Source organism: Oncorhynchus nerka, linkage group LG8 (genome assembly GCF_034236695.1).
Source record: "Oncorhynchus nerka isolate Pitt River linkage group LG8, Oner_Uvic_2.0, whole genome shotgun sequence".
NCBI classification, from domain to species: Eukaryota; Metazoa; Chordata; class Actinopteri; order Salmoniformes; family Salmonidae; genus Oncorhynchus; species Oncorhynchus nerka.
In genome coordinates this window covers 48,525,747-48,583,331 of record NC_088403.1, presented here as the reverse complement: position 1 = coordinate 48,583,331, position 57,585 = coordinate 48,525,747, and the positions used below count along the sequence as shown (strand labels likewise).

Below are 57,585 nucleotides of genomic sequence, written 5' to 3'. Positions count from 1 at the left end.
TGTGGATATATTTCAAGGCCTACCTTCAAACTCAGTGCCTCTGCTTGACATCATGGGAAAATCAAAAGAATCAGCCAAGACCTCAGAAAAACTATTGTAGACCTCCACAAGTCTGGTTCATCCTTGGGAGCAATTTCGAAACGCCTGAAGGTACCACGTTCATCTGTATATACAATAGTACGCAAGTATAAACACCATGGGACCATGCAGCCGTCATACCGCTCAGGAAGGAGACGCGTTCTGTCTCCTAGAGATGAACATACTTTGGTGCGAAAAGTGCAAAGCAATCCCAGAACAACAGCAAAGGACCTTGTGAAGATGCTGGAGGAAACAGGTACAAAAGTATCTATATCCACAGTAAAACGAGTCCTATATCGACATAACCTGAAAGGCCGCTCAGAAAGGAAGAAGCCACTGCTTCAAAACCAGCTTAAAAAAGACAGACTACGGTTTGAAAATGCACATGGGGACTAAGATTGTACTATTTGGAGAAATATCCTCTGGTCTGATAAAACAAAATTATAACTTTTTGACCATAATGACCATCGTTATGCTTGGAGGAAAAGGAGGAGGCTTGCAAGCCGAAGAACACCATCCCAACCGTGAAGCACGGGGTGGCAGCATCATGTTGTGGGGGTGTTTTGCTGCAGGAGGGACTGGTGCACTTCACAAAATAGATTGCATCATGAGGGAAGAAAAGTATGTGGATATATTGAAGCAACATCTCAAGACGTCAGTCAGGAAGTTAAAGCTTGGTCGCAAATGGGTCTTCCAAATGGACAATGACCCCAAGCATACTTCCAAAGTTGTGGCAAAATGGCTTAAGGACAACAAAGTCAAGGTATTGGAGTGGCCATCACAAAGCCCTGACCTCAATCCTATAGAAAATGTGTGGGCAGAACTGAAAAAGTGTGTGTGAGCAAGGAGTCCTACAAACCTGACTCAGTTACATAAGCTCTCAAATTCACCCAAATGATTGTGGGAAGCTTGTGGAAGGCTACCTGAAACATTTGACCCAAGTTAAACAATTTAAAGGCAATGCTACAAAAACTAATTGAGTGTATGTACACTTCTGACCCGCTGGGAATGTGACGGAAGAAATAAAAGCTGAAATAAATCATTCTCTCTGCTATTATTCTGACATTTCACATTCTTAAAATAAAGTGGTGATCCTAACTGACCTAAGACATGGAATTTTTACTATGATTAAATGTCAGGAATTGTGAAACCTGAGTTTAAATGTATTTGGCTAATGTGTATGTAAACTTCCGACTTCAACTGTAAGTGGAGAGCCTGTTTAGAACTCTAAGCATTTTCCTGCTGCCGCCCCCAAGGTTACAAAGCACATAGTGTAGTCCTGTGTTTGCTAGGTAGCTGTGCACTTCAAAGTAATCAAGGGGCAGGGCTAGACATGAGGAGAGGGAGGAAAGAAGAGGGAGTGTTCCATTAGAAGACAATGCTATGTAATAGTTTGAGAGTGTTGAGGACAGTTATCTTTCAACATGGGCAACTTTTTTGGAATTCTAAACAATAGGTGGAAGATTATATGTGAAAATGAAAAATAAATCCTACATAAATAGTTTAAGTGTGAACCATAGAAGTTCATAAATAATCTATTAATTTACAGTATCTCTAGAGCAGGCATATTTAACCATTATCATTGTGAAAAGAAAACATACAATACCAGTCAAAAGTTTGGACACACCTACTCATTCAATAGTTTTTTTCCCATTATTTTTACTATTTTCTACATTGTAGAATAATAGCGAAGACATCAAAACTATCACATAACACATATGGAATCATGTAGTAATCAAGAAAGTGTTTAAGTAGCCACCCTTTGCCTTGATGACAGCTTTGCACACTCTTGGCATTCTATCAACCAGCTTCACCTGGAATGCTTTTCCAACAGTCTTGAAGGAGTTCCCACATATGTTGAGCACTTGTTGGCTGCTTTTCCTTCACTCTGCGGTCCAACTCATCTCAAACCATCTCAATTGGGTTGAGGTCGGGTGATTGTGGAGGCCAGGTCATCTGATGCAGCACTCCATCACTCTTCTTCTTGGTCAAATAGCCCTTACACAGCCTGGAGGTGTGTTGGGTTGTTAAAAAACAAACAACAGTCCCACTAAGTGCAAACCAGATGGGATGGCGTATCGCTGCAGAATGCTGTGGTAGCCATGCTGGTTAAGTATGCCTTGAATTCTAAATAAATCACTGACGGTGTCAACAGCAAAGCGCCCCCACACCATCACACCTCCTCCTCCATGCTTCAAGTTGGGAACCACACATGCAGAGATCATCCGTTCACCTACTCTGTGTCTCACAAAGACAGCGGTTGGAACCCAAAATCTCAAATTTGGACTCAGGGTTAGGGTTAGACCTGGACTGATTGGCTCAAACGCATTAAGAAGGAAAGAAATTCCACAAATTAACTTTTAACGAGGCACACCTGTAAATTGAAATGCATTCCAGGTGACTACCTCATGAAGCTATTTGAGAGAATGCCAAGAGTGTGCAAAGCTGTCATCAAGGCAAAGGGTGCCTACTTTGAAGAATGCCAATTATAAAGTATATTTTGATTTGTTTAACACTTTTTTGGTTACTACATGATTCCATATGTGTTATTTCATAGTTGTGATGTCTTCACTATTATTCTACAATGTTGAAAATAGTAAAAATAAAGAAAAAACCCTTGAATGAGTTGGTGTGTCCAAAATGTTGACTGGTACTGTACATATTACATGATGTAAGTAATAAAGAAAAATGTGTTCTACAAAAACTCCTGTTCTGAGGTGTTGTGTGTCTACTCAAGACTTTGGAAAAAGCTCAAACTCAAAGTGAAAGCAACAGTCATGCAGTCACATGCTCACAGACCCAGCAGAGTGGCGCTAATACCAGTAGCAGGTGAACATACAGTGCAGTCTGCTGCCCCCCTCTGTCTAAATGACCAACTGCAGGCGATGAGAGGTTAATCACCATTATTTCGCCCTCCTAAAACATCTGTTACTTTTTAATTTCAACCTCTATAAATCATTCTAGGGCTCTACCCTAAACATAACCTTATTCCCTATATAGTGCACCACTTTTGACCACAAGTCTATCACTATTTACTGAATAAGGTGCTTTTTTAGATGCAGACTGTTTGAATGGGTCATTGGTATAGCTTGGTATAAGAGGATGTTGAGTTTAATAACGCGGCCAACAATTGAGTCAATCTGCCAATACAAGCATGGGAACTTTACACTCAGACTAGAGAAACTACTATACCCTTCTACTACAGCCTGGTCCCAGATCTGTTTGTGATCTTGCCAACTTACTTTCTGTCATTGCCGAGCCAAACATGGCACAACAATTCCATAAGGAGTTAGCAAGAGAGCAGATACAGACTGTCATCCAGCAGACTGGCACCAAGCAGACTGGCACCAAGCAGACTGGCACCCAGGCTAACCTCTCTACGGAGAATAATTATTCGACAATGGTTGGTACATGGATTCAGTCTTGAAATATCACACGAGGTCAAACCATATATTAAATATATAACATTCATAACTTATATAAATAATACATTTGCACTATATAAATAGATGCTAATCTATAAACCGTATATATTAGATTAGAATTGGAGAAGGGGACTATTCATATAAAAGTACATGGAACCATGTCATCCCAAACAATGCAACAGTGACAATTATACATAGGGCCCTGAGTTTTACCAGGGAATACCTCTGGCCCTATTCATACAAAACAAGTTGACACTCATTGTAATCCCGTGTGGGCAACCGAGTGGCTGTACTGGGGTGTGTGAATGGACTACTGCCCCAGGGGGAAGGGTTCATCTGGGGTGTAGTTGAGTCTGGCGTACATAAACATGAGTCCCCAGAGTAGAGATGATGACAAACATTCACAGGAACAGCCTGTCCACCACGATGACTATGTACTGCCAGTCCTGTCTGCTGTAGGGCAAACACACACAGGCACACACACAAAGAGACGGAGACATACAGTGCCTTCGGAGAGTATTCAGATCCCTAGACTTTTTCCACATTTTTGTAGGGTACAACCTTATTCTAAAATGGATAAATTGTTTTTTCCCCCTCATCAATCTACACACAGTACCCCATAATGACAAAGCAAAAACGGATCTTTAGAAATGCAAAAAAAAAAGCTGAAACTGAAATAGCACATTTACATTAGTATTCAGACCCTTTACTCAGTACTTTATTGAAGCACCTTCGGCAGTGATTACAGCCTCTATTCTTCTTGGGTATGATGCTACAAGCTTGGCACACATGTATTTGGGAAGTTTCTCCGATTTTTCTCAGCAGATCCTTTCATGCTCTGTCAGGTTGGATGTGTAGCGTTGCTGCACAGCTATTTTCAGGTCTCTCTAGAGATGTTCAGTGGGGTTCAAGTCCGGGCTCTGGCTGGGCCAATCAAGGACATTTAGAGACTTGTCCCGAAGCCACTCCTGCGTTGACTTGGCTGTGTGCTAAGGGTCGTTGTCCTGTTTTTCTCTTGTTCTCCCATCTCCTCAGGTGAACTCTGGAGCTCTGTCAGAGTGACCATCGGGTCATTGGTTACCTCCCTGACCAAGGCCCTTCTCACCCGATTGCTCAGTTTGGCTGGGCGGACAGCTCTAGGAAGAGTCTTGGTGGTTCCAAACTTCATCCATTTAAGAATGGTGGAGGCCACTGTGTTCTTGGGGACCTTCAATGCTGCAGAAATGTTTAAGTACCCTTCCCCAGATCTGTGCCTCAACAAAATCCTGTCTGGGAGCTCTATGGACAATTCCTTTGACCACATTGCTTGGTTTCTGTTCTGACATGCACTGTCAACTGTGGGACCTTATGTAGACAGGTGTGAGCCTTTCCAAATCATGTCCAATCAATTGAATTAAAGATGCAGAAACATCTCAAGGATGATCAATGGAAACAGGATTCACCTGAGCTCAATTTTTGAGTCTCGCAGCAAAGGGTCTGAATACTTATGTCAATAAGGTATTTCTGTTTTTATTTTTAATACATTCGCTAAAATTTCTTAAAACCTGTTTTCGGCATCGTCATTATGGGGCATTGTGTGTAGATTGCTGAGGAAATTGTTTTATTTAATACATTTTAGAATAAGGCTGTAAAGTAACAAAATGTATACTTTCCGAAGGCACTGTACGCAAGCATGTAAGTATTGAAGAATGAAGTACAGTATGTCTGCAGTGACACATGGACATCACTAGAGCATGCTAGGAACACTGACTGTGCTATGGGACAAGAGAATGGAGATGAATGTGATGAGAAGCGAGGGGGAGGTTGTGTGTATGTGTGTGTGTGTGTGTGTGTGGTGTGCCAATCGAGGCGGTGCCATCCTGCTTCTTCAGTTGCTCAGCCATGTATGTGACGGCAGCTATGGCTGACTTGAGGTCCGGGGGGAGGATCAGACAGTAGTTGTCACTGTCAAAGAACCCCTGGAGCTGCACTGTAGTCTCACTCCTGAGAGGGTGGGTGGGGGGGGGGGAGAGGGAGGGGTGTATGGAAAGGAGGAGAGAGAGAGCAACAGCATATGAACACACACACAAACAAACAAATGCACACACACACAAACAAACAAATGCACACACACAAGTATTATGTATTTAGGCCCCCCTCGACCCATCCCCAGGCTGGAGTGACACACTCCTGACACAGAGGAAACATTGGGACAACCATAGAGCCACATATTGTGGTGCTGGTATGACTTCTGACCCCTATAGGTATTCCTGCCTCACACAGCTGTTCCATAGCAGTAGTGTTGTCAGAGAATCCATCCCGAACTACTTTACCCTACGATATATCTTTATGTGAGAACTCAACAAAGGCACTGACCATCACTGTGTGTAACGTGGCATCTACTATGCATCTAAGTTGACTATTATGTACTCATATAGCATTTAAGTGATCAGTATTTTATATAAACTCTACATTGCATTGTCCAATAGCGCAAAGTGTAAAAACCACACCAGAATATCCACCCATTCACATAGAGAACAGCCAATGAATGTGACATTCATTTTATAGATCATATGAAACTACTCAGCCTGGTCTCATAAACTAGACGTAAGATAGTAAATGTAAATCCGGGACACTCAAATTAGTTTGATATGTAACATTTGGTATGGTTACATAAGACAGAAGGTTACTTAAGGCAAAAACGAAAGTAGGGTAGTTGGTCGGGGTAGATGGGTGGGCGTATAATGCAAGCTCTAGCAACCCAAAGGCTGCGCATTTGAATCGCATCACAGAAAACTATACTATTTGAGCAAATTAGCAACTTTACAACTACTTAACATGTTAGCTAAACTTTTGTCTAACCCTAAACTTAACCCTTTAACCTAACTCCTAACCCTAAGCAAGGAGGCCTACAAACCTGACTCAGTTACACCAGCTCTGTCAGGAGGAATGGGCCTACTTGAAACATTTGACCCAAGTTAAACCATTTAAAGGCAATGCTACCAAATATTAATTGAGTGTATGTAAACTTCTGACCCACTGGGAATGTGATGAAAGAAATAAAAGCTGAAATAAATCATTCTCTCTGCTATTATTCTGACATTTCACATTCTTAAAATAAAGTAGTGATCCTAACTGACCTAAGACATGGCATTTTTACTAGGAGTAAATGTCAGGAATTGTGAAAAACTGAGTTTAAATGTATTTGTCTAAGGTGTATGTAAACCTCCGACTTCAACTGTACAAATACTGGATATTTATATCCCGAACTCTGATATGGATCATTCTGATATTTCAAAAGGTCTTTGTTTTAACTTTTTGGATTATGTGCATATTTGTTTTGTATTGCTAGGTATTATTACTGAACTGTTGGAGACAGAAACACAAGCATCTTGCTGCACCTGCGATAACATCTGCAAATCTGTGTATGCAACCAATAAACTTTCATTTTATTTTGATTTGATGTGAGAAATTGTGTGATTGAACTGGAAACATAGACCATCTCTCTGTCAAGAACGTTTGTTTCTGGACCCTTCACACATCCGGGCCCAACTCTCTGGCCCAGGCATCAACACAGCAGAAGTAATATAATATATACCCAATATACTGTAGCTCACCTCACACACACACAGCCATACATACTGTAGCACTCTACAGACTACACTGTGGTAGTAGCACAACTATGTTGGTTCAACCTGCTCCACAAACGTGGTGTTGACAGGTGCCTGCCACGCACCCCTGTTCTCTGTCCCCTCAATATGCCTGTAGCACCCAGGTACAGTAACAGGGTCGTCTATCAATATATAACTATATCAATCTATCACTATATCAATAGCAACCGCTATATCAATCTGTCACTTTATCAATATATCACTACATCAATCTATCCCTATACCAATATATCACTATATAAATTTCAATATATCACTATATCATTAGCAATATATCACCATATAAATCTATCACTATATCATCAGCATTATAACACTATATCAATATATCACTATAGCAATAGTCGTGTCTTTGGCTATGCCAGATTAAGTGATATGACATGCTATTCTATAAAAGAATTTCTCCATAATTAATATTACCTGATTGAGCTAATCATTTAAATGTAATTAACTAGAGAGTCGGGGCACCACAAAATAATATTTGTAGAGCTGTTATCTTCCAAATAAACTCGTAAAGACCTAGTAATATTTGACATCAATCGCAGTCAATATTAATCTTCACCTTAATTCAGTCTCATCTGAAAGTTGTCAATTCTTGGTTATCTGCACGAACCCTGGCTAACAATCTGAATCAGCAATACAAACTTGGGTTGAATTATTTATTTACGAAATACCTAACTAATCACACAGAATTAAACATACACATAATTAAATCATAACTTGATTACAAATGACGTCATAAAGGAAAACGTCCCTAGCAGGCGGAACAGATATGACAGCTTGTTACACAAAAGAAAAGGGGCTGGGTTTGAGTGAAAGGCCCAGGTGGGTCCAATGTCGCTGACGACCCTCCCGGCTCCGCCCACCGACATCCTATTAAGGAAAACAAGAGCAAAGAGAAAGAATTTGGCAGACCGAGTGGGAGGGTCGTCACACAATACATCTATATATCACTATATCATTAGCAATATATCACCCTACTACTATATCAAAAGCAATATATCACTAAATCATTAGCAATATTTCACTATATCAATAGCAATATATCAATAGCAATATATCACTATATCAATAGCATATCACTATATCATTAGTAATATATCACTATATCAAAAGCAATGCATCACTATCAATATATCACTATATCATTAGCAATATATCACTATATCAATAGCAATATTGATATATTCAATCCAAGCAGTAAGATATGTAAGATATGTTTGTTTTTGTCCCATTTTTGTCTGTGTAAATATGTGTTTTTTTTTGTATACATTTCAATCTCTTTTTTCCATTCTCGAATTAAATATACCTTCCTGCAACCCGCCTCATCCAATGTGTTATGGATCTGCTATTTTTTAGACCTTATAACTGGAACCTCCATCAGGAGCCAGCCAACTAATTAGCTACTAGCTATTTATTGCAAAAATCACTGAAGTTGGAGACTTATATCTCCCTCACTAACTTTAAGCATCAGCTATCAGAGCAGTTTACCGATCGCTGCAGCTGTACACAGCACATCTGTAAATAGCCCATCCAACCAACTACCTACCTCATCCCCATATGTTTTTAGTTTTTTCTGCTCTTTTGCACACCAGTATTTCTACTTGCACATCCTCATCTGCACATATATTACTCCAGTGTAAATTGCTATATTGTAGGTACTTTGCCACTACGGCCTATTTATTGCCTTAACTCCTTACTACATTTGCACACACTGTATATAGATTGTACTATTGTGTTATTGACTGTACATTTGTTTATTCCATGTGTAACTCTGTTGTTGTTTTTGTCGCACTGCTTTGCTTTATTTTGGCCACGTCGAGGTTGTAAATGAGTACTTGTTATCAACTGGCCTACCTTGTTAAATGAAGGTGAAAAAATATATACAGTGGGACAAAAAAGTATTTAGTCAGCCACCACTAGAGGAGATCTGCATGGAGGAATGGGCCAAAATACCAGCAAGTGTGTGAAAACCTTGTGAAGACTTAAAGAAAACGTTTGACCTCTGTTATATACCCTTTGTTGGCAATGACAAAGTATTGAGAAACTTTTGTTATTGACCAAATACTTATTTTCCACCATAATTTGCAAATAAATTCATTAAAAATCCTACAATGTGATTTTCAGGATTTTTTTCTCATTTTGTCTGTCATAGTTGAAGTGTACATATGATGAAAATTACAGGCCTCATCTTTTTAAGTGGGACGAAGTTGCAATTGGTGGCTGACTAAATACTTTTTTGCCCCACTGTATATATCAAAATATCATAAGCAATATATCACTATATCAAAATATCATTAGCAATATATCACTATGTCATTAGCAATATATCACTATATTATTAGCAATATATCCCTATATCACTATCAATATATCAGGATTGATGCTCATTGAATATTTGGAATATTTATTTCACCATACATGTACAGTTGGTTTTATGGAGATACATGTACAAATATTTCAAATTATGTTCTTTCTTTGGCACCATTTTATAGTCACACAGCCGACGAGAGATGTGTGTGTTCTTTAGCCAGGCCCAGGTCCTTTCAGTATCTACCAGCTATCACCTCTTTAGGGAGGCCAGACTGGCACCAGAGCCCACCGATTAGTCACCACCTCCACCATCATGTGGACATCATAACCTCCTGGCAACACAAAGGCTAAGGGAGTGTGTGTGTGAGCTAGGGTGTCACTGAGGGGAGCATGATGTCACCAGGGACACAGGGCGACACCGGATATCTCCCCTTAGACCGGGGAAGTAGGAAATCAGACCAGTACCGGTAAAGAAAGGGGGATTAAGTGTGTGTGTGTGTACGTATGTGTGTGTGGTATAAAGGGTATCGGGATAGGAGGAATAGAACTACAATGCCAGACTCGTATTTTCTGGGGGCTGTATATCCCTGAGATGAGCAATCAATTGGTCTAGTGAAGATTATACTACTGCCAAGAACGGGCACACAGTGGACCTAACTGTAATAGCAAGGCTGGCACTGGAGAAAAAGGGCAAAATAAAGTAGCTGTGATCTACTGGTGTGTCTCTGTTCTGTCTGTGTGTCTGTGTGAGAGGGTGTGATATGTATGAGTTCATGAGTATGTGTGCCTCTATTTGTTTACTCTCTAAGTGTGGGTGTCTGTGTGAGTTTGTAAACTATATCTGTGACTGTTTATGTGACTGTGTGAGTGTGTGTGTGAGAAAGAGTGAGTGACGGAGCGAGGCAGGCTCCATCTGTCTGTGGTAATGAATAGAAGCCCTGGAATGCTGCTGTCACGCAGTAGGCAGAACAGAGCATAGCTGGGCCCTGAGGTGGAAAGATCTCTCCCTCTCTCTCTCCCCCTCACTCTCACACACAAACACACACACACAGGCGCTTGTTTAATGTGAGCGAGACGCAATCTGAGGGCCACCGATCCCATCTTTGAGCAGTCCCAGACATCCTGAAATGTTTGATTTCATGCTTCCCGAGTGGAGTAGCGATCTAAGGCACTGATCTAAGGCATCTTTTACTCTAAGGAGTAAAAGATTTTAAAATTTAAAAAAATAAATAAAACGTTTGATTTTAACAGGACAAAGTCTGCTATGCTCTTGTAGTGTGAGTTTTGAGAACAGTTATCGGCAATAGCCAATGAGATCTCGCCAGAGAAGAAGCCAGTGAGATGATGACGTTGTTTCGCGTCACCCAGCATGTGTAGACTCTCGAGCAGGAGCGATGATTACAACTAAATTAGTATGCATTTGTTCTTGGCTTTGACCAGAGCCAAAGTTCACCACCAATGTTATTCAATTCAAAATGATGGCTAGACATTTCAACTCTGTATGGCAAGAGTGAATTTCTGACTGAAAACGATTATGAGCCCGCTTTGAGGCACAGCTCATTCTAGCTACGTTAACATTCTAATCACATCATTACATAATTGTTTTCGCGAGACAGCATGGTATCGGGAATTCTCACAACCTAGTGAAGAATCTTGTAGTGTGACCATCGTGTGGGTACCACTACGTTGGCTAGACAAACCACTACAGGCAAGATGGTCATTTAATGTGAGAGGCTAAGCAATTAGGATTTTGAACATTGTGCAACGTACACCCGGCATTAGACTGCTGTCCTAGGCACACACTCATTGAACACTGGTCACTTGTTCCAGTACCCTGCCCTGAATCTAAGCAGAAGAAGCAGAAGAAAGAAAAAGCAGAATCCTAGAGTCTAAATCTCATGTAGACTCTATAGCGCCGACATGTAGGCTACAGCTCACCTTGTGTGTGGAGGGGGACCAGGGGTGCAGGTTGAGGACCACCACACTGAGGATGACTGAGAAGGTGACCACGATCATGGTGAACATGACATAGTTAACTACAAGAGTGATAGCCAGGGTGTCACGTCCTGACCTTAGTTCCTTTTGTATGTTTCTATTTTAGGTTGGTCAGGGCGTGAGCATTCCATGTTTTGTTCTTGTGTTTCTATTTCTATGTGTTTGGCCTGGTATGGTTCCCAATCAGAGGCAGCTGTCAATCGTTGTTTCTGATTGAGAACCATACTTAGGTAGCCTGTTTTCCCACTCTTGTTTGTGGGTGGTTGTTTTCTGTTTAGTGTATGTCACCTTGCAGAACTGTTTCGTTTCTTCCATTCACTTCGTTATTTTGTTTTTGTGTGTTCAGTTAATAAATTAACATGGAAACTTACCACTCTGCGCATTGCTCCGATCCTTCCTACTCCTCCTCAGACGAAGAGGAGAAGCGTGACACAGATGAGGAGAGTGATGGTCAGAGTCATCTCCACAGCTAAGAGAAAAAGGGAAACACAGGGTTAAAAAATGGTGACTATTGATCTACTGTTGTTTGGCAAGTGATAAAGACTGGGCTTAAACATTATGAACCAGCTAAAGACAAATAGTTTATTTTACAACTACGGGCCACATTAAATCAGTTCAGGCCCACAGGCCGCCAGTTTGAGACCCATGCTCTAAAAAATAAATAAAGAATAAACAGACTAGATAAACATCTTCCCCGGAGCACAGCATATATTCTTAATGATACTTCCTTGCTTTGTAATAAACAATGGCAAACTACCCATCTCAAGTTATCATAGAGATGGAAAGAGGGTACATGTCATGTCTTTGTGCTGCCCATGCTTTGTGGCAAGTGTGCCCTGTATCCATCTCTATGCAAGTTATGCATGCCAATGAGACAATGTGCATGTTTGGCATGGTGCGCCTGCATGGGACGGACATGCGTCAGGTGGTAGATAGAAGACAAAGATGCCCAGGACCATGTTGAGGATGTAGGGCACGATGATGAGGGGAGAGTGTGGAGTTAGAGAGGAAGGAGGAGGTGACAGGGAACAGGGGCGTAAAAAAGGGCATTGTGGTGCTAGAAGAGGAGAGCAGAGCAGAGAAGAGCGAGAAAAGAAAAGTAGGAGATACGAAAAGAGAAGCCTGGCGAGATTAGAGAAGACACTAACCAATTAAGGCGATCTCCTCTTCATTCTCATCCAGGGCATATTGGAGACCCATCTCTGATGAGTTATAGGTATAGGAGCAAAACACCACAATGCAGCTCTGCCAGTCAAATGGGAAGTACGCCACCTACAGGCAAGGAGGAGTTATTACAGAACCCCCACATCCATCTGGCACTCCAGGCAGGCTAATGCAAACGCACAAAGTATTTGGGCCTCCCGAGTGGTGCAGTGGGCTAAGGTTGTGCCAGTAGAGATTCTGGGTTCGAGTCCAGGCTGTGTTGCAGCCGGCCGTGACCGGGAGACCCATGGGGCGGCGCTCAATTGGCCCAGCGTCGTCCGGGTCAGGGGAGGGTTTGGCCAGCAGTCCCATTGCGCACGAGCGATTCCTTGTGGCGGGCCGGGCGCAGTGCACGCTGACACGGTCACCAGGTGTACGGTGTTTCCTCTGACACATTGGTGCAGCTGGCTTCCGGGTTAAGTGGATATTGTGTCAAGAAGCAGTGCGGCTTGCTTGGGTTGTACTTCGGAGGACACACGGCTCTCGACCTTCGCCTCTTCGCCTCTCCCGAGTTCGTACAGGAGTTGCAGCGACGAGACAAGACTAACTACCAATTTGGATACCACGAAATTGGAGAGAAAAATGGGTAAAAAAATATATATAAAAAGGAGGATATGAAAGATCTTAAATAGTATTTGAACCCAGGTCTGGCTATGATGTCCTGTTTTATTAGGCAGCTGCTGCGGTAGATAGCAGGAGGCAGCCAGTTCACGGTCTCGTCGCTGTAGACCAGCATGTTGACACACACCACGACAAGAGAGACAACACAACATAAAGAGAGACCTAAGACAACAACATAGCATGGCAGCAGCACTTGAAAACACAGCATGGCAGCAGCACAACATGGTAGCAGAACAAACATGGTACAAACATTATTGGGGACAGACAACAGCACAAAGGGCAAGAAGGTAGAGACAACAATACATCACGCAAAGCAGCCACAACCTATTGCAGATTCAGTCTTCCCAGCCTGGTGCAGGTCTACAATTTTGTTTCTGGTGTCCTTTGATAGCTCTTTGGTATTGGCCATAGTGGAGTTTGGAGTGTGACTGTTTGAGGTTGTGGACTGGTGTCTTTCATACTGATAACAAGTTCAAACAGGTGCCATTAATACAGGTAACGAGTGGAGGACAGAGGAGCTTCTTAAAGAAGAAGTTACAGGTCTGTGAGAACCAGAAATCTTGCTTGTTTGTAGGTGACCAAATACTTATTTTCCACCATAATTTGCAAATAAATTCATAAAAAAATCCTAATGTGATTTTCTGGATTTTTTCCCCTCATTTTGTCTGTCATAGTTGAAGTGTACCTATGATGAAAATTACAGGCCTCTCTCATATTTTTAAGTGGGAGAACTTGCACAATTGGTGGTTGACTAAATGCTTTTTTGCCCCATATTGTGCACATTAACACCAATAAGCTCTAAATTCTGCTCTAAGTAAATGAAGAAAACGTTCCATAAAAAACTCAAGAAAACTTTAAGAATGTTCAGAGAACGTTCAAAGAATGTTACTTAAAAATATATACATTCTGTTCTCAGCATCAACAAAACTCTCTCTATCCTCTACCAAGTTAAGTGTGTTAAGGTGTGTTGGTCGTGCCCACTAATTAGTGACACCTGATGTTAATGAGTGCTTGTTTCCTTTGAAATGGGGTCTGTTTGAGTAGACTAAAATAGAACAGCTTTGTTTAAGTCAAAATAATCATGGCATGCTAGCTCCATCCTGGTGGCGCAGTGGAATTGGATTGTTCCTATGTCGTTTGATACCAGAACTACTGAAGGTACAAGGACACACTGGTTACTTAGCATTGTATTGATGACATTATGAACACTGTGATTTGTATCCTTAAATTAAGCATCTAGGGCTGATGTTTCAAAAACATTTGTCTGATTAGAATATAAAGGGCCCGTTAGACTTTTTCTTTGCCTCTGCTCTGAAGGTGTTCTCCCTGACTTCTTGTACTTTACCAGATGTGTTTTTTTTATTGATGAACAACTGCTCTTCTTTTGGTTCACCTGAAAATACTGCCTACACCAGGATTACCCACAACAATTGAGAGGTAGAGCCCAAATGTGAAGTGTTCAGATGATCCCAGTCTTACAGGGATCAATAGCTTTTTCATGTTGCTGTGAAACAACTCTTAAATTTGAAATAAAGTCAAAAGGCAGCCCAGTCACTTGGTTTGCAATTAAGCTGAGGGATGGGGCTGAAGGAATCCAATCATAATCAAATTCATAGCTGGAGGTCTGGATGCAAGAACTAGCAGTCCGTGAGATCAGCATGGTAGTTTTTGACGCTTTTCATCATTGACGATTCCAGTTACTGTATGTGGAAAATATCTGTGTTAGGCAATTGCATCGTCTCAGAAGGCATGCATTTCCTCCTACACTAGAACTAACTTTTTTCTTTATAGCTGAAAATATAGTAATTGGATTGCTATACCCGGAAATGTTAGCCTTTGACCAGCTTCAGCCTGTCACTAGTGAAATGTATGAGGCTACTGTATTTAACACTTGAGGTTTGTGGAATCCAAACTAAGGGATACTACACCCATTGAGAGGGAGAGTTGAAGTGTCTTATTTTTGACTTCCCTAAGGTCATGTTTCTGTATAGGTGTCACAAGAGCCCAGGCAATACTGACAACACTAGAATAAACATTGCCTGCTTGTTAGAAGCTCTTTGTAGAGTACTGCTTACTTTTCCCACTCTCTCTTCAACAGATTCTTCTGGTGACATCGATCTGAACGTACAGACCCATTATATCCCTTCTGGGGCTGGGCTCAGTCTTAAAGACAAAAGCTTCAGCATGCTGGCCATCATTGAGTCCTGGGAAGAGGACGGGAGATGCCGCGAGGACAACACCAGCCAATATCTGTTAATATTTCTGTTAAATGTTGGCCTGGACTGCCTGGTCCTGTCCATGTGTCTACAGATGGACAGAACCATGCGTCTGCACACCTTCATGGGTGCCTGTGGCCTCTCAGTATTCCTGGTCGATGTGGTGTTGGCGTGTGGTGCTCTGGCTCGAGCGATTTGGCTGGGGCCGTACAGCGATCTCCCTGATGACATCTGCCAGTAGCAGGTTTACTGGCATTTAAGTAGAGATGTTACAGACTCTGAGAAACATCCCAAGGCTGTGTTCAGCCTGTCAGGCAGGGACAGAAACCCACTCCTACATGTCTGAATCAGGACAAATGACAAGCGGACGTGACTCATGGGAGATAAGAAAGCAATTATGCTGTTAGACAACCTAGTTACCAGGCCTAGCCTCTGATTGCCAATAGTTCTTGCCCTTGACATAGCCCTTAGTTTGGGCTACCTCATTATTACCACACACGCTATGACATGGGCATAAAAAGGACGTGCAACAGTTTATGTAGTCTACTTTTTACGCTTCCATGTTTGATCAATAAACTCCAACACTCATTACATGTTTCATGTTCCTGTGCAACAGTAGGTAGGTCCAGGGTTAGGTTCCTGTGCAACAGTAGGTAGGTCCAGGGTTAGGTTCCTGTGCAACAGTAGGTAGGTCCAGGGTTAGGTTCCTGTGCAACAGTAGGTAGGTCCAGGGTTAGGTTCCTGTGCAACAGTAGGTAGGTCCAGGGTTAGGTTCCTGTGCAACAGTAGGTAGGTCCAGGGTTAGGTTCCTGTGCAACAGTAGGTAGGTCCAGGGTTAGGTTCCTGTGCAACAGTAGGTAGGTCCAGGGTTAGGTTCCTGTGCAACAGTAGGTAGGTCCAGGGTTAGGTTCCTGTGCAACAGTAGGTAGGTCCAGGGTTAGGTTCCTGTGCAACAGTAGGTAGGTTCCTGTGCAACAGTAGGTAGGTCCAGGGTTAGGTTCCTGTGCAACAGTAGGTAGGTCCAGGGTTAGGTTCCTGTGCAACAGTAGGTAGGTCCAGGGTTAGGTTCCTGTGCAACAGTAGGTAGGTCCAGGGTTAGGTTCCTGTGCAACAGTAGGTAGGTCCAGGGTTAGGTTCCTGTGCAACAGTAGGTAGGTTCCTGTGCAACAGTAGGTAGGTCCAGGGTTAGGTTCCTGTGCAACAGTAGGTAGGTCCAGGGTTAGGTTCCTGTGCAACAGTAGGTAGGTCCAGGGTTAGGTTCCTGTGCAACAGTAGGTAGGTCCAGGGTTAGGTTCCTGTGCAACAGTAGGTAGGTCCAGGGTTAGGTTCCTGTGCAACAGTAGGTAGGTCCAGGGTTAGGTTCCTGTGCAACAGTAGGTAGGTCCAGGGTTAGGTTCCTGTGCAACAGTAGGTAGGTCCAGGGTTAGGTTCCTGTGCAACAGTAGGTAGGTCCAGGGTTAGGTTCCTGTGCAACAGTAGGTAGGTTCCTGTGCAACAGTAGGTAGGTTCCTGTGCAACAGTAGGTAGGTTCCTGTGCAACAGTAGGTAGGTTCCTGTGCAACAGTAGGTAGGTTCCTGTGCAACAGTAGGTAGGTTCCTGTGCAACAGTAGGTAGGTTCCTGTGCAACAGTAGGTAGGTTCCTGTGCAACAGTAGGTAGGTCCAGGGTTAGGTTCCTGTGCAACAGTAGGTAGGTCCAGGGTTAGGTTCCTGTGCAACAGTAGGTAGGTTCCTGTGCAACAGTAGGTAGGTACACACAACACATGGTTTTTCAATATGCTTCAGAAAAACTAGAGTACTGATGTCTATATATATATATATATTTTTTTTAGAACAATGGTATGCTTTTTTTTCTTGTTTTACCTTTTGTGATGTACACTGACTCGCACTGACTACACCTGAAATGTTATGCAAATGAAATGGTACATGACAGCTAACGCTATGCTACATCAACTTGAATCTTTCAATAGAGATTAAGCCTAATGCGTGGGAATAAGATGGACTATCCTATAGCCACAATCATGGCCGCGGGAAGATGTGGTGGGGGTTCTCTCTACGGGGGTATTCACTGCTAACTCAGGAGTAATTTGGTTGGGATTTCTTACGTCAAATTACTCAAGTTGACTTTGTTCACAAATACAGCTTAATGTATGTGGAATTAATTTTTATGGCCTTGTCATCTAGACTGTGCCTGTTGCCAAGTGTCTAACCGTCACCTGAACTGGCCAATCCTGGTGGCGTAGGCTACATTCTAAATCAACCAATGAGGGGAGACTAGACTGGTACATTATTCTGGCTTGTAAAATCATTGTGATTTTAACTGACCATGAGAAAAGACAGCTACTGTACGACAGAGTGAATTGAGCCCCTAGTATAGGCATACACTGCCCTACACAATTATAAATCAACTTTGTTATCAAATGTGGTGGCAGCCCTTTTGCTGCCAACTATACTGCCTGTGTGTGTCATACGGCCCAAACCAAATTGACAAAAGTTTAGACTCCACATGCTAGTAATGGAAAACGGGGAATATCCTAATGAGTCATAGATGGGTTAGCTGAGAACGTCACGAAAATGATGTGCGCGCTTCAGTGGGGCAGAAGTCCGTGTGGTGATTCTGGATGGAAAGATAGCAACAATTACAAACTACCATGTGGGAATCATAAGTGTCTCATTTCAGAAAGTTTTATATTTTTCTTGATAGTGTCCTGTTTTGAGGTGTTTTGACGTGACGTACATGCTAATATACAGTTGAAGTCCACATACACTTAGCTTGGAGTCATTAAAACTTGTTTTTCAACCACTCCACAAATTTCGTGTTATCAAACTAGAGTTTTGGCAAGTCGGTTAGGACATCAACTTTGTGCATGACGTTTAATTCACTGTCACAATTCCAGTGGGTCAGAAGTTTACATACACTCTATTGACTGTGCATTTAAACAGCTTGGAAAATTCCAGAAAATGATGTCATGGCTTTAGAAGCTTCTGATAGGCTAATTGACATAATTTGAGTCAATTGGAGGTGTACCTGTGGATGTATTTCAAGGCCTACCTTCAAACTCAGTGCCTCTTTGCTTGACATCATGGGAATCATGGGAAAATCAAAAGAAATCAGCCAAGAACTCAGAAAACAAAATTGTAGACCTCCACAAGTCTGGTTCATCATTGGGAGCAATTTCCAAATGCCTGAAGGTTCCACGGTCATCTGTACAAACAATAGTACGCAAGTATAAACACCGTGGGACCATGCAGCCGTCATACCGCTCAGGAAGGAGGCGCGTTCTGTCTCCTAGAGATGAACGTACTTTGGTGCAAAAAGTGCAAATCAATCCCAGAACAGCAACAAAGGACCTTGTGAAGATGCTGGAGGAAACAGGTACCTAAAAAAGGTATCTATATCCACAGTAAAACAAGTCCTATATCGACATAACCTGAAAGGTCGCTCAGCAAGGAAGAAGCCACTGCTCCAAAACCGCCATAAACCAGACTACAGATTGAAACAAAACAAGATTGTACTTTTGGGAGAAATGTCCTCTGGTCTGATAAAACAAAAATATAAATGTTTGGCTATAATGACCATCGTTATGTTTGGAGGATAAAGGGGGAGGCTTGCAAGCTGAAGAGCACCATCCCAACCATGAAGCATGGGGGTGGCAGCATCATGTTGTGGGGGTGCTTTGCTGCAGGAGGGACTGGTGCACTTCACAAAATAGATGGCATCATGAGGAGGAAAAGTACGTGGATATATTGAAGCAACATCTCAAGACATCAGTCAGGAAGTTAAAGCTTGTTCACAAATGGACAACGACCCCAAGCATGCTTCCAAAGTTGTGGCAAAATGGCTTAAGGACAACAAAGTCAAGGTATTGGAGTGGCATCACAAAGCCCTGACATCCTATAGAAAAGTTGTGGGCAGAGCTGAAAAAGCGTGTTCAAGCAACGAGACCTACAAACCTGACTCAGTTACACCAGCTCTGTCAGGAGGAATGGGCCAAAATTCACCCAACTTATTGTGGGAAGCTTGTGGAAGGCTACCCGAAACGTTTGACCCAAGTTAAACAATTTTAAAGGCAATGCTACCAAATACTAATTGAGTGTATGTAATCTTCTGACCCACTGGGAATGTGATGAAAGAAATAAAAGCTGAAATCATTCTCTACTATTATTCTGACATTTCACATTCTTCAAATAAAGTGGTGATCCTAACTGACCTAAGACAGGGTATTTTTACTAGGATTAAATGTCAGGAATTGTGAAAAACTGAGTTAAATATATTTGGCTAAGGTGTATGTAAACTTCCGACTTCAACTGTATAATATCAATTAAAATCTGGACATCGAAGCCAGTGTAGTTCCACTGCTGATTTTCATTCTTCCTCTCTATACAAGGACTGATTTATACCTGGGACACCAGCGGGGTGTAATTATCAGGTATAACAGAAAATCAGGGTTGTATTCATTAGTTGGATTCTGTTGCAAAATGTTTTGCAATGGAAACAGTTCACTCAAAAAGCTTTTCAACGTGAATTAAAATTGGTTGGGTTCTTAAACGGAAGTTGTAGGTCATTTAAATTGTACTGAGTGGCTGCGGATCCATCTTCTCTGGAACCCTCTTCCCAACAGCTAAAGGTCCAAAGCTTCTGCACATGTGCATGATTCTCTACTTTACACACAGTCTTTGTTCTACTTCAGATGCTCAGAGAACAAGCAACTCTGACGAATGGTGCTTGTTGGAACTAACAGAACCGGATATAGTAGCATAGTATAATGCTACTGTAAGACAAAAACTTTTTAGAATTATTGTGCGAATGGTCGGCATTTCTCTCTCATGCGGGCCAAAACCATATGGCCCGCACCACTAGGCAAAATATGTGTTTTTATTCAATCAAAACACTGTAGGTTGCTTCGAAACAACACTATAGCCTACATAACTCAAGAACATCTAAACACATGCCCCCATGAAACTGATTGAAATCAAATGGTTGGCATGCAGATGCTGCATGGACGTTTCCCCCGGTAAAACTTGAAGAATTGTTGTAGGCTGACATTTATGGGAATGAGTCTTGTCCTTGAGGCAGAACTGAGAGACTTCCTCTAGATGGGCTAATAGGCTATATTGTAAAAATGCATATATATATTTTTTTAAATCAGCTTTTTTGTCTTAATTTAAGGTTAGTGTTAGGCATTAGGGTTAGCAGTGTGATTAAGGTTAGGGTTCAAATCAGATTTTATGACTGTGCCAGCTAGTGACCACTGCAGAGCTGCTTCCAGAACAAGAGTCATGACAAAAAATGCTAACCTGCGAAATGATCATTCACGATTGACATTTCGAGAAATGAGAAGGGAGGGTTGAGGTAGCTGTACAGAAACACATGCGCAGAACGTGATTTGAATCCTCAACTCTGGGGAAAGGGATAGGGAGGAACGGGACAGGGGCGGTTACCTCCGGTTCCGCAAGGCCCCAGTTTTAGGGACATCTAAGGAGTGCAGAGTTTTTCCAGTTCAGTGTCACATAGTCAGAAAAAACTGATGGTCATGGAACAGGGATGGCGTTCTATGCTATTCTAAACTATTGGTCATGTTCTATGCTATTCTGAACTCTTGGTCGTGTTCTATGCTATTCTATTTCGGAGCGGGACAGGAGTCTGCCACACCTTGTCGGGAGGAATCGTGAGGACTTCTATAGTATTCTAATCTTCTGGATTCCATGATAGCCTGTAGTCTGTCCACACCTAGAGAAAGAGGGAGGGGGGAGAGAGAGATTAAGTCACGAAACAAGGAGATAGAGAAACGACAGAATGGGAACAGAGATGAAATCATTATTACAGTTCTCTGATGTTGCTGTCATTTCTAACGCTGCTGTGGCGGTCTCATTTACAAAGACACTGCACTCTCTCACACACACACACACCTTCTCCAATAACAATTTGCGCTGCAGACCAAGGGAAGAAACGCCAGGCGAAAAGTGAGAAGAGCGAGGCTACACACGAGAGAGATCCAGAAATAAATAATTTCATTTTGAAAAGAGATGAGAAGAGAGGGAAGCTTAGGGGAGAGATGAGGATAAATGTTTGACGCTCACCATATTCATGAGCATCGTTGGTTGTCATCGCCTCATTCTTGTCATTCTGCCCAGAGAGATAGACATTAGACTGGGGTTGGGGATGAATCTTCTTGTACATGGCAGCCTGCTATACTCAATCCTGTCCTAGGAAAGCTTAATTAGCCATGCATGATTGGAGGCTCGATGTCGCTGAGACAAGGCTGGCTGGCAGTGCGAAGGGAAGGAGGCCGTGGCTGTGTTTATATATGCATGCGCGAGTGTGTGTGTTTACGAGTGCTTTGACATGTGTATGCTTATACAATGAGTATACCAAACATTAGGAACACCTTCCTAATATTGAGTTGACCCCCCCACTCTGAATGGCACACATACACAATCCATGTCTCAAGGCTTTAAAATCCTTCTTTATCCTGTCTCCTCCCCTTAATCTACACTGATTGAAGTGGATTCAACAATTGACATCAATAAGGGATCATAGCTTTCACCTGGATTAATCTGGTCAGAGCAGGTGTTCTTAATGTTTTGTGTACTCAGCGTATGTGTGTGTTGTACCAGGCTGACAAGCTGGGAGAGGGCTAACCTCACTCTGACCTAGACTTTCTCCTCCCAGTGTTTGGCTGGCTGGAGCTTCAGGTTGTAGTTATGGAAGATCTTCTGGTGAAGCTGCACCTGGGAGGAGGGAGATTTGGATAAGGACTTCTGATTTACAGTTTTGATTCGATCAACGTTATTTAATTTACCAGCAAACCATCACTCTCCCTCCATCTCTACCCCCCCCAACAGGTCGTTAGCTTCCTGGTTTCCTGTCCTCTAATCAGTCACGTCTGGCCGCCTCTCTCCTTCACTCCATTTACCTCTGTCTCCCCCTTTCCCTCTCTCCCTTCTCTCCTCCCCCCTCTCTCTTTAGAGGAAATCATAAAATCCCTGATCCATCCATACCTGTCCTGCCTGGTTTTCCTCCCCAAAGAAAGAAAGAGGATAGACAATGACACTACACCAGCACTATAGGCACCTAATGGCCCAGAGGTCACGACACCAGCACTGTAGGCACCTAATGGCCCAGAGCACCTATTGGCCCAGAGGTCACTACACCAGCACTGTAGGCACCTAATGGCCCAGAGATCACTACACCACCACCGTAGGTACCTAATGGCCCAGAGGACACTACACCACCACTGTAGGCACCTAATGGCCCAGAGGTCACCAGCTAGCATGGGGGGGGTTTGTTTTCAACACCCCCACTGATTCACAAGGTCAAATTCAAAGGCATTGTCGTTCAGGAACCTGGGTAGTAGGAACCCAACACGTCTCCGAAACCATTAACCCTCCCACACACTCCAACTAACACATGCCTCCACACACACACCCAGGTCCAGAGTGTGAAACAAGCCAGCACAGCCACTACACCGCCGTATAGCTACACCAACCTGCTTGTGCGTGCAAAACGTTTCTCCCTCGCTCTGTCTCTCCTCTCTTTATAGTTGGGCGTCGTCCGCTTGGGGAAGCTTTCTCCTGATTGGCCCGGCGGTGCTGGGATTGACAGGATGGAGGAATGGGTTTTGGCCTATGGAAGCCACCGTAGTCAGATACCTGTTTGAGGTTTGGTCGGGGTGGGGAGAGGGGGGCATGACAATGGGGATATTTTTGGGGAGAACAAAGTGGGAGAGGTTCAGATGATCACTCCCCCCATAGGAAGGGGGGGGGGGGTATACCGGAGACGCCACACATCAGGTCGTACCATGCTTTTGGTGGAACCCTCATTGCATGCTACCCCCTAATGTCTCTCTCTTTCAATTTTCTGTCTGTCCATCTGTGTCTGTCTCTCTGTCTAGTTAGACTATCTGCTGCTCTCACTCTACTACCCCCCCCATTCTCTCTCTTTCTTTCTCTTCTTCTGTCCTTTGATGGAATGGCAGGTGTTCTCAACTCTGCCCAGTGTGTGATATGCAGATCATTAGAAACCTTGGGGGAACTCCAGCACACACACAAACAAACCATAAAACACCACAGCAGTATTCAACACCTGGTCAACACACTCAGACATCACCATCAACAGAGGTAATCAGGCTAGAAGGCAGCCTCAAGGGCTAAATGCATGTGTAAATCGGAAAAACATAGGGACAGGAGTTTACATTCATGACAATCCTACAGGAAAACTCTGTGTCTTGTTGTAGCCTATGGGTGTTTTCATAGAGGAAAACTAGGGCCCAGAGTTTTTTCAGGTCAAGTCAAACAGTCTGTTGACGAGGCCTCCCACTCTGTGTGTGTGTGTGTGCGTGTGCATTCTCCATTATTATGCGCAGGGATCGCATTTTGACAACAGATGGAGCCTTTGATTTGACTCATCTCAGATCTTTATTTTTAAAAACTAAACAAAAGCACGACAAGCTTAACAGACAGGTGTGTATGGGAGAGAAGAGAGAAACAATGATTGAGATAGGTGGTACAGATTTCTACAGTAATGTGAATTCCACAGGCGGTTGGTGCTATACCAACCGCCTGTGGAATTCACATTACTGTATAGTATACATACAGTGGGGCAAAAAAGTATTTAGTCAGCCACCAATTGTGCAAGTTCTCCCACTTAAAAAGATCAGGCCTGTAATTTTCATCATAGGTACACTTCAACTATGACAGACAAAATGAGAAGAAAAAAAATCCAGAAAATCACATTGTAGAATTTTTTTATGAATTTATTTGCAAATTATGGTGGAAAATAAGTATTTGGTCACATACAAACAAATAAGATTTCTGGCTCTCACAGACCAGTGACATCTTCTTTAAGAGGCTCCTCTGTCCTCCACTCGTTACCTGTATTAATGGCACCTGTTTGAACTTGTTATCAGTATAAAAGACACCTGTCCACAACCTCAAACAGTCACACTCCAAACTCCACTATGGCCAAGACCAAAGAGCTGTCAAAGGACACCAGAAACAAAATTGTAGACCTGCACCAGGCTGGGAAGACTGAAACTGCAATAGGTAAGCAGCTTGGTTTGAATAAATCAACTGTGGGAGCAATTATTAGGAAATGGAAGACATACAAGACCACTGATAATCTCCCTCGATCTGGGGCTCCACGCAAGATCTCACCCAGTGGGGTCAAAATGATCACAAGAACGGTGAGCAAAAATCCCAGAACCACACGGGGGGACCTAGTGAATGACCTGCAGAGAGCTGGGACCAAAGTAACAAAGCATACCATCAGTAATACACTACGCCGCCAGGGACTCAAATCCTGCAGTGCCAGACATGTCCCCCTGCTTAAGCCAGTACATGTCCAAGCCCATCTGAAGTTTGCTAGAGAGCATTTGGATGATCCAGAAGAAGATTGGGAGAATGTCATATGGTCAGATGAAACCAAAATAAAACTTTTTGGTAAAAACTCAACTCGTCGTGTTTGGAGGACAAAGAATGCTGAGTTGTATCCAAAGAACACCATACCTACTGTGAAGCATGGGGGTGGAAACATCATGCTTTGGGGCTGTTTTTCTGCAAAGGGACCAGGACTACTGATCCGTGTAAAGGAAAGAATGGGGCCATGTATCATGAGATTTTCAGTGAAAACCTCCTTCCATCAGCAAGGGCATTGAAGATGAAACGTGGCTGGGTCTTTCAGCATGACAATGATCCCAAACACACCGCCTAGGCAACGAAGGAGTGGCTTCGTAAGAAGCATTTCAAGGTCCTGGAGTGGCCTAGCCAGTCTCCAGATCTCAACCCCATATAAAATCTTTGGAAGGAGTTGAAAGTCCGTGTTGCCCAGCAACAGCCCCAAAACATCACCGCTCTAGAGGAGATCTGCATGGAGGAATGGGCCAAAATACCAGCAACAGTGTGTGAAAACCTTGTTACAGAAAACCTTTGACCTCTGTCATTGCCAACAAAGGGTATATAACAAAGTATTGAGATAAACGTTTGTTATTGACCAAATACTTATTTTCCACTATAATTTGCAAATAAATTCATTAAAAATCCTACAATGTGATTTTCTGGATTTTTTTCTCATTTTGTCTGTCATAGTTGAAGTGTACCTATGATGAAAATTACAGGCCTCTCTCATCTTTTTAAGTTGGAGAACTTGCACAATTGGTGGCTGACTAAATATATTTTTTTATATATGCCAAACACACATTCTCACTCTGGTAAATTAAATGTATACACTTGATATTTTATAGTATCTGGTTTTCACTGTCTTTATCCTCCCAACAAACATATAGCAATCAATAAATATATTTTAGTAAAACCAGGGTCCGTATTCAGAAAGCATCTCACAATAGAAGTGCTGATCTAGGATCAGTTTAGCCTTTTAGAACATAATAAGATTCCATCGACTATGGGCTGATCCTAGATCAGCACTCCTACTCTGAGATGCTTGATTCCTACTGCCCCAGAACTACAGCAATGTCACACTTCAGCACAGCAGATATAGAAAAAGAAACCCTTCCATGTACAGTATAGAGTAGCTATGTCCAAGGCATGTAGAGGATCTCGCTATGCATGTCTGTTTTGGAGGCTGGGGCAACTGTCATGGCTTCTGGGGTTTCAGTGAGGTAAAGTTTGGGATCTTGTGTGTGTTCATGCATACGTGGAGTGTGTGTCCCACGTTAGGGGTACTTAAAGGGGTCGCTAGGGGTGTGGTTGAAGCTGGCGTCGGCGAAGATGCCCAGGGTTCCCACAGTAGTGAAGACCACAAAGATCCACAGGAACATGCGATCCACTACCATGGCTACATACTGCCAGTCCTCCTTCAGCTGGAAGGGGAGGGAGAGAAACAAAGAAGAGACAAAAGTCAGGAAAGTAAAGGGATAGAGAGAGAAAAGGAATCCATAACAGGAATAAATAGGTACGAGTGAAGGAAGAGAAATAGACGGAGCTATGGGGAAATGTACAGGCTAGAAGCTATAGACATCTAGACTTTCCCTTTCCTCTTGGACCCCTCTCCATCCACTCAGCCCATGCCCAGACCCTATATAGATCTTCAATATTTTTCCAGAAGCTGGAGAGGGAAACGAAAGACTTCAAATGAGAACGCTCAACCCAGGCAGGTCCCCCACACAGCACTCACAGCAGCAAAGTCCTTCTCAGCCTGTAGCTGCTCAGCGATGTAGATGATGGCCTCGATGGCAGTCTTGAGCTCCGGAGGCAGAGTGAGGTAGTGGCTGGGTCCGTCGATGAACTTCCTCAGGTCAGTACACATGCCCTCAGACTGGTACCTAGACATAAACAAGATACAAATGTCCAATCCCGAATAAACTACTACTACCACCTCCTATTCCCTATACGCCTAGGCCGTTTCGTGTATTCATAGCGTCTCAGAGTGCTGGTATAGGACCAGTTTGCCTTTCTGATCCTAGATCAGCACCCATTAAAGCTGATACGCTTTATGAATAAGGGCCCTGAAGGCAATGATAGGTGTAGGCAAAACAGGGTACATTTCTGCCTCGCTACTGTATCAGGGATTGCAAAGTGGACCTAAAACTTCAATCTTCTTATCTTTTCATATCTACAGAACTGCATAGTGGGTACAGGGGTTGATTTGAGAGAAAGGACGGTGAAGGGAGATAGAAGGGGTTAAAACTAGTCCAGATGTCACCACAGAACAAGCAGGCAGAGATGTGCAGACAGGCCCAAACCCCACAAGGCTCATCACTAATTAACCAGCCAGCTAACAGTCTGCACTTCCTTTCCCTGTATGTTGAGAGAGAGAAGGTCAGATACACTTCCTTTCAGCTTCTCCCTCAGCTCTTTAGCTAGACTGGGCCTTTTCCTGCTGAGCGAAGGTCAGAAAAACTCCCACTCTTCTCTTCCCTCAGCTCTTTAGCTAGACTGGGCCTTTTTCTGCTGAGATAAGGTCAGAGATGCTCCCTCTCCACTCCTCCTCACATTTTCTCCCTCAGGTCTTTTAGCTAGACCGGAGCAGTTTTTGCTGACAAAGCTGTCCTGAAGAAGTGGGGTTGCCATGTGTTATGATGGGTTGCCGTGGGTTACAGAAGGTTACTATCTATAATGATGGGTCGACACAGCTTTACTGCGAGTTGCCTTGAGCAAAGTGGGCCCTATGGGCCCTGGTCAAAAGTAGCGCAATATCTAGTAAATAGGGGCCATTTTAAACCTCTAATCCTGGACATATTGAGATTATTCTACTAGTGAACCAGATGTAGTCTCTTCTCTCAGGTGGCGGCATCCTAGCATCTGTTTTGTCTGAAACAGCCCTCTCTGTTGCTGTAGCCCTGTGGAGACTGGAAACTGTTAGTGTTGCAGTCCTCTGTAGCTACCACCAGGAGTCAGCATGGTGCTGTGTCTTTTAGCCTGGCTATGGTGTGGTCCTAAAGCATCTCCCGGGCAAACAGGCAGGTCTTCTATCGCTCTCTGTAGTCTATCTACTTGGTATTCCGGGCAAATCCTGGCTTTACAATGCAGTGGTATGTGTGTGTCTCCCGGGCCGGCGAGGCGAGCAAATCACCACTGACCTCAGCAGCTCGTCTCCCTCTGTTTTTCTGGGATGAGCTACCTGACTGAGGGGGATAGACTCCTCTCTTCTCCTCCCTCCTCTTGGTCCCCCTCTCACAGCGTCACTTCATCAGGGAGATGTAGATGAGTAATCAGCGAGACTAATTAAACTAAGACCGGCCACCAACGGTGCCAAGACACACACTAAAACCAATTAAGAAGGCCAGGGGGGGGCACAGGCTGTGTAGGGGGGGGCGGAGGGGCGTGGGCAGAGAGATATTGCTGCCTCATCGAATCGCTCTAGTAGTCACCCCCCTCTCCTCCATCTCCGAATCGCAGAGTCCCGCCCCCCCCTCCCCCCTCCCACACACACACCAGGTCTAATGTGTTAGAGGCGATTTGCGCTGATCATCATTATTTTAGCAATGATTTTCGCACTCTCTCACGGCCTCAAACTTCAATTCCCCTGTGAGTTGATTTAGAGCGGCGGGAGAACGTGCCTGTGGTTAATAAAGTTGTAGGTGCCTGCCTGCTTTTCAATGTGTGAGTGTGTGTGTGCGCTTGCGTGCGTGCGTGACTATGCGTGTGTGCGCTTGCGTGCATGGCTCTGCGTGTGTGTCTGTGTAAATGACCTCCAGGGAGGGTTAAAACATGTTCTCAGACACTAAGTTATCCAGGTCCTCATGGCAGGAATCCCTGGGGGGCTGCTCTTCCTCACAACTAAATGAGTTAACAGAAAATGATGGTAGTTCACCTTAGGGGACACTAGGGAAAGTCGATGCCCCCAGAGGTGAGTCGTCCCCAACAGACCCATGAGTAGAGGCTGTGGCTAAGTCTCAATTGGCACCCTATTCCCTACATAGTGCACTACTCACGCTGGTCAAACGTAGTGCACTATGCAGGGAATAGGGCGCCCTTTGGGAGTCAACCCAGGGCAGTACTTTCACAGTAATCTGTGATAGAAGTTGCACCCCTATCTCACAGCCATCTTTACCATCAGAATGACAATTATAAAAAAAATTTTTAAATCATTGCATTGGTGCAAGCATTGGCTGGAGGGAGTTTCCACCATTGTTAAATCCACGATGGGGAGAATAGGTACACTTAATATGGCCGCTGGTCCCATCTATCACATCACAGACACAGAAATCGAATGGGAATGTATATTCTAGAATGACCTTCAAATTGCCATAGAGATAGTTAGAGGATTCAACTTGGATATAACCCACTTTAGCATGGACATTGCCATTGAGGGCTTTCATCATTTTAAAGTAGTCAACTGGGTGGAGATTCCTATGGGTTGGGCGCGATCACCCAATGAGCAGAGCATTGTCTTCTTTAAATAGGGTGCTATCACAAAGTTTCTAAACCCAGAGTCGCAACATCGTGAGACTTCCAGAAAGGCTTGCGAAACAGACCAGGCCGTGAATTGGGGTTTGAGAAGTCAATGAAAGTGAAAAATTCTTCCTTAGTTGTTCATTTTCTCTAAATCTAAAAGCCACGACCTAGATTCGAGCCGTTGTCTTAAAGATGCACTATGCAGAAATTGCTCAACCATTTCCTGGTTGCTAAAATTCTCATAGCCTCATTTCAGTTCATGTGACAAAACAAGCAAGTATAATGTAGAGCAGAGGTCATCAAACGGTCGATTGCGGGTCGATCTCCATGGCATTCCTAGTCGATCACCAAATATTTATGTAAAAAAACAAACAATGATAAAGCCTTGCGTTCCTATTTAAATGTATTGCCCTGTTGACAGTAGGTGCACTTGATTCAGCAGCCCTAGCACCGGGGAAGTCAGTGTTCCCATTTTATGAAGGTAGAACTCCAGCTACCCGGCAGGCCCAGAGAGCAAATCAAGTGAACCTATAGGCCTTACCGCTGGCCAACCAGTTAGCTTAGATCACCGTGTCTGTAGTTTCCTAGAGCCACAGACTTTAAAAAGAAACCTCAAATGCACAGCAAAGTTGATACTGTGAGATTTCAATGAATATTTTATTTTTTTATTTTATTTCACCTTTATTTAACCAGGTAGGCTAGTTGAGAACAAGTTCTCATTTGCAACTGCGACCTGGCCAAGATAAAGCATAGCAGTGTGAACAGACAACACAGAGTTACACATGGAGTAAACAATTAACAAGTCAATAACACAGTAGAAAAAAATGGGCAGTCTATATACAATGTGTGCAAAAGGCATGAGGAGGTAGGCGAATAATACAATTTTGCAGATTAACACTGGAGTGATAAATGATCAGATGGTCATGTACAGGTAGAGATATTGGTGTGCAAAAGAGCAGAAAAGTAAATAAATAAAAAACAGTATAAAAACAGTATGGGAATGAGGTAGGTGAAAATGGGTGGGCTATTTACCAATAGACTATGTACAGCTGCAGCGATCGGTTAGCTGCTCGGATAGCTGATGTTTGAAGTTGGTGAGGGAGATAAAAGTCTCCAACTTCAGCGATTTTTGCAGTTCGTTCCAGTCACAGGCAGCAGAGTACTGGAACAAAAGGCGGCCAAATGAGGTGTTGGCTTTAGGGATGATCAGTGAGATACACCTGCTGGAGCGCGTGCTACGGATGGGTGTTGCCATCGTGACCAGTGAACTGAGATAAGGCGGAGCTTTACCTAGCATGGACTTGTAGATGACCTGGAGCCAGTGGGTCTGGCGACGAATATGTAGCGAGGGCCAGCCGACTAGAGCATACAAGTCGCAGTGGTGGGTGGTATAAGGTGCTTTGGTGACAAAACGGATGGCACTGTGATAGACTGCATCCAGTTTGCTGAGTAGAGTGTTGGAAGCCATTTTGTAGATGACATCGCCAAAGTCGAGGATCGGTAGGATAGTCAGTTTTACTAGGGTAAGCTTGGCGGCGTGAGTGAAGGAGGCTTTGTTGCGGAATAGAAAGCCGACTCTTGATTTGATTTTCGATTGGAGATGTTTGATGTGAGTCTGGAAGGAGAGTTTGCAGTCTAGCCAGACACCTAGGTACTTATAGATGTCCACATATTCAAGGTCGGAACCATCCAGGGTGGTGATGCTAGTCGGGCATGCGGGTGCAGGCAGCGATCGGTTGAAAAGCATGCATTTGGTTTTACTCACGTTTAAGAGCAGTTGGAGGCCACGGAAGGAGTGCTGTATGGCATTGAAGCTCGTTTGGAGGTTAGATAGCACAGTGTCCAATGACGGGCCGAAAGTATATAGAATGGTGTCGTCTGCGTAGAGGTGGATCAGGGAATCGCCCGCAGCAAGAGCAACATCATTGATATATACAGAGAAAAGAGTCGGCCCGAGAATTGAACCCTGTGGCACCCCCATAGAGACTGCCAGAGGACCGGACAGCATGCCCTCCGATTTGACACACTGAACTCTGTCTGCAAAGTAATTGGTGAACCAGGCAAGGCAGTCATCCGAAAAACCGAGGCTATTGAGTCTGCCGATAAGAATATGGTGATTGACAGAGTCGAAAGCCTTGGCGAGGTCGATGAAGACGGCTGCACAGTACTGTCTTTTATCGATGGCGGTTATGATATCGTTTAGTACCTTGAGTGTGGCTGAGGTGCACCCGTGACCGGCTCGGAAACCAGATTGCACAGCGGAGAAGGTACGGTGGGATTCGAGATGGTCAGTGACCTGTTTGTTGACTTGGCTTTCGAAGACCTTAGATAGGCAGGGCAGGATGGATATAGGTCTATAGCAGTTTGGGTCCAGGGTGTCTCCCCCTTTGAAGAGGGGGATGACTGCGGCAGCTTTCCAATCCTTGGGGATCTCAGACGATATGAGCTAGATGAGCTAGATGGGGGGCGATCAATTCACAAATGGTGTCCAGGGCACAGCTGGGAGCTGAGGGTGGTCGGTAGCAGGCGGCAACAGTGAGAGACTTATTTCTGGAGAGAGTAATTTTCAAAATTAGTAGTTCGAACTGTTTGGGTATGGACCTGGAAAGTATGACATTACTTTGCAGGCTATCTCTGCAGTAGACTGCAACTCCGCCCCCTTTGGCAGTTCTATCTTGACGGAAGATGTTATAGTTGGGTATGGAAATCTCTGAATTTTTGGTGGCCTTCCTGAGCCAGGATTCAGACACGGCAAGGACATCAGGGTTAGCAGAGTGTGCTAAAGCAGTGAGTAAAACAAACTTAGGGAGGAGGCTTCTGATGTTGACATGCATAAAACCAAGGCTTTTTCGATCACAGAAGTCAACAAATGAGGGTACCTGGGGACATGCAGGGCCTGGGTTTACCTCCACATCACCCGCGGAACAGAGAAGGAGTAGTATGAGGGTGCGGCTAAAGGCTATCAAAACTGGTCGCCTAGAGCGTTGGGGGCAGAGGATAAGAGGAGCAGGTTTCTGGGCATGGTAGAATATATTCAGGGCATAATGCGCAGACAGGGGTATGGTGGGGTGCGGGTACAGCGGAGGTAAGCCCAGGCACTGGGTGATGATGAGAGAGGTTGTATCTCTGGACATGCTGGTTGTAATGGGTGAGGTCACCGCATGTGTGGGAGGTGGGACAAAGGAGGTAACAGGGGTATGCAGAGTGGATCTAGGGGCTCCATTGTGAACTAAAACAATGATAACTAACCTGAACAACAGTATACAAGGCATATTGACATTTGAGAGAGACATACAGCGAGGCATACAGTAATCACAGGTGTTGAATTTGGAAAGCTAGCTAAAAACAGTAGGCGAGGCTAATTAGCTAGCACAACAAACAGCAGGTAAAATGGCGTTGACTAGGCAACGGGGCCGACAGGTTAAACAAACAAGCAGAATGGAGTACCGTGATTAATGGACAGTCCAGCGTGCGTCAGCTATGTAGCCAAGAGATCAGTGTCCAGGGGGCAGCGGTGGATGGGCAGGGAAGCTGGGCTGGCGAGTGTTATCCAGGTTTTAAAAAACTAACAATGACTAAATAGCTTGTAGCTAGTTAGCTGGTTAGCGTCTGGAGGTTCTTGAGTGTGTCATAAAAATAAAAATAAAATTAAAAGTAATAGCGATTCCGTATCACATTGGGTGAGGCAGGTTTCCGGAAGGTATAAACAAATTAAAAATCAAAAAGAGATAAATGGGTAAGAGTAAATGGGTTCAGAGAGTGATTGGGACGCGGTGGTTCAGACGGTTAGCAGGCCTGTGCTAACAAGCTAACAGTTCGTAGGCCCGGGCTAGACAAGGTAGCAGTTAGCGGACCGGAGCTTGACAAGCTAGCCGTTAGCAGGCCGAATTAGCAAGCAGGGAGATAGCGAGGGCTAGAGAGTTAACCTTTGGGGGACGTCGCGATGGGGTGAGTCTGTTTATTCCTCTTCATGCGGTGACATCGACAGACCGGTCGTGGGCCCGGGTAATTGTAGCCCAGGAGTATGCTACAGGTGCTCTAGTACGCTAGGTGAGCTGGAGACACAGCGATTCAGAAAGCTCGCGGGCCTTGGCCAGCAGATGGATCTTTGGCGATGTCGCAACGGAAAAGCCTGTTGAAACCACCTCGGACGATTACGTCGGCGGACCAGTCGTGATGGATCGGCGGGGCTCCGTGTCGGCAGTAGAGGGTATTGTTGGACCTCTTCGGCTAGTCGGGAGATGGGCTTAGCTCGAGGCTAGCTCAAGGCTAACTGGTGCCACTCGGAATGCAGCTAGCTAGTTGCGATGATCCGGTGTAAAGGTTCAGCGCTTGCGGTAGGAATCCGGAGATGTGGTAGAGAAAAAGCAGTCTGATATGCTCTGGGTTGATGTCGCGCTGGTGTCCTAGTTAGCTTTGAAGACCGCTAGCAGTGGCTAGCTACTAGCTAGTAGCTAGTTAGCTGGCTAGCTTCTGATGAGGGTTCCGGTTACTATATTTACACCAGACAGGACGGGACAAGACAAACACACGTCCGACTGCTACGCCATCGTGGAATGAATAGAGCAGCTGTTTTTTAAGAGTAAGTTCAATGTTGAAGTTGTTTCCAGCACTGTCAACACTCTGTTAAAGCCATAAAATGCGTGTTCTCCCCACTTCCACTCACACTACAACCAGCACTGTAATAGGAGTAACCACCATGAATTGGTGCATGAGGCAGAAATAATGCAGTGAAACTTGAGATTTGCTACCAGCTGGAAGACTGCGTACCCTTTTCTCAGCGGAGGGAGGGAGAGCGGAGGGACGGTGTCAGTGAGGTGAGAGGTAGCCTCACCACTGCTCCCTCCCTTAGTGATGGGCCATTCGCAATTTGCATATTGCTACGACTGTTTTTTTTTATAGCTCAATGTTATTCTGCAAATAAGTTACAAAATAATTATCTGAAGAGGGTGAATGTTCACTGCAGAAACAATACATAGCGGGGAAAGCACATCTGGTCCACAGTGATTATTTTCCAGTGCGTAAAAACAAAGTAAACGTACAGAACTAATATTTTGGTCAGGTAAAAATGTATTTCAATACACATTTCACGATCTGACATAATGGTAGCCTGCCTTTTGGGATTTACATTGGAGATGTGACATTTTTTTCATGGTTCTAGATTGATTTTAAAACCTCTTGGTGTTAGGGGGCAGTATTTTCATTTTTGGAAAAAAAACGTTCCCGTTTTAAACGGGATATTTTGTCAGGAAAAGATGCTAGAATATGCATATAATTGACAGCTTTGGATAGAAAACACTCTATCCAAAACTGTAAAGATATTGTCTGTGAGTATAACAGAACTGATGTTGCAGGCGAAATCCTGAGAAAAATCCAATCCGGAAGTGCCCCAGGTTTTGAAAGCGCTGCGCTCCAATGACTCCCTATTCAGCTGTGAATGTACCATCAACGAGCTTACGCTTTCTACGTATTCCCCAAGGCGTCTACAGCATTGTGACGTAGTTTTACGCATTTCTGATGAAGAATAGCAATAGGCGGACACATTGCGTAAGTGGTCACATGGTGGCTCCGAGAGAGATTCTCGCGTAAAATACAGAGGTAGCCATTATTCCAATCGGTCCTAGTGAAAAACGAATTGTCCCGACGAATATTATCGAATAGATATTAGAAAAACACCTTGAGGATGGATTCTAAACAACGTTTGCCATGTTTCTGTCATTATTATGGAGCTAATTTGGAATATTTTTCGGCGTTGTGGTGACCGCAATTTCCAGGCGATTTCTCAGCCAAACGTGAAGAACAAACGGAGCTATTTCGCCTACAAAAATAATATTTTGGGAAAAAATGAACTTTGGCTGTCTACCTGGGAGTCTCCTGAGTGAAAACATCCAACGTTTATCAAAGGTAAACGATTTAATTTAATTGCTTTTCTGATTTCCGTGACAAGGTTGCCTGCTGCTAGCAAGGCATAATGCTATGCTAGGCTATGATAAACTTACACAAATGCTTGTCTATGGTTGGCTGTAAAGCATATTTTGAAAATCTGAGATGACAGGGTGATTAACAAAAGGCTAAGCTGTGTTCCAATATATTTCACTTGTGATTTTCATGAATATGAATATTTTCTAGGAAGATTTATGTCCGTTGCGTTATGCTAATTAGTGTCAGATGATGACAACGGTCCCGTTCACGGGATGGAGTGTCACTACAGGTTAAGCATTTTGAACGAAGAGCCGTTTGGGAGCCTGCTCAATGAAAATACTCTGAAAGCCCATCAATAACCTCCCTCCCCTCACACTGACCATCATATGCAATCAGTCCAGTAAAAAAAAGAAGTTACATTTTATGCTCTCTCAGCTGTGCCTCACAAGTAATACAACAAATGATCTACTACCAGTGTGATCATATACATACATTTTAAAAATATCATATCAAAATGGTCTGAGAAGAACATTGGCAGGGCAATTCAAGCGTAGCCAATATGCAGTTATAATGTATTGGGCCTATAGTCTACTGCACAAACCTCATTGCTACAGCACAGTTTTTAATTGGTTAATGTTGCATAGGCTCATTTTAAGTAATGTTTTAAAACAAATCTGAGCGGTAGATCTCGGCTTGCATTTGGACTCAAAGTGATCTGGACTCAGAAAAGGTTGGTGACCACTGGTGTAGAGAATAATTCATTGTACCCTCTAAACCGCTGAGAAATATATTTTCAGCTGTTTGATGTTGCTGTACAAAACCTAAAGTAAACGATGCAAAAAAGAAACTTAAGAACAGGAAGCATAGAAATAGTACACATAGATCTCTTTACTTTAGGTTTTGTACAGCAACTTCAAACAGCTTTTATATATATATATATATATATATATATATATATAAAATACACACATTTCTATGTGAATTTGGTCAGGCCACTATCGAGGGAGTGCCTTGATTTGACGGCCTGCACATGCACAGTTCGTCGAGAGACGACTGTTAGAGCCAATGACGTGTTTCTACGCATGAGCTTAGCTAGCCAACGTTGCCATGACATAGCCTACAAGTGGGATTGGGGACTGCTATTGGATTTACTGCTACTACAGGTGGCGGTAAATCACCAATATTAGCATTACATTGTTTTAAAAAACCAAATAAGAAAATTGACTCCTTTAAAATGAAGATTGCCTCAATGGCACCACCCATGCTGTTACAGATGCCATAATGGCACAGATACAAAATGAGACCTCTTCATCTCTTTGGTGTTGGGTTAACATTTGACCCCCTCCCCAGTGACCTGTAACCCCTGACCTCTCACCTGTTGGGTTTGGGGAAGAGGAAGCAGGTGTTGGGCTTGCGTATGAAATACTCGTCAGCAGCGCGGCTGATAGCCATATTGTTCTTCTCCCTCCTGGGGGGCTGGTCCAGGGAGAGGGGCATCTCCACCTTGGGCCGCAGCATGCCCAGGTAGGGGGGCAGCATGTGGATGAAGATCTGGGAGGAGAGGAAAGGAAAGGGAGAAAGGAGGGAGGGCTTAGCACGGCAGGCAGCGTAACATTGATTGAACTATAGAAAAATGCCTTGTTTTTTTACTGCATGGGGGTAATCATTCAAAGTAATATTCAGTGATATTCATGGATTTTAACAACCTTCATGGCTTTCCAGAGACCTACTGTCAGTAATGAATGTTTCAGTGGATATGTCTGTAGAAATACCTTCAGAAATACCATGAATCAGCATGTTATTATCAGCAAGGCTGTTGACCAGCTGTTGCTTCCGCTAACTATACTTGTATCTCGTGTGTGTGTGTCCGTGTGTGTGTGTGTGTTCGCCTGTCTTTCTGAATGGTGGCAGGTAGCTGGTTCAAATACCTGAGCTGACAAGGTGAAAAATCTGCCGATGTGCCCTTGAACAAGGTACTTCACCCCAATTTGCTCCAGTGGCACCGTACTTCTATGGCTGACCCTGTAAAACGTTCGGCAAACTCATTCCACAGAGGGCCAAGTGTGGGTTCTCTCCTCCCTTGTACTCGATTGATAAATTAAGGTCACTGATTAGTAAGGAACTGCCCTCACCTGGTTCTCTGGGTCTTAATTGAAAGGAAAAACCTAAAACCAGCAGACACTAGGCCTTCCACGGAATGAGTGACACCCCTGGTCTAAAACAACACATTTCACTGCACCTATCCGGTGTATGTGACAAGAAAACATCTACATACACTGTGTACAAAACATTAGGAACACCTGGTGACTGTCGAGGTGAAAGCTATGATCCCTTATTGAGGTCACCCGTTAAATCCACTTCAATTAGTGTAGATGAAGGGGAGGAGACGGGTTAAAGGATGATTTTTAAGCCTTGAGACAATTGAGACATGGATTGTGTATGTGTGCCATTCAGAGGCTGAATGGGCAAGACAAAATAGTTACGTGCCTTTGAACGGGGTATGGTAGTAGGTGCCAGGCGCACCGGTTTCAGTGTGTCAAGAACTGCAACACTGCTGAGTTTCACGCTAAACAGTTTTCTGTGGGTATCAAGAACGGTCCCACCACCCAGGACATCCAGTCAACTGTAGGAAGCATTGGAGTCTACATTGGCCAGCATCCCTGTGGAACGCTTTCGACACCTTGCAAAGTCCATGCCCCGACCAATTGAAGCTGTTCCGAGAGCAAAAGGGGGTACAACTCAATATTAGGAATGCCAAGAGAGTGCAAAGCTGTCAAGGCAAAAGGTGGCTACAAAAATATATTTGTTGGACACTTTTTTTGGTTACTACATTATTCCATGTGTCATTTCATAGTTGTGATGTCTTCACTATTCTTCTACAATGTAACACTGTATAGTTGGAAGGCTACTGTCCACCAGTCCAGTGTCAGATATACACTCATTGAGTTTGCACTAAAGCCAACCTTCTCGTTCTGTGTGTGTGTGTGAACGTGTGCTTGCATTTGTGTGCGCGCTTGTGTGTCCACTCAATCACTCCGACACACAAGCCAGCGCTGCATGTGTGTGTGTGTGTCTGAGTGAACACACCGTAGAAAACTATTTTTTGCATGACTGAGTCTCAATGCCTCAACCCTCTCATTCTCAAAAGTAGTCGTATCAGGGAGGAAAATTCAATCAGGTGCCAGTAGAAAAGCTATTGGGGCAACGGACTGGGAGCGTCCACATGCGTCTGTTTGCAGATAATGGGGCTTAGATATGAGAGAGAGAGAGAGAGACCGTGTCCGAATACCCGTACTTGCATAGGCATTTTTGGTATGCGACAATGGAACGTTTTATAGTATATGACATTTCTAAAACATAGTATACTTTAAATGCCAGGATGTCACTCATTTTCGTCAAAGCTGCCAAGCGCCGACATCAGAGCGAGAACTATCAGACAAGCAGCGCCTGCCAGCACACACACACGGACAAACACACACACACACACACACACAGACACACGAGTACGCACAAATGTACACAGGCACACGCGCCAGAGGAACACACCCAATAAAACTCTCCCAGCTCGAGATAACACACTTCAACTAGACGAGCAGTAGGTTAAGAAGAAGGAGGATGTAGTATGTACTGTTTGGCGTCTCTCTTGTTTTTCCTCAATCCATGGCCTTAAACAACCCCAGATTTCACTCATCTTTACCGGTGTTCTGTTACATCATGCACAGTCCGAGGCTATGTTCCCCAAATGTTCCCATATATTAGTCCACCGTGGTCAGTGTGTATCAGAGGTGGCTGGCGGGAGGAGAAATCAGAGGACAGGCTCACTGCTATGCCTGAGATTGATGAATGGAAAGGGTTTGATACCATTCTATTTATTCCATTCCAGCCATTACAATGAGCCTGTCCTCCGATATGTCCTCCCAACAGCCACCTCTGATGTGTATCTAAAGAAGGGGACTGAGCCTCATAGACGACATACTTTCTGGAAACAGCTACCGTTTCAGAATGAGGGGGTACTGTAGCTCTGCTGTCTGTCTGTCTGTCTGTCTGTCTGTCTGTCTGTCTGTCTGTCTGTCTGTCTGTCTGTCTGTCTGTCTGTCTGTCTGTCTGTCTGTCTGTCTGTCTGTCTGTCTGTCTGTCTGTCTGTCTGTCTGTCTGTCTGTCTGTCTGTCTGTCTGTCTGTCTGTCTGTCTGTCTGTCTGTCTGTCTGTCTGTCTGTCTGTCTGTCTCATGGGCTCAGGGACATAGAAGTGTCCAAGAGAATGACATCACTCAACAAGGTCACAGGACCGAAGCTAGAGACAACCCCAACCTGACGGCTGAGCTGAGAGACTTGGGTTTGGAACAGAGAGTGGAGCTGAGGCACATGGAGGCCAAACTGACAGCCGGTGAGATGGAGGAACTGAAGAGAGAATGCCGTGTTAGTGAACAAGGTGGTCGAGCAAGGAGTGGTCTGAGCGTCACCAAAACTGAACTGCAGAGCCACAAGAACCCAGTGGATCAACTGAGAGGAGAGGTGGAGGAGCTGAAGAGAGAGAGAGAGAGAACGCAGGCCTTCTCTGCTGCTTTAGGCCACCCAGTGGGACCCTTCAATGCTGACACCTCTCTGGTCTACACCAATGTCCTCACTAACATTAGTAACGCCTACAGCCCTGATACAGGGCCTTCACAGCACCAGTGAGAGGGATCTACTAGATCAGATTCATTGGTATGGACAACCGTATAATGGCGGCAAACAACTACAATGATGGACACAACCAGTACTGTATGTATCCAATGCAGTGATTCTGTTGCTGGAGAAAGGAGACGTGGTCTCCATACGCCGGGACTCGGTATGTTTATTGAAATCAGCCTGTCTTCAGTGGCTTCCTGCTGTTTCCTATGTGATGGGAACACCATATCTGAGGTTTAACTGATTTCGGTGGATGTCAAATTGAAACTCCTGAATTTGACAATAAAGGCTTTTTAAAATCACTCTCTCTTCTTCACATAAACAGACAACGAAGTGTGGACTAACCCACAATGGTCATAACCAATTAAGGCTAACTGTCATCTTTGATCCAATGTGTGATGTCACAGTGAGTAACAAGCATATCTGGTAGTGATCTCTGATCTCTGCTATATCCAATTTCATTTAAATACAGTCAGCTCAGGAAGTAAACTGACATTCCAATTACATTATTTCTCAGTGCTTGCTACTCACTGTGACATCAATACTTTTCAAATTGTATAATATATATATATATTTTGGGGGGGATTTTGAATATTTGTATTGGCTGAATTTAAATGGAATTTACCACAACCCTGGATATCGCATTTCACTCTGTCCCATGTGGCATTCCCCATTCACTGCGAGTACACTGATATGCTAACCAGCTAATGAATAGATCCTGTCAACGGGTCTCTCTGCTCAGGAAGGAGAACTCCTCAGTTGAATATCTTCTAGTTGTTGATGTACACGCACTTTTAGGGGAGGGAAAAAAGGAGGAGGAACAGAGGGAAAGGCACGTATGGACACACACACACACACCTTCCCGCCTGCCTCAGACTCCCTTTAGAAATCTTTTTCTTCTATCATTTTCTTCTGCATTCCTCCTCCGATCATCATAAATATTTTTTGCGTTTTCATCGTATCAGTTTCTATGAGGAAAGGAAGGGAGAGAGGAAGGCATTTTTTTGGGGGGGGCGGGGGTCCTACAACAGGGATGCCCAATCTCACCTTGCGGACCCACATGGGCATGTGGTGTGTGGAGGGGGACCGGTGGTGCAGGTTGAGGACCACCACACTGAGGATGACTGACACGGTGACCAGGATCATGGTGAACATGAGGTAGTTGACAATGATGGGGACACCCAGGGAGGTCTCGGGGACCTTGTCAGCCAGCAGCAGCAGGAACACAGTCAGGGTGAGCAGAACGTTGATGGACAGACCCATCTTCTCACCTGGAGAGAGAAAGGAGGACACACAGAGAGATAAATAGATGAACAACATACAGAACAAATATTTTACACATAGGTTAGAGATGACACACACACACACACATGAGCGAGAGATCTATATATACACACACTGACATTATACAGAATTGATATTATACAATTTAGATATGGATACACACACACACACACTTTCTTTCCCCCACACACACCCCATCTCCTCCACCCTCCTCCCGTCCCCAGTTGCTACCAACACAGAGGACACACAGCGTGAGTCCTCCCGTGGTCAGGTTAATGCGGTGCACAGCAGATATATAAAGCCTAATAGGTTATTAACAGAGGAATTATCCCCCTTTAAATAATTTGTAAGATGTCCTTAGTCTGGCCTACTGAGCTTGTGTGTGCAAACGAACGTGCGTGTGTGTAGTTAGTGAGAGGAAGGGAGAAGACAAAGGGGATTGATTCTGTGTGTTAACAGTAGCTGGCCCATTATGTAATCCATCAGCTAATGACTTGTAATGGGGGGGGGGGGGGATTCATCTCACGTTCCCTTTCTGGGGAGGCAGGGAGCCCTAAAATAGCATATCATCAAAATCAATCAATTGCAGCACATTTTTGGATTCATTCAGCGGTTTTAACCTGATTAAGCACAATACCATTTTGAAATTCTATGTTGAAAGTTCCATTTATATTCCTAAAATGTATGTGGAAAAATGTTGCTGTCACCGCTTCCTGTTGACAAGACATATTGATAAAAAGCCCAATGTCAAAACACAGTTTTAAAGTGTCAAAAATCAATAGCCAATATTCAGAAACAGTTTGTGATATATTGAAAATCTCAACATAAAATGTACAATCTACACACACATGTGCAACAATAGTAATCAAATTACTTATCAAATTACCGAGCACCTTGTAAAGTGCACACGCACCAAAAACCCTGTTGCTTTGACAAGTGGCAATAAATCACTCATCGATTGAAACCAACTCAAAACTCACATGGAAACTGGATATATTTTTACATCAGTGGTTAGAGGACTACCTGCAGAACACAGTCCACTCAGCTACATTATGGAACGTAGCATACTGATACTGGGGTCACCAAAACAGAAAGAGAAGTGCAACACTGTTTTGTCAATCACTCATTGATTATCACGTTGAAATCAATAACGCAAAGAGGGGAGAGGAAGTTCCACATCCTGATAAAACTAACACAGCTCAAAAACCCACACGGAATCCGGGAATAATGGGTACATCACTGGTTAGAGGACACTTTGTGGAAGACGGCTAGCTCCATTTTGAAGTGTTGCATTTTGATTCAGGTGGGTCGCCAACACCGTAAGTGTACCGCAATCCTTTTTTTTTTAGGAATCCCTTCCATGGATATCACGCTGAAATCGATAGAACAGGGGGCAAACGTTTAAACTAACACCATTCAAAAGCCACACGGAAACTTAATAACCTACACATGATTGGATAGATGAGAACTTGTAGAAGGCTTATATCTACAGTTGAAGTCGGAGGTTTACATACACTTAGGTTGGAGACATTAAAACTAATTTAGACAAGCACATTTCTTGTTAACAAACTATAGTTTTGGGAAGTCAGTTAGGAAATCTACCTTGTGCGTGACACAAGTCATTTTTCCAACAATTGTTTACAGACAGATTATTTCACTGTATCACAATTCCAGTGGGTCAGAAGTTTACATACACTAAGTTGACTGTGCCTTTAACTTCACTAGGGTAGGGGGCAGCATTCGGAATTTTGGATGAAAAGCGTGCTCAAATTAAACTGACTGCAACTCGTCCCAGAAGATTTGGATAGAAACACAAAAATAATGTCTGTGAGTATAACAGAACTGATATGGCAGTTCACGAGCTCCATGGCTTCCTCAACATGTGACCAGTCTTTAGGCATTGTTTCAGGCTTTTACTCTGAAAAATTAGGGAGATACAGCACTTTCAATCAGTGACCAGTGGAAATCTCCATTCATCAGCCATGCGCCCTGATCGTGGACGCACCTTTCTTGTTTCTCCTTTCCTATTGATGAAGCTTTTGTCCGGTTGAAATATTTATTATTTATGACAAAAACAACCGGAGGATTGATTTTAAACATAGTTTGGCATGTTTCTACTAACTTTTATTGTACTTTTTAAAAACCTTTCATCTGGAATTAGTGCACGCGCCGGATTACTGGACAAAAAGCGAACAAGGAGGTTTTTGCTCATAAAGAGGGACATTATCGAACAAAACAAACATTTATTGTCTAACATGGAGACCTGGGAGTGCCACCAGATGAAGATCAAAGTTAAGTGATTAATTTGAATGCTATCTGTGACTTTTGTGACACCTCTCCTTGTTTGGAAAATGGCTGTATGGGTTTCTGTAGCTAGGAGCTATCCTAACATAATCACAAAGTGTGCTTTTGCCGTAAAGCATTTTAAAAAATCTGACTCAGCGGTTGCATTAAGGCGAAGTTTATCTATAATTACATGCTTAACACTTGTATCGTTTATCAATGTTTATGATGAGTATTTCTGTTATTTGATGTGGCTCTCTGCACGTTCACCGGATGTTTGTTTGAGAATACATTTCGGACCATAACGCGCCAATGTAAACTGAGATTTTTGGATATAAATATGAACTTTATCGAACAAAACATACATGCATTTTGTAACATGAAGTCCTATGAGTGCCATCTGATGAAGATCAAAGATTAGTGATGAATTTAATCTCTAGTTCTGCTTTTTGTGACTCCTCTCTTTGGCTGGATGGCTGTGTTTTTTCTGTGATTAGGTAGGGATCCAACATAATCGTTTGGGTGTGCTTTCGCAGTAAATCCGTTTTGAAATCGGACACTGGTTGGATTTACAAGAAGTTTATCTTTAAAATGGTGGATAATACTTGTATGTTTGAGGAATTTTAATTATGGGATTTCTGTTGTTTTGAATTTGGTGCCCTGCAATTTCACTGGCTGTTGTCGAGGTGGGACGCTAGCGTTAAACAGCTTGGAGGTTAAACAGCTTGGAAAATTCCAGAAAATGTCATTGCTCAAGAAGTTTCTGGTAGGCTAATTGACATCATTTGAGTCAATTGGAGGTGTACCCATGGATGTATTTCAAGGCCTACCTTCAAACTCAGTGACTCTTTGCTTGACATCATGGGAAAATCAATAGAAATCAGCCAAGACCTCAGAAAAAAATTGTAGACCTCCACAAGTCTGGTTGATCCTTGGGAGCAATTTCCAAACGCCTGAAGGTACCACGTTCATCTGTACAAACAGCAGTACGCAAGTATAAACACCATGGGACCATGCAGCCGTCATAGCACTCAGGAAAGAGACGCGTTCTGTCTCCTAGAGATGAACGTACTTTGGTGCAAAAAGTGCAAATCAATCCCAGAACAGCAAAGGACCTTACTTCCAGAGTTGTGGCAAAATGGCTTAAGGACAACAAAGTCAAGGTATTGGAGTGGCCATCACAAAGCCCTGACCTCAATCCTATAGAAAATGTGTGGGCAGAACTGAAAAAGTGTGTGTGAGCAAGGAGGCCTACAAATCTGACTCAGTTACACCAGCTCTGTCAGGAGGAATTGGCCAAAATTCACCCAACTTATTGTGGAAAGCTTGTAGAAGGCTACCCAAATCGTTTTACCAAGTTAAACAATTTAAAGGGAATGCTACCAAATACTAATTGAGTGTATGTAAACTTCTGACCCACTGAGAATGTGATGAAAGAAATCAAATCTGAAATGAATTTCACATTTTTAAAATAAAGTGGTGATCCTAACTGACCTACGACAGGGAATTATTACTAGGATTAAATGTCAGGAATTGTGAAAAACGGAGTTTAAATGTATTTGGCTAAGGTGTATGTACATTTCCAACTTCAACTGTATATTTTGGAATTACGGGTGTTGATTTCGGGAGGCTGCCATCACAGAGCAGGAACCATAACCCTTTTTCTGTTAACTTCAAGGAATCACGACCCGTCATAGGATATCAAAACCGTCAATGGTTAGCTGCCATTTAAGTGATAGTTTGACTGTCAAATCAGTGAATTGGTATGTGGTCAGCCACTTTTACAGAGAGATCGACCCACATTGTCAGTGCCATTTGAGAAAGAGAATTACAGCTGCATTTTAAGTCACATATACTTCTCACCAATTTAACCATCTAGAGAAAAAATAAAAACAGGCCCTCTATAATAGAGCGTCCATTGGGACAGTTAACATTTAACGTCCCGACTAAAATTGATATAAGCAAGTGACGTAACAAAGTTGCTTAAAGGACACAATTTTTCACACCTTAAGGAGTGGGTTTGTGGCCTTTGTCATCTCTGCAAACAGGGAGTACACATGCCTGTGTGTATGAGACCTTGAGGAGGGGAGGGCATAGAGAAGCAGAGAGCTGAACAGAGACAGAGAGAAAGAGACTGTCTTTACATACAGAGCCACAGGGACCCGTGCTTAAACGTATCCTTGTACTGGCTGTGTGTTGTGCTGCTACGCTACAGTGCTATCACAGTGTGGCCAAAGAACCCCCCCCCCCCTCTCTCTCTCCATCTCCCCTCCTACAGAAGCCTTGGGTCCATAAAGAGAAACATGTTCACAGGTAGGTGGGTTTTAACAAGCTTTTTTAGTGTTGAAGTGTGTGTGTGTGTGCTTGCGTGTGTCTTGGAGCCTGAAGGAACATTCTGTGCTCGTGGTCACCCATGAGAGGTTGTGTGTGTGTAGGAAGACGAAGGTCATAGGAAAAACACACCATTTCTGCACAATGAGAGACTCTGTGATAGTTAGCCTGGTCTTCCACTGTGCCATAATATACATTAGAAATTGGGTGGTTCAAGCACTGAATGCTGATTGGCTGAAAGACGTGATATATCAGACTGTATACCATGGGTGTAACAAAACATTTATTTTTACTGCTCTAATTATGTTGGTAACCAGTTTATAATAGCAATAAGGCACCTCTGGGTTTGTGATATGTGGCCAATGTACCACGGCTAAGGTCTGTGTCCAGGCACTCCGCATTGTGCGCAAGAGACGCCCTTAGCCGTGGTATATTGGCCATATACCACATCACCTCGTAGCTTATTGCTTAAGAATGTCAGACCCGTAGCACTCATGTCTGCAGCCATGAAGTGCTTTGAAAGGCTGGTAATGGCACACATTAACACCATTATCCCAGAAACCCTAGACCCACTCCAATTTGCATACCGCTCAAACAGATCCACAGATGATGCAATCTGTATTGCACTCCACACTGCCCTTTCCCACCTGGACAAAGGGAACACCTACGTGAGAATGCTGTTTATTGACTACAGCTCAGCGTTCAACACCATAGTGCCCTCAAAGTTCATCACTAAGCTAAGGATCCTGGGACTAAACACCTCCCCCTGCAACTGGATCCTGGACTTCCTGACGGGCCGCCCCCAGGTGGTGAGGGTAGGTAGCAACACATCTGCCACGCTGATCCTCAACACTGGAGCCCCTCAGGGGTGCGTGCTCAGTCCCCTCCTGTACTCCCTGTTCACCCACGACTACATGGCCAGGCACGACTCCAACACCATCATTAAGTATGCAGATGACAACAGTAGTAGGCCTGAACACTGAGACAGCCTATAGGGAGGTGGTCAGAGGCCTGGCCGGGCGGTGCCAGAATAACAACCTCTCCCTCAACGTGATCAAGACAAAGGAGATGATTGTGGACTACAGGAAAAGGAGGACCGAGCATGTCCCCATTCTCATCGACGGGGCTTTAGTGGAGCTTGTTGAGAGTTTCAAGTTCCTTGGTGTCCACATCGCCAACAAACTAGAATGGTCCAAACACACCAAGACAGTAGTGAAGAGGGCACGACAAAATCTATTCCCCCTCAGGAAACTGAAAAGATTTTGCATGGGTCCTCAGATCCTCAAAAAGGTTTTACAGTTGCAAAATCCAGAGCAGGACAACTCCATCTGGTTGTATCACTGCCTGGTACGGCAACTGTTCAGCCTCTGACCGCAAGGCACTACAGAGGGTAGTGCGTACAGCCCAGTACATCACTGGTGCCAAGCTCCCCGCCATCCAGGACTTCTATACCAGGCGGTGTCAGAGGAAGGCCCTAAAAATTGTCAAAGACCCCAGCTACCCCAGTCGTAGACTGTTCTCTCTGCTACCACTTGGCAAGCAGTACCAAAGCACCAAGTCTAGGACCAAAAGCCTTCAACAGTTTTTACCCCTAAGCCATAAGATTCCTGAACAGGTAATCAAATGGCTACCAGGACTATTTGCATTGTGTCTCCCCAACCCCTGTTTTACACTGCTGCTACTCTCTGTTTATCATCTATGCATAGTCACTTTAACTATACCTACATGTACATGTACATATTACCTCAATTAGCCCAACTAACCGGTGCCCCTGCACAATGACTCTGTACCGGTACCACCTGTTTATAACCTCGTTACTGTTATTTTCAGCGTTTTTTAATTTTATTTCTTTACATAGGTATTAGATAAAACAATAGATTTTTTAAACTTAAATTGCACTGTTGGTTAGGGCTTGTAAGTAAGCATTTCACTGTAAGGTCTACACCGGTTGTATTCAGCGCACGTGACAAATCAACTTTGACTTGATTTAGCAGACGCTTTGATTTGACTTATGGGTGGTCCCACTACCCTGGTGCTACAAGCACCATGCTCTACCAACTGAGCTTCAGTTGGACCCTACTACAACAGCAGGCTATTTTTAAAACATATATTACCGATCTATATGGTTCTATAAATGAACACTATATATATATATACACATACATTAATCTGTTCAACCTACTATTAAATACCGGCAATCCTGTTTTAGGATGAATATCATGATGAACACGGCAATATCAACATAGACATCCACATACTCCTTAAATGTATTCATTTCACTCATTCTATAACACACCTAATGTCTGTCTTGCATTACACCCCTAATAGTTAAGGTTAGTATTAGAGGAGGCTAAACTGATCCTGAGTCTGTGCCTCACCAGCGTCAAGGTTAGGGTTATGATTAGGGTCGATGAGGCTAAACTGATCTTAGGTCGGTGCCTATGTGTGGTGAGCGCTCTGGTACATAAATCCATTATTATTACACTGATCCTAGACCTGTGCCATCTCACCAGCGTCGGGCGGCAGGTAGAAGTTGAAGATGGCTATGCAGGTGAGGAGGATACAGGGGATGATGATGTTGAAGACATAGTAGAGAGGCTTCCTCTCGATGATCAGGTAGAAGGTGATGTCTTCATACAGGTCCTCACGGATCTCATTCTTCCTGCTGGGCTGGTGGCGGATGTACCATTCACCACTCTCTGGGGACAGTAGGTGTTTGGTAACATAATGAAAACGTATCCAAAACAAAGTCTTTTTTTTTGTGAACATACACAGCAATGAAGATTGTTTTAATAATCAGTGTTCTAATCTCTTCTCTGGTCTCAAATAGTATTTGTGTTCTTTCAACACACACATTCGATTGTTTCCATTGTGCCAGCAGGACAACTCCATCTAAGTGCAGCTGGAGTAGTTGCACGTTTGTGCGAGCGTGCGTCCCCTCACCACTGAAGCCCCCGTCGTATTGGATCTCTTTGATCTCGTTGCCCTGGTCATCCAGAGCGTGCTGCAGGTCCACCTCTGATGAGTCGTAGGTGTAAGACTTGAACACCATGGTGCAGTTCTGCCAGTCAAATGGGAAGTACGTCACCTGGACAAATGAAACAGGAAGAGGGGATGTTAGGGTCACGGCTAGAAGGGATCCAGCTTTGTCAAATTAACGTCAGATGTAACTTTTGGTAGCAGGTTAGGATAACTTATGCAACAGGTTAGGATCATTTACATAGCAGGTTAGGAGAATTAGGTTGAGGTTAGTTTGACAAAAGGATCCCTTCTAGCCATGACCGTGTGATGACAAAAAGAGAGAACAGACACACAGAGAGGGTAAAAGTAAACGCAACAAGCGTGCGTGTTTATATGCATGTGTGTCTGCGCGTATGAATGTGTGCGCACCTGCATTCAGTGTGTGTGTGTCAGTGTTTCCACTGCAGTCACTTAGCTGTGGCGCCGCGCCACGTCAAAAATCATTGCCGACAACGACCCCAAAATATGGAACATGAAAGAAGAAACTGTTTCTGCCGAGGCGCACTTTGAAGATGCTAGAACTCTCCATATTTACTTTTCCTCTGCAAACAAAACGAGTAATGAATAGAAAAATCAGACAACCTCAGAATAGATCTATTTACCTACCGTAGTTGGCACGTTGTTGGTTGTTCTACGCAGCAGAAATATTCCTCTCCAGGTGCATTCAAGTGCCACAGGGAGGGGATCCCAGCTTTCCATTCCAACTTTATTAATTTCTCAACTCCTAAATATGCACGAATTGCACCATTTTAAACAGCGGCATAGTTAAGCACCTTACTGCTATGCAATTGCACATGGAAGAGTATAATATAGTACAACACGGGTCAATTGTAGGGTAACTTGGGGTAAAACGCCACCCTACCTCAAGATCATTTTTCTGGAGTGACTTAAATTGTGATGAGACAGAATATGTTTGTTGTTGGGCAAGAGTAGTGGCAAGCAGGGAAAGTGTTGGGGGGGGGGGGGTTACCCAGGCGGGGGTTACCCAAAGTTACCCTAACAGGTAGACCTATATTATATTCACTGTGCTCATGCAAGTTATTTGGGACATGAAATGAATCAATAGGATGCTAACTAGTTAAAGGATGCAGATGGGCAACCCCATGCTTCAGCCTATTCATTTATAGCCACTATGCTGCATCAGTTGGGCTATGATAATGCTTATACCTGATAATATGGACCCTGCATGGTCCAGTATGTTACAATTATTTGAACAATTAATCATTTCTGGAGGTGAAAATCATATTTTAAATGGAGTATGATGTCCTTTTAAAAAGTCACCAGAAAGGAGTTTCTCAGTCCTTCTCCATAATAATGGGGGGGGGGGGGGGGGGGCATCTACTGCTACACAATTTTTACCCATTTTTCTCCCCAATTTCATGATATCCAATTTGGTAGATACAGTCTTGTTGCTGCATCTGGGGGGCGAAGGTGCTTCTTGACACAATGCCCGCTTAACCCGGAAGCCAGCCGCACCAATGCGTTGGAGGAAACACCGTACGCCTGGCGACCGTGTCAGCGTGTATTACGCCCAGCCCGCCACAGGAGTCGCTAGTGTGCGATGGGACAAGGACATCGCTGCCGGCCAAACCCTCCACTAACCCGGACGACGCTGGGCCAATTGTGCGCCGCCCTATGGGTCTCCCGGTCGCAGCCAGCTGCGACGGAGCCTGGACTCGAACCAGGATCTCTAGTGGCACAGCTAGCACTGCAGCGCCTTAGACCGCTGTGCCACTCGGGAGGCCTGCTAAACATCTTTAAGGAAACACTGGTGTGTGTGTGTGTCTTCGCATCCATGTATGAATGTGTGCGCACCTGCATTCGGTGTGTGTGTGTACGTCCATGTGTGTGCATGTGTGTGTCACCTTGACCCCACAGGAACTACAGAAGAGGGCAGGGGGAGACCAGGTCACCCTCCCACTACTATAGGCCTGGACAGCAACATGGAGGGCCACATCAAACACACCATCATTACTGCAGAGAGAGAGGGGGGGGGGGGGGTGCAGAGAGAGCGACAGAGACAAAGAGAGAGACAGAAAAATACCATTCTCACTGTAGATTAAGTATCCTGTCTAAAGGGCTGTAAGACATAAGCTTGCAGTTCCAATTAAACTCATAATGCCAAGATACAACAGAGACATCACCACAATTAGACAGGCAGATTGAGCACGCAGTACTGCAGTCTACACGGCATGGTTTTATAGGCTTGGCAATATGCTATTGAAAGCTCGTCCTTATGGCTAGGGCCCCTCTAAAACCCTCTCCCTGTTTTCAGGGGTAATATGAGAAACATTGAGCACCTCTCTCACACACACACACACACACAGACGAGTGCACACACTTGCACGCACACACACACACACACACACAAACAGGTGGAGCTATACTCTTGTAAAAAAAGGGTTCCAAAAGGGTTCTTTAGCTGTCCCCATAGCAGAACCCTTTTTGGTTCCAGGTAGAACCTTCTGTGGAAAGGGTTCTACGTGGAACCCAAAGGAGTTCTACCTGGTACCAAAAAGGTTCTACCTGGAACCAAAAAGGGCTCTGCTATGGGGACAGCCGAAGAACGTTTTTAGGTTCTACGTAGATCGCACCTTTTTTTCTAAGAGTGTTGGAGAGTGTGTGTGTGTGCTTGCTTGTATGTGCGTCCAGCTCCACTCCCCACTCCTCTGTGGTTCTGTGTGAGTAGGTTCCCAGCTGGAGCGTTGTCTGAGCGTTGCGGTGCCACTGGCTCTGTTATTGGGGAGCCTCGCTGCCTAATTGCCTATAAAGCAGTGATGAATGAACGGAGCAGAGGGGATATTTACAGCACAGTTAATGGGAGCCTCCACACTGACTGAGCGAGTGTGTGTGTGTGTGTGTGTGTACGCTGTCCTGACTGACCCATCCAGGTTCTGTCAAAACTATTGCAGTTAACTTAAAAGACATGGTGTTGAATGATAATGGCCAGGAGCAAAATAGCCAATATTCTCAAAAAAGCTTTTGGACACAACCCATAGCTTTTTAGTATCTAAATGACTGAGACCACTAACATTATGTTATTCCTTTTGGAATTGGAACGTCAGTATACTTCCTGAATGTAAATGGACACCCGGGTAACAATATATACCATTTCAAATATGCTTTTATCCAGTGTCTTTTGTATGGGTGGCCCCAGCGGGAATCAAACCCATGTCCCTGCTGTTGCTAGTGCAATGCTCTACCAACTGAGCTACACAGGAGGAATAACGGGTTCTTACTTGTTGATGAGGACGATGTCAGGCAGCCAGACCTTCCCAGCAGGAAGTCGCATCACCTCGATCCCGTCATTGTCTTTAGGTTTCCAGGAGAGACGGTGGTCTGTCCACTCCTGATATCACAGCGATGTGTGTGTGAGTGAGACAGAGAGAGACAGAGACAGAGACAGAGACAGAGACAGAGAGAGAGGAATTGTCCATGTTGGGTGTTGGGTTTAAGTTGCAATGATTTAAAACAGATGGAAATATCCAGAGAAAGACAGGACAGAAAAAAGGAGGGAAAAATATGCGTGTGAGCGGGAGAAACAGAGAGAGACGGAAAGGAAAACTTTCTGATTTGAAATCTAACCACTTCATCATTTGATCAATTTATTTCACATTTTCCAGCTAGTGTCATTAACTATAGGGAGCACAATATTGCGGTGCATTTGGCCATGAATAATATCAATAACATTTGCATAAGTTTTTCATTTTGCATAAACTGTGTATTATTATTTCAAGTGTTCTCACTGGGTGCATGATTTGTATTGCGGTGTTGTGTGTGTGGACATTTTAGCTTTATAAAGCCCTGCTGATGCACGGAGAAATGTTTTACATGCAAATAAAGTTATTGAATTGGAGCCTGGGTCAAGGTAGACTGAATAGTAACATTAAATAAAGAGAGAGAGAGTACAGTTTGTACAGACACTTACCAGGTTCATGATAACAATTGTGCTCATCTCCTCTGCTTTCATGTTCTAGGGAGAAAGAGCACACAGTAAGGTCGTGGTGCATTATGGGAAGGCCCTCCCCTACAAGACAGTGTGGATGTCTGCACTACTTCTCTCTCTATACCTGAAACCAGAGAGGGGTAATGTTTGGAAACAGGGGTACAGTGGGGATAAAAGGGGTGAGTTGTTGAGGTTTGGTGGTACAGTACGTAGAAGTCACCTAACTACTGATTCAAGGTCAGATATTTTTTAAATCTCCCTAATGATTATGATTAGAATGTGGGTTGGGTAATCTGATTTTAGATCTGTGGTGAAAAGCAGCAGTGAATGGGGTTGGAGTGATTGTTTCTGACCAGGGGCACATAGTTGCACAGAGAACCAACCGGCCAGGCGCTGCTATTTAAAACCTGCAGAGGAATGTCAGCTAGCTAGACAGCTGTCCTGACCTAGCAGAGAGAGGAAAGGAGATGAGAGGGGGAGAGGGAGGGGTCTAGCTAGACAGCTGTCCTGACCTAGCAGAGAGAGGAAAGGAGATGAGAGGGGGAGAGAGGGGGTCTAGCTAGACAGCTGTCCTGACCTAGCAGAGAGAGGAGAGAAGAAGAGGGGTGGGGGGGTGGGAAGGAGGGGTGAACCATGTAACTCTCCCTCTATCACCTGATCTCTACATAGGGCTATCACTTACTCATTCACTTCCTGTAACACTTTGGATGTGTCATGTTCACTGGTATGTTGATGGAATGTTGCCAGTAACGTAGTGGTTAGTTGTTTGTGTATGAGTGCGTGTGTGTGTTGCGGCACCCCTTACCAGGCTGACGAAGGAGGAGATGATCATGCCAATCCGGACCACCACCTTGGCGCCAGGTGAGGCCGTAGGGCGAACCTTCAGGTTGTAGTTGTTGAACAGGGCTTTCATCAGCTGCTTCTCCCCCTCCGACGCACCTGAAGGGGGAGGGAGGGAGGATGGGACCATAGAATGACATAAAATGCTATAATATAATATACAGTTGGAGTCGGAAGTTTACATACACTTAGGTTGGAGTCATTAAAACTCTTTTTCAACCACTCCACAAATTTCTTGTTAACAAACTAGAGTTTCGGCAAGTCGGTTAGGACATCTACTTTGTACATGACAAGTAATTTTCCCAAAAATTGTTTACAGGCAGATTATTTCACTTTCACAATTCCAGTGGGTCAGAAGTTTACATACACCATGGAAAATTCCAGAAAATTATATCATGGCTTTAGAAACTTCTGATAGGCTAATTGACATCATTTGAGACAGTTGGAGGTGTATTTCAAGGCCTACCTTCAAACTCAGTGCCTCTTTGCTTGACATCATGGGAAAATCAAAAGAAATCAGCTAAAACCGCAGAAAACAATTGTAGACCGTCACAAGTCTGGATCATCCTTGGGAGCAATTTCCAAATGCCTGAAGGTACCACGTTCATCTGTACAACAATAGTACATAAGTATAAACACCATGGGACCACGCAGCCGTCATACCGCTCAGCAAGGAGACGCATTCTGTCTCCTAGAGAAACGTACTTTGGTGCAAAAAGTACAAATCAATCCCAGAACAACAGCAAAGGACCTTGTGAAGATGCTGGAGGAAACAGGTAGAACAGTATCTATATCCACAGTAAAAACGAGTCCAATATCGACATAACCTGAAAGGCCGCTCAGCAAGCAAGAAGCCACTGCTCCAAAACCGCCATAAAAAAGCCAGACTACGGTTTGCAACTGCACATGGGGACAAATATCGTAGTTTCTGGAGAAATGTGCTTTGGTCTGACGAAACAAAAATAGAACGGTTTGGCCATAATGACCATCGTTATGTTTGGAGGAAAAAGGGGGAGGCTTGCAAGCCGAAGAACACCATCCCAACTGTGAAGCACGGGGCTGGAAGCATCATGTTGTGGGGATGCTTTGCTGCAGGAGGGACTGGTGCACTTCACAAAATAGATAGCATCATGAGGGAGGAAAAGTATGTGGATATATTGAAGCAACATCAAGACATCAGTCAGGAAGTTAAAGCTTGGTCGCAAATGGGTCTCCCAAATGGACAATGACCCCAAACATAATTCCAAAGTTGTGGAAAATGGCTTAAGGACAACAAAGTCAAGGTATTGGAGTGGCCATCACAAAGCCCTGACCTCAATCCTATAGAAAGGTTGTCGGCAGAACTGAAAAAGTGTGTGCGAGCAAGGCCTACAAAACTGACTCAGTTACACCAGCTCTGTCAGGAAGAATGGGCCAAAATTCACCCAACTTATTGTGGAAAGCTTGTAGAAGGCTACCCGAAACATTTGACCCAAATTAAACAATTTAAAGGCAATGCTTGCGAATACTAATTGCGTGTATGTAAACTTCTGACCCACTGGGAATGTGATGAAAGAAATAAAAAGCTGAAATAAATCATACTCTACTATTATTCTGACTTTTTACATTCTTAAAATAAAGTGGTGATCCTAACTGACCTAAGACAGTGACTTTTTACTATGATTAAATTAGTTTAAATGTATTTGGCTAAGGTGTATGTAAACGTCAGACTTCAATTGTATCTGGATTGGTTAATTGATTGCGCTGGAATATAAGCCTACACTTTGGTGGCTCGTCAGGACCAGCCACTCCAGGCATAAAGCATGTTGTGGAACGGTGCATCCTTAACCTTCTGCAACTCACTCCTCTGAAATATTCTTAGACATTTTTTGTCTACCAAAAAAAGAGAGACATATACAAATAATATTTGAAATCCTTGCCATTGCAACAGACAAGCTCAATCAAGCGCAGCTGAAGTGTTTGAAAATATTTCAAATCTGAATTGGACCCAGGTCTGGAGAGAGTGCAAGCCCCTGTATAACCAGCCCGGTGGCCTTGTAAGCGTCTAACCCTTAGCCCCGCCAAACTGTCCAATATTGCCGCAGGGTAGCACTTTCATGCATAACTACTGTTTTCCCCTCTTCCTCTGAAGGTTTCACAGCATTTATAAAATGGCCAGCTTTGGAGGCAGCAGCATTCATCATGTGGCCCTAGGAACCAGTTGCCCAGCAGGACCGCCTCTGACAGGGACAAATTACAGCCATCACACAACCAGGCACCTCCATTAGCCAAGCACAGGAAGGGACAGACAGATGGGGAGCCGGGAGGGACTCAAACAGTTGTTAAGCATTTAGTGCCATTTAGGCTACACCCATTTAGGCTACACCACGTAGGCCTCGAAATCAGGTAGGATGTGTGAGGAGAACTTATTTGGAATAAAAGTATACACCAGATTTCTATGTGAGCTCATAACAAAGGCCACAGTCACTTGTCATTCAGTGGCCTTTTAACTGTACAGAAATGATAGATAGATAGGATAGATAGCTGAGAGTAGAGGCAGTAATGAGTCCTTCTGTATAGATGCCAGATGCCACACACACACCTCCCCTCAAACGAACTACAGACAGCCGGGTGGTAAAAAAAACCCGGAAGAAATAGAAGAAATTACTTCTTTTTTTTAAACCCACCATTATGGACCTCTCCTAATTATAAAACTCAATCATACTGATATGGTCTGGGGTTGTTTCTCCTGGGGAGTTTCTGAAGACAGGATTCCCTGTCAGGATTTCACATTGAAATAGGTTGCGACTCATATAAAGGCAGTAGCCGAGGCCTAAATAATGCAGTTGGTCTGTTTTTTTTGCTCCAAGTACTTCTCCTATTGATATATCTTGCAATAATCTGTATCTGTATGATGTCATCACGTCAGACTGATTTTATGGTTCACTCACTGCTTGAGTTGCGCAAAACTGTACATAGTAAAGTGCATGTTTTAGGGGAACGCGCATAAAATAGCCGGCCCATCAACACTTGACAACAATTGAAATAAGTAGGTATTTTCAAACTACATCGACTGTGAGTTACCATACCTCCACAACTCTGTTTCTGAAGTCCCACTTACCTCCCACCGCGTATAGGCCACACAAGCAACATAACAGCAGGAGCAAGTCCAGGGCCCTCATGTCGACCCACAAACCGACAAGCCTTCAAAACAGTGAGTATTTATACTCTTTTACACGACAAATATCAGTTATTATACAGTTTGTGCGGTGTAGTTCCTCGGTCTCCGTGTAAATCCAGAGTGTTGCTGTCTGTCAGTCAGGCAGCTCAAGTTAACTGCTGTCTGCTCAAATTACCTCCACGTGAGCGGGGGCACTGTGTCCACGGGGAGAGACCGTAGAAGACTTGCACTGGAGACGCACGGATTTGATTCAGATTCTCATATAAAGTACCAGTCAAACGTTTGGACACACCTCATTCAAGTGTTTTTCTTTATTTTTACTATGTTCTACATTGTAGAATAATAGTGAAGACATCAAAACTATGCAATAACACATATGAAATCATGTAGTAACAAAAAAAGTGTTAAATGAGATTCTTCAAAGTAGCCACCCTTTGCCTTGATGACAGCTTTGCATACTCTTGGCATTCTGTCAACCAACTTCACCTGGAATGCTTTTCCAACAGTCTTGAAGGAGTTCCCACATATGCTGAGCATTTGTTTGCTGTTTTTCCTTCACTCTGCGGTCCAACTCATCCCAAACCATCTCAATTGGGTTGAAGTCGGGTGATTGTGGAGGTGAGGTCATCTGATGCAGCAATCCATCACTCTCCTTCTTGGTGAAATAGCCCTTACACAGCCTGGAAGTGTGATGGGTCATTGTCCTGTTGAAAAACAAATGATAGTCCCACTAAGCGCAAACCAGATGGGATGGCATATTGCTTCAGAATGCTGT

At 43.9% G+C, this 57,585-nt stretch overlaps 2 protein-coding genes across 2 annotated transcripts; both read right to left on the bottom strand.

Annotated features, from left to right (window-relative positions):
• Positions 1–11,362: 11,362 nt before the first annotated feature.
• Positions 11,363–23,701, bottom strand: chrnb1l (cholinergic receptor, nicotinic, beta 1 (muscle) like). Its single transcript, XM_065021139.1, is given in 10 exon segments — positions 11,363–11,545; positions 11,875–11,930; positions 12,378–12,518; positions 12,610–12,733; positions 13,317–13,419; positions 21,092–21,231; positions 21,582–21,596; positions 21,598–21,627; positions 22,116–22,262; positions 23,696–23,701. Coding segments are annotated over 10 exon segments (945 nt in total).
• Positions 23,702–23,881: 180 nt separating this feature from the next.
• On the bottom strand, positions 23,882–57,006 carry chrnb1 (cholinergic receptor, nicotinic, beta 1 (muscle)). Its single transcript, XM_029666738.2, has 11 exons — positions 56,751–57,006; positions 53,616–53,749; positions 52,793–52,837; positions 52,104–52,213; positions 50,730–50,838; positions 48,787–48,931; positions 48,354–48,542; positions 40,993–41,216; positions 36,652–36,827; positions 26,632–26,779; positions 23,882–26,317 (listed from the first exon to the last, which is right to left on the bottom strand). Exons 1-11 carry the CDS (start codon positions 56,809–56,811, stop codon positions 26,171–26,173), a joined length of 1,488 nt encoding a protein of 495 aa, XP_029522598.1. The 5' UTR covers positions 56,812–57,006; the 3' UTR covers positions 23,882–26,170.
• Between the last annotated feature and the right edge of the window lie 579 nt (positions 57,007–57,585).

What these genes read in the sequence shown, in the direction of transcription:
- chrnb1 (XM_029666738.2), bottom strand. Translation starts at nt 56,811, where the DNA reads ATGAGGGCCCTGGACTTGCTCCTGCTGTTATGTTGCTTGTGTGGCCTA. An exon ending in TGGCCTATACGCGGTGGGAG is followed by an intron (nt 53,750 to 56,750) that starts GTAAGTGGGACT and finishes CTCCCCCTTCAG; the next exon opens with GTGCGTCGGAGGGGGAGAAG. An exon ending in GACATCGTCCTCATCAACAA is followed by an intron (nt 50,839 to 52,103) that starts GTAAGAACCCGT and finishes CTCTCTCTGCAG; the next exon opens with TAATGATGGTGTGTTTGATG.